The sequence below is a fragment of the Ursus maritimus genome, unplaced genomic scaffold, assembly GCF_017311325.1.
Source record: "Ursus maritimus isolate PB19 unplaced genomic scaffold, ASM1731132v1 scaffold_16, whole genome shotgun sequence".
Lineage (NCBI taxonomy): Eukaryota > Metazoa > Chordata > Mammalia > Carnivora > Ursidae > Ursus > Ursus maritimus.
The window spans coordinates 57,081,281-57,147,184 of record NW_024424008.1 but is presented as its reverse complement, the minus strand read 5'-3'; the positions used below and the strand labels follow the sequence as shown (position 1 = coordinate 57,147,184).

General features: G+C 40.0%; 1 protein-coding gene and 1 pseudogene across 1 annotated transcript; both read left to right on the top strand.

The window, feature by feature from the left end:
- Positions 1-5,365: 5,365 nt before the first annotated feature.
- LOC103662536 lies at positions 5,366-6,504 on the top strand (annotated as a pseudogene).
- Positions 6,505-22,403: 15,899 nt separating this feature from the next.
- CUNH11orf87 (chromosome unknown C11orf87 homolog) lies at positions 22,404-26,342 on the top strand. The gene is made up of 2 exons (XM_040631252.1): positions 22,404-22,509; positions 23,597-26,342. The coding sequence occupies exon 2, from the start codon at positions 23,856-23,858 to the stop codon at positions 24,441-24,443; it is 588 nt and encodes a 195-aa protein (XP_040487186.1). The 5' UTR covers positions 22,404-22,509; positions 23,597-23,855; the 3' UTR covers positions 24,444-26,342.
- The last annotated feature ends 39,562 nt before the right edge of the window (positions 26,343-65,904 follow it).

The following is a 65,904-nucleotide window of genomic DNA, read 5'->3' as shown; positions in this document are numbered from 1 at the left end:
CATGATTTTAATATATATATATATATATATATATATATATATATATATATATATCATACACACACACACACACACACATGCTTATAGGTCCCATAACTATGGTTATGGATTATGTATATGGCTGATCTCCCCTAAGGTATCTAGGTCATTGCTTTTCATACAAGAGATGTGAAATCACAGAATGTTAGCATATAACCTAAAATTCTCATTTTGCAAAAGAGAAAGCTGAGCCCCAGAGATGTTATACAAACACATGCTATACGTTTAAACAATGAATCATCACATCATTCATTCAACAAATACTTCAGTGACTTAATGTCCAAAAACATAAAGATGTTGGATACGAAGATGAATGACACAATCCCTGACATCAAGAATGTCACAGTTTTCTTGGGAACAGACATATAAACAGCAGTACACTGCCAGTGGAGTGTATCCTTTGATTTAAGTCTTTGAAAAACAGTGTGATGAAATATAAGTTGTTTTTTATTAAATGACTTTGGTCCTTCAATTCCACTCCAAAGAAATGATTTAGTGGGAATAAAGTTGGATATAAGCAAAGATTTATAGAGTGGTTTTCTACCTTTTTAAACAATAGTGTTGCTTATGAGGGTGTTGCTAGATTTCAGAGTAAACTATGGTTTATGATACGTGGAATTCTTTGCATTTATTAAAATGTATGCAGAGGGACACCTGGGTGACAGTTGGTTAAGTATCTGCCTTCAGCTCAAGTCATGATTTCAGGGTCCTGGGATCGAGCCTCTTGTCCTGCTCCCTGCTCAGCGGGGAGCCTGCTTCCCCCCTCCCTCTGTTTTCTCTCCCACTTCCCCTGCTCATGCTCTCCCAAATAAGTAAATAAAATATTTAAAAAAATAAAATGTATGCCGAGGAAGAATATTAACATAGAAAGATGATTGTGACGTATTTATTTTTTGAGAGGCAAAAAGTAGATACCATTGCAGTTTATATTTCATGAACCTTTTTTTAAATGTATATCTTTATTTATGCCTAGAAAAAAACTCTCAGAGTATTAATAGTCATCTCCAAATGGTAAACGACAGATACTGTTCTTTTTCTTGTTTCTCTTGGCTGTATTTTTTTTAAAGTTTTACAATGAATACACATTTGCTTTAAAAGAAAAAAGAAAAAAAAAGACTTCTAAGGAAAATAAGTTATCTGGAAATCAAGGCAGCACTTTCTTTCCTGAATATCTGGATCCATCCATATGGAGCCAGAGTGTGGAAAGGTCTGACCTGTACTGACCCACTCATCAGTGGCCCACTGGACGTGAGCAGTTGTTTTTCACTGAATTGTCCAATTAAGCATTAACTGCAAATCCTTTTTTTTTTTAATTTCATGAGGAAACCCTAAAACAAATGTTTTCTCTGAATCTTTGTGAAGAAGAAACAAGCAACAAGTAAATACATCAGAATCGAAGATGCTTTAAAAAAATATCCAGAGCACATGAGAGCACAGCTCTGCTCACTGTCTTCTGCCAGCAGAGTTGTTGCCACCTCTCTGTGAGCTCTGTGTTCTTGCCAGCCTCCAAGGGGGCTCCCAAGTCACCACATTATCTCTTCAAGTTCCGAACTGGTCTCGTGTCTCGATGGGTTCTATTCTTCGAAAACTGGTAATTCAGGCAAATGTGCTCTCTCTTTATTAGGCAGAACAGCAAGTTAGCCAGAACATCCCACTTTCTGATCGTCCAGGGTAGACAGGTATTTACTGATTAGATCTCACTAATCTCGGTTCTCAACAAAGTGCGTTCAATCTATTAGAAAGGCATCAGCCTGACATAAAAAGGACAAACTGAGACAAATTCAATGGGAATGCTGCACCAAGGTCAGAGCGAAAATAATATTTACCTCGCAAAGACCTCCAGGCACTCAGACAGATTAAATTAGAACAGGAATGAGTACATGCTCTCCTCTATTTATTTCGTTGGCAGGAGGTGCTTTATTTTATATAGATCACATAACCATCATTGAAAATGTATTCTATTTTTAAAGTGTCACACCCTGTCAGAGAGAGAATCTGGCTTCTTAAAGGACACAGTGTAGTCTAGAGGGGGCACAGAAGGAAGAAAGAGGCAGAGAGTGAACATTTATTGAACATCTATGGTTATCTCCTATAACTCTCACCCTGGAATCCTCACTGATCCTAATTCTAAGTCCTTTCAGGGTGTTATTATAATTTGCATTTCACAGATGAACAAATTGAGGTTGAGTTTCAGAGAGTTTAAGAAATAAATCCATGGTTGCACAGTTAGTTAAGTGGCAGGGACAGATTTCAGACTCAGATTTACCAGATCCCAAAGTCAGTGCCTTTTATAAAGCATCCTGCTGTTTCTGCAGGTCAAACAGAATGAATGCCGTCGTGTCATGGTAAATCAAAAAGGAGGCAGAGAAATCAAGTGACAAGGGAAAGTAGACTTGGCATTTAGACATTGAAAGCCTTCTACGAAGTGTGACATACTTTCCCACACTGATATCAGTGGAGACTGGGAGGTGGGGAGGAAGGGAGGAAGAGAATCTGATCAGGTATTTGCACCTTTGCAGACAGACACTCAGTAGGACTGACCTCCAGCAAAGTCATGGTGGAGGTGGTCATTAGCTCTGGTGTTGAGTGGGCCTGCAGTTTCAAGGTGGACACAGCGTGCAGGCCTGCAGTGGGAGTCCAGTGCCCAGGAGATTCGGCCTAGACCAGGCATGCTCCATACTCTCACCGTGCTGCCTGCCCATTCCTAACCTCCCCCCAACACCTGCCTTAGTTCTACAAGCTTCTGATTTGAAGTCAGCCTCAGCTCTGGCTTTAAGGGCTTATAAGTGGCGATTCTACCATTAGAGATTTGTTTCATTTGTGGGGAGTGGTAGTGGGATGGGCTTGTCTTTCTGATGTAGAGAATTAGGACTGAGCTCAAGGTAACCCATTCTTCACTGACCTCCTTCTCTCAAAAGCTGTTCCCCTTGAAGCCTATTTGGATTCTGACCCCCTGCAGACCTTTTTCCAGGCACTCAGAACCATGCTGGATGTAACTAACAGGATTCTGCACCAAGAGAACCGCTAGGTCACGGTCTTCCAGGCTGGAAGATTTCAGTAAACCTTAGCTCTCCCATATCCCCTCTCCTTAGGCCCTGCAAGGTTACCGGTTACATTTGAAAATCTAAAATTGTGGAATTGTAACTTTGACTTTAGAAGTTACTAGAGTTTAATCTCAGATGTCTTCCAGTTCGACTACTTCCCCATTCACCAATAGTTATTTGAAAGTTTGGTCTTATGTTCAATGGGAATTGTTCTTGTAGCTACAGCTCACTGGTGCCAATTCTGCTCTCCACGATTACAGTGGAGTCCCTAGAGCAGCAGTGTTAAAAATGCCTAAAAGAACTGAGTACCTTAATGAGATTGCTGAGAGAGGCTTCTTGTAAGGGGATGTGTGTAGGAAAGTAAGCTCTAGGCAGGCCACTTCCAGGAATTACTTCCAAATGCTCATGGATCCGATTCCCTCTGTTAGGTAGTGTTTGGGGTTTTTCTTCATGTGAAACCAGCCAGGAGTAGGCAGGCCTCAGGTTCCAGGCTGTAAATCTTCTGAGGACAGCTGCTTTTGTCAAATCTTTAGAGAGGCAGTGCTGTGTAAGAAAAAAATCTCAGGCTCCAGTGTGGTCCCACTTGACATCCCAGTTAGAGTTGAAGTGCTGGCTGGAAGAAAGAGGTGGAAGTAAATTCTTTGTGAGTTTTTGACAGTTGGCTTGCAAATAGACACATGTCAATTGTGTAAGGCCTGGTAGAGCATCTAACACATTTTATCGGTATAGAAACAAACAATAGGAACTTGGTGCATTGTATGAAGCTGACTATAGCTCACCCACTCACTGCTCATTGAAAACAAAGCAGCCATAAACTCAGCAAAGAGCAAGCTAACTGTGTGGGTCCTAGAAAATGCCCAGGCCATACCAGCTCTGCCCTTTCTATGACCTGAACCTTCTGGCTTTAGGGCTCAAGGGACCCCAGAGAAGGTAGCCGCTGCGGGGGCCACGGTGTCCGGCCCATGCAGGATGTAGCCACGAGTCCAGTGGCTTTCTACTTAGTATCTTCCAGAGAGGCACCTTGGATTAATGGAATGAGCAGGCTTTGTAGACAGGCAGACTTGGGTTAGAATTCTGGTTTCAGCACTTAGTCGTTGTGTGCCCTTGGACAAATTATTTAGCCTCTCATTTTCTTCCTCTATAAAATGGAGATAATTCTGTATCCCATAGCGGTGTGCCAAGGATTAAGTAGGATAATGTTTGCAAATGCTGTGTATTATAGTAGTTGTTCACGGAATATTTGTTCCGTATCCCTTTTCTGCTGCTAGCTTCCTTGCCTGCCACTCTTCCTCTAGTCAGCAGTTTGGGGTAAGGATGTGTTAGGAAGCACTTTCAGATATAACCCCGCACACACCTTGCCTTTGGGAGCTCTGCCTCTGACTACTGCTACTGCTTCCTCCTTTGACCATTTCGATCCTCATCATCACCTCCACAGAAAGATGAACCAGAGGACATGGTAAAAGCAAAACTCAAATCCATCTGCTCAGTTCTTTCTGAAAAGGGCACAACTTTTGGAAGGAGGCTAATAGCTGTTAATGGGAGTGAGTATGTATGAGGCTTTTCTTTATGATGCATCTATTCTAGAAACTAGAGAGAGAAATCAGACATGATTCCTGCCTTCTAGGGCCTTGCTGTCCAATGACAGAGCTGTATTTGTAGGTAAATAACTTCAGGACTGTGATAAATGTTATAAGAGAGGTATGCCCAGTTCTTTGGTTCAGTAAACTCCACAGACCACTTCTCTCTATCTCACATGTACAGTGCAGCTAAAGAGGGTTCCTGCCTTGTTACTGTTGAACTAGCAACTGATTATGGGTCTGGGGAGGACATTAGCCTTCTTAAGTTCTCCTTGGGTTCTGCTTCTAGTGAATTAATTCCTAGATGGTGGTGGAGAACTAAGAGGCAACTGGCTATTGTTAGCAAAGAATGACGGATGTGGAGATAATTTTGAATTGTGTTAATGTTCTGAGAAACAAATGAGCTCCGTTGACAGAATACTTGATTTAAATAATGGATTACAATGTATTACGTTTCAGTGTCCTTGCTGGAAACCTCAATGCAAGAGCAAGAGGTGGTTGTGAGATCTGATACTATGATAATCCCAAGAGTTTGCTTTTTTCCTCTCATTAAAGAAGGAAAAAAGTCAGTTTCTTTGGATTGTCTAATCAAATTCCTAAAAATAAAACCATTACATTTGAGGCACCTGCCAAGCTGAGGACAGGCGGGTGGGCTGCTTGGAGGACATGGGGAGGAGAGGGCTGGGCCTGTCAAGGGCAGTGAAGATGCTCAACTTCTGTGCCACCCCCAACTGTGTGTGGAAGAGCATTCAGACCTGCCCTCCTCAGGTTTCCGCAGAACCTTGCCAGATGCCAGAAGTAGGTGGATAATTGTAACGAGAACAAACTTAGAAGATAAAATGACTGATTAAGTAAATAAACATTATAGATGATGGACCAAACACTTTGAGACCACTATGATCTGTAGACCTAGTCCTTATAGGACAGTTCTTCAAGATTTATTTATTAGTTTTAGAGAGAGGACGGAAGAGGGGCAGAGGGAGAGAGGGAGAGAGAGGGAGAATCTCAAGCAGACTCCCTGCTGAGGAGAGAGCTAGACATGAGGCTCAGTTTCACAACCCTGAGATTCACATGACCTGAGCTGAAATCAGGAGTCAGGTCACTTAGCTGACTGAGCCACCCAGGCCCCTCTAGGACAGTTCTTTAAGATAAAGCAATACTAGAGGTACTGGATCTTACCAGACATCTGAACAACCCACAGAGTAGATACAGAAAACAAAAGAATTGGTTGAAGATGAAATCAGGACACTGAAACAAACAAAAATTATGAAACTTCTAAATAGAAACAGAAACAAAGAAATAACAGCAATGCTTAGAACCCCAGTGCAGAAGAAAGGGGCCAAGAATAGGATGAAGACATTACCTTTAACCCTTGAAGAGAAGGAGAACAAAGAATAGTCAAAATCTTTTTTTGAAATTTGATTCTTATGAGAAACCAAAACTTACTTACCTCTGGGTGGACACGAGGCTGATGAAATTCCAGAAGTTTTCTACTCCTGATAACTTTCAAGCCCTGCTGAGGTACCGGATGGATTCAGATGAAGAGGTGCTGAGGAAGCTCTTTGAGACCCCAGCAGGGAAGAGCAGACACAGGTGCTAGACATCTGCGAGAGCTGCGTTCAGGAAGAAACCTCAGGGACGTGAGAGATCCTACCTATGATCACTGACCATGGAGTTGATATCGCAAAGGAAGAGCACCTGCCTGTGTTGGTGAGGTTTGCTGACAAATCCATCACCTGAGGAAGGGATCTGTGGGCTTCCTACCTTATGAAGCTGATGCAGAAGTTTCAACTTTGCCATTTCACGCTATGGTAACTTCTCAGTTACATCCATAAACATGGATGTAGTCATAGCCAGGCTTACATTGTGTCCAGTGGATTTTCTACCGAAATTGAAGTTGTTGTTGCCTGTAGACTTTTAGAGAAATACTCCCAAGCTATCTACACACTCTGCTCTTCCTGTGCCTTACATATATGGTTGGCAAAAGCAATGTCTGTTAGGGGAATATCTGTTGCGTTGCCTTAGAAACAATTGACAAAATTCGTTGTTGTTGTTGTTGTTGTTGTTTTTTCCAGTCAATCATCACACCTGCCTCTAGAGCATGGCAATGTAATTTCTGTCCTCTTTCAGAACAGTGAAGAGAGGGGCAAAAAACAGAAGGAAATTGGCCAGCCTCAGTGGTCAGGCAGGAAAGATGCTTTTGAAATTTTAGTGGGCCTCCTACAAGCACTCATTTTATGTTTATATAGTATAGTGACACAAATATGAGAGGGAATAGCTATGGCTGTCCAGGCATTTGAGCTCTGTAGTGCAGTAACAGATTTGGATTTCATTGTTACCATTGTTGTTCTTGAGCATATTCTATCTTTTTACAGAACCTTTGGGGAAAATCTCCAAAGGCAAACCTCTGATGTTTTCTTTGCAGCCAGTCATTTGACTGTGATGCTTTGTTCACTAAGTGAACTGGTGGAACATATTGAAGTTTATCATAAATTTTGGTTTGTGGAAGCCACAAATTTGGCACCCAAGCTTGGTGTTCAAAAGGAACTCCCTGAGAATGTCTGTAGAGCCCAGGAGGCAACCTGGAATCTCAGCTAATGTCTGAGCGTTCCTAAGGAAACTCTAAGTGTTCCAACAGTGGAGCACACCGTTCAGGAACTTAAAGATAGTCTCCGTATAGCACCTGAAAGTTCTTAAATCTTATCCCTGGTGACCTCAGTCATGGGACAGATCACATTTAAGACCCTGGAGGAGCATTGTGCTAATGCGTACAGAAGTGACTTACCCAATCCTGGCATGCTCTCAGCCCAGTTGCACTGTTAAAGAATCAAGTAAGAACACAGAGGGGAAAATATGGAGTTTCCCTCCACCATTTTGAAGCCCTCCATTGGCCAGACATCAGGTTTTTTTCCTCATGTTCATACATTGCTGAAGGTCCTATGTATTTCTGTGATGAGGGTTGAGAATAAACACTATGAAAATAAGTCTTTGAAGAAATGAATTTTGAGGAGGGGTGGGAGGAAGGAATACATTTTATAAAATGTTATAACAGGGTTCACTACTAACCTCTGAGTAGTAGGAGTTTTAAGTATGTTGTTAAATGTCTGTAATGGACAGTTTAAGGGAATTACCAGACGGTGAGGGAAACACATGAGCTCATCAAATGAGAATCTCAGAGTAGGTTTTTGTTTTTATCAAATGAACTTAAACACGTTATAGTTAAAGTTTGAATGAACAGACTGCTTTTGTTGTTGGTCCACATCTGGTTGCTGCTGTTTACATTCTTTGGTTGAGGTTATATCTTCATAAGCCTTTCAGCAGGTGTAAGTTGAACACTTCTGTTGCATGGTCAAGACAGGATCAGAGGCCCTGGGTGCTGACAACTGTTTTCTTCTTTCTTTTTCCACATCTGTATCTATTGCCTCATCTTAGTTTATAAGTAAAACCTGAAAAACCTACAAAAATGTTCTATGGTTTGTCCAGGAATAATACAGAAAATGTTGCTATTATTTTTGGTGAAGAAAATAAGTTTTGTATAGTTTATTTCCTAAGTATACTGTGAGTTTTGTTTTGTTTTTTTTTGAAGTATTACCCTTAAAAGGTTTTTTAAAAGTTTTTATTTAAATTTGAGTTAGTTAACTTATAGTGTAATATTAATTTCAGATGTACAGTATAGTGATTCAACGCTTCCATACAATGCCCAGTGCTCATCATGACATGTGTATTCCTTAATCCCCATCACCTATTTAACCATCCCCCACCCACCTCCCGTCTGGTGACCATCAGTTTGTTCTCTATAGTTAAGAGTCTGTTTCTTGGTTTGGATCTCTCATTCTCTCTCTCCACTTTGCTCATTTGTTTTGTTAAGCAAATTTAGTAAAGTTGCAGGATATAAAAGCAATGTGCAGAAATCTGTTGCATTTCTATATACCAATAATGAAGAAGCAGAAACAGAAATTAAGGAATCAATCCCATTTATAATTGCACCAAAAACAACAAGATACTTAGGAATAAACCTAACTAAAAAGGTGAGAGCCTGTACTCTGAAAACTATAAAACATGGATGAAAGAAAATGAAGATGACACAAAGAAATGGAAAGATGTTCCATGCTCATGGATTGGAAGAACAAATATTGTTAAAATGTCTATAGTACCCAAAGCAATTGACACATTCAGTGCAATCCCTATGAAAATACCAACAGCATTGTTCACAGAGCTAGACAAACAATCCTGAAATTTGTATGGAACCACAAAAGACCTCAAATAGCCAAAGCAATTTTGAAAAATAAAAGCTGGAGGCATCACAATTCTAGACTTCAAGTTACATTAAAAAGATGTTGTGATCAAAACAGTATGATACTGGCACAAAAATAGACACATAGATCAGTGGAGCAGAATAGAAAGCCCAGAAAGGAACCCACAACTATATGGACAGTTAATCTTTGACAAAGCAGAAAAGAATATCCAATGGGAAAAATACAGTTTCTTCAGCAAATGGTGTTGGGAAAACTGGACAGCAACACGCAGAAGAATGAAACTGGGCCATTTTCTTACACCATACCCAAAAATAAACTCAAAATGGATTGAAGACCTAAGTGTGAGACCTGAAACCATAAAATTCCTAGAGAGCACAGGCAGTAACGTCTTTGACATCAGCCACAGCAACTTCTTTCTAGATATGTCTCCTGAGGCAAGGGAAACCAAAGCAGAAATAAACTATTGGGATTTCATCAAAAGAAAAAGCTTCTGTACAGCAAAGGAAAGGATCAACAAAACTAAAAGGCAGCCAACAGAATGGGAGAAGATATTTACAAATGACATATCCAATAAAGGGTTAGTATCCAAAATGTGTAAAGAACTTATAAAAACTCGATACCCAAAAACCAATTAATTCAATTAAAAATGGGCAGAAGACATGAATAGACATTTTGCAAAGAAATCTTCCAGATGGCCAACAATACATGAAAAGATGCTTAACATCACTCATGATTGGGAAAATGCAAATCAAAACTACAATGAGATACCGCCTCACACCTGTCAGATAGCTAAAATCAACAACACAAGAAATAATAGGTATTGGTGAGGATGTGGAGAAAGGGAAACCCTCTTGCACTGTTGGCGGAACTGCAAACTGGTGCAGCCACTGTGGAAAACAATATGGAGGTTCCTCATAAAGTTAAAAATAGAACTACCCTATGATCCAGTAATTACCCTACTAGGTATTTACCCAAAGAATACAAACATACTAAAAGAGATACGTGCACCCTGATATTTATAGCAGCATTATCTACAATAGCCAAATTGTGGAAACAGCCCAAGCGCCCATTGACTGATGAATGGATAAAGAACGTGTGGTATATATATATACAATGGAATGTTATTCAGCCATAAAAAATGAAATCTTGCCATTTGCAATGATGTAGATGGAGCTAGAGAATATAATGCTAAGAGAAATAAGTCAGTCTGAGAAGGACAAATACCATATGATCTCACTCATATGTGGAATTTAAGAGACACTTGAAAGATTTTTGTTAATCAACAAAAAATATGCAAAAATGTATTCTATATTACAAAAATAATATAAGACTGTCTGTTGGAGTATCTGTCCTTTTTTGATTTTTGGTTTCTTGATGTTAATAATGATCATAAACTCATTTGAAAGAAAATATACCTGTGTTTCCAATAATCAAATGGCATTAGAGACAAAAAATAATCCACATTTCCCTTTCTCACTAGCCCATTAGACCTGAGTGTGCAGTGGCCATCTCTCTTCTTCCACATGGCATTTCTCTGTCCATTCAGTATTGGAGTCAGGCCAAGATTGCTTTTATGTCACCAGCCCTCCATACCTCCCTAATTTTAAATAATCCACGAGCTCTGTGTAGAACCCTATGTACTCTGGATGTTCCCATCATCATCTTGTACTTTCTATGCAATAAAATCATTAGGAACAGAGAGGGAAGTTTAAAGAAAGGAAGAGGGGGACAAGACTAACAGCCCACTGTACATGGGAGAATATAGGAATTTCCACTTGCAGAATGCCTTCTGTGGAAATTTCTATATATGTTTTGAAATCATAAAGTAGAAGTTTGTTATCCCCATGTTACAGAAGTAGAAACTGAGACTCACAGAAATTAAATGATTCATCACAATTTTCAGAATTAGTGGTGGCTGAACTAGGGTCCATACCTGATTATCTGCCTTCAAATCTGCTTCACTGACCTTGATCTAAATCAGCAAAGGGCAGGGTGGGAAGGGAGGGTTTGTGGGCCTGAACCCAGTTCAAGACCACGATGGTTTTTTTTGTTTTTGTTTTTTTTTTAAGATTTTATTTATTTATTTGACAGAGATAGAGACAGCCAGCAAGAGAGGGAACACAAGCAGGGGGAGTAGGAGAGGAAGAAGCAGGCTCCCAGCGGAGGAGCCTGATATGGGGCTCGATCCCAGAACGCCGGGATCATGCCCTGAGCCGAAGGCAGCCGCTTAACGACTGAGCCACCCAGGAGCCCCCACGATGTTTTGTTTTGCTTGGTCGGCACTCGGATATACTCTCAACCACTTTCATTCTCTTATATATTATACATGTATTTTCTCTTCCTGGTCCCTGGTAGCATTTAGAGTTTGTGATTTCTGTCCCTGAGGTAATGGATGATTGTGGGCTCTGGAGCCAGCCAGTCAGTCAAGCATTTCAATTTGGGTCGATCCAGTTACTAACAGAGTGTGTGCTTTGGGCAAGACTAAAACCCAACTCCTCCATACAGATGGGGTTAGCCAAACCTAGGTCAAACAGCTGTTGTAGAGATTAAAAGGAAGCCCGTGTAAACTGCTTGGTATTTGGTAAATATTTGTGCCCTCTACAATCCCCTCCCACCCTTATCACCATCCATTGTAAAATCACTTTGAAAAATTTCTCCATGCTCTCTTCCCTTCAAAGACTATGTCTAGAGATGTTTGGTTGAGGCTACAGTTTCAATTGCTGCTGTAAGAAGGTATCAGACCAGCATTCTTCCTGCTCCCATTTCTACTGAGGTGCGGAATTCCTACAGAGAATGTGACACCAGTCTTCATTTTTATGTGTGATAATTTATAACAGAAGTACGCAATAACCCCCTTCGTGATCCTTGGTCCCTTAACCATATCAAAGATATAAAAAAGAGTTATATTAGGGGAGAAGTGGGAAGATCGCTGAAATATTTCCTGGGAGTTGTGTGTTGCTATGCTGAATGTCTACCCCTTCCCTCCTCTGCTTTGGCCAAATGAGGATTGACTTCTATATGGAGAAGTTCTGTGGACAGGTAGATGTATGTGTTGCTGCCTTTGTTGGGGAGGGGACCTCTGTGTATGTGGGTCACATTCTTAGACAAGAAATCTAAAGGACAAAAGTCTGACAGATGTATTGGTGGCAGATCCAGGGGAGGGTTGTTCAAATTGCCTGAATCTGCAGTCCTTGATGTCAAAGTCTGGGCAAAGGTACCTTAGTGGCTCCTGCTGAGTGAATGTGGGCCACACGGGGGAGCTTGTAGCAGATGTCCTTGGCACATCACACATATTCCTTAGACCCTACCCTTTCATTGTGCTCCCGCTGACTTCTAATTACTAATGACTCTGTCCTTAAGGATTTTCCTAGAACAAAAGCATACCACTCTGCCTGGGGGTGAAGTAGGCTAGATGTGTCAGAGAGTTAACTCCTCTGGAGCAGTCAGTCCTAAGATTGTCTTAAAACATGAAGCTGGGGTGTATTTGTATACTTATAAATACCACGATTCCCTTGTTGCCAAGCTGGGATGATTCCGCGGCATGCATCTGGCAGTATTTCCCAAATTTCCTTGTGGGATGAAACTCGAGTGGTTGTTGTGTTGTACTCCTTTCCTGGATGTCTTCTCTTCCCTCATTACCTTACTGGTGTTCTCGGCAGCTCCCAAATAGATTACTGGCATTCACAGCCTTCCTCCGTGTCTACTTCTGGAGGAACCCAGACTGAGACAGGTGACACTCAGGTCCCAGGAAGAATACCATTATGATAGGATTCTGAAACTTGCCAACCAGATCACAAAAATTGCTCTGTGATTGGTGGTGATAAGAGAGGTGATGATGAGCCCCGGCATGCCGAGCATCACAATTATGACTATGTCATCTGTGGTGAACTGGAATGGGAAACAGACTGACAGAATATCTCCAGTAATTATTTATTTATTTATTTATTTATTTATTTATTTTAAAGATTTTATTTATTTATTTAACAGAGATAGCAAGCGAGAGAGGGAACACAAGCAGGGGGAGTGGGAGAGGAAGAAGCAGGCTCATAGCAGAGAAGCCTGATGTGGGGCTGGATCCCATAACGCCGGGATCACGCCGTGAGCCGAAGGCAGGTGCTTAACCGCTGTGCCACCCAGGCGCCCCTCCAGCATTTTTTTAGATATGGTGGCAGTGGTAATGATGACTGTGGAATTAGTGTTAATTGTCATGGTGGCACTGAAGGGAAAATACCACCTCAGGTCAGCTAACCATCAAATTATTCTCCAGAAGACCTTTAATTCAGTATTTAAAGAACCCATATTTTCTGTAGCCATAAAGCAGACCCACCTGAGTGTGAAAGAAGTAGAATTGCAGAGACTTGACTCTTAGCCCTGGCAAGTCTCCTGTTCTGAAATCCAGGGCCTTGGTGTGGGAGGGGCGTGGGCCTGAGACCCGGGATGGGGAGACTGGGGACTAATGTACTCGAAAACTTTGAATTAACAGATTCTCCTGAATTCCTGGGTCTCTGAAAATGGTTCCCTTCCCCTTGTTAGAGGAGAGTAGATTCTCCTTGCCTAGAAATCATGCAGAGGCAGACGCCTCATAAGATGATACTTACCTTCTTCAAGGTTTTCCTTCACTCGCTTCAGAGATTCTAGGACAGTAACTAGGGTCAAAACTCAGCTTGAACTCCTGAGAAAATATTTTCCCTGCTCCAGGAAAAAAAAGGGGGGGGGGAGGGAGGGATCATTAACAACAGAGCTGCGAGACTTGGCTAATATGTCCTGGTAGAATCGGGAACATTATACCTATACTTTGAGGGTGCTGCCCCAACAGTGAGGAGTTGAAGGCTGCATAGACAAATTTTTTTAAATGAGCGCATTCTCCCATGACATCAGCCTTAATGTCCCAGGCAGGACTACTCTTGTGGACTCTAATATGCTGATGGGATAATTCCTCCAAGTTTGAGAAATGACACCTTGCAGCAAATGAGATGCCATCAGGGTATAAACACCCAGCTCTCTTGCTCCTTATGTGGGGAAATTCTTAGGTGGGTGTTGAACACTCTTTCCCACAGTTTTCCCTTAAGATTAAGCAGCTAGAAGCTGAAAGAAATATCAGATTCCTAGGGATGAATAAATAGTCACCAGCGACAGCTGAGTGAAGGGGGGAGTGTGAACAGGTCAAGGAGTAAGTTCTCTACCCTGAGTCAACTTGAACATCTCTTAGCCCCAGAAATGTGCAGTTATCTTGGGACAGAACAGTCCAGGAAAGATTTTCTATCCCTTTACTATTTTGTTCCCTCTGCTTTGACACCAGAGAGATAAACTATCTAGCCATCTAGGGATGGGTGGTGAGGAAAAAAGAAGAGATCTACAAGTCGGAGAAATACAGAAGAAGCCAAATATTACTTCTTTTCATGCCTCTAGGCTTTCAGTCTAAAATAAGCTACAGTTGTGAGGAAAGAGAAAATATGTGATTAACTGTTTTTAGAATTTTTATGAGTGTCTGAGAGTAGATATTCTAATTATTGAATTGACCTTGTTTTCTGATTTAAAAGGATATAAGAATGTCTTTTAACTAAAAGTGATCCAAAAAACTGGTACCTAGCAAATTTCTACTCAGCAGCAGAGAAACTATTTCTGGGGAGTCTCTAAAGATACAGTGAAACAAACCAAAACATAAAGTTTCATTTGATTCCATCCGATGTGTCTGTTCAGTATGTCCCTTCTACTACATTGTTGCCTTTGTCTTCCTCAGAAACACTCCAGCTTTTCTCCCCATATGTTCTGTTACAAAAATAAAAAGCATAGTTGATAGCAACTGACCTAGAGAAAAGGTAACATAGAGTGCAGAAAGAAATCTTAGTTGTCTCATGTGTGTATTTCCTAGCCCATCATACTTGGTGGTTGATAGCTCCCAGGCTATTTTAAAGCCATATTGTAACATTGTTTCATTTGTTTTCTTTTGCAAGCATAAAATGAGGTATACACAATGGAGGGGGAAAAAAAGTATAAGAGACAAAAGGTTGAAAAGCATGAGGCCATTTGGCTTTCTTTCTTGATTCTCAAAATAAATACAGTAATGTTTGCTTTATAAGGAAGAGAGAAACAGGAGGAATTGAGATGGCCTCCCACCATGTGCAGTAAGTCACTTGCTGTTCCCTCAGAATCTTCAAGAGCACTGAGTGTGCCCAGCAACAGATCTGTGACCTAAGCCAAGTGTTTCTCTCTTGCTATGTTTTATTTGTGTTGTAGAAAACAAAATCCAAAGCTGTAATCAAATCTAACAGATCACTTCCACTTTTTTTGCTTGAATCTTTGTTTAAGGTGGAAGGCAACAATTTTTGTTGGAACTATTTTTTCTCCTCCAAATGCTCTTGATTGATCCCTGGGACCTGATGTTTATTGAATTTGTTATAGATTGACTTATTAGAGAATTCCTGAGGGTCTCATTCCATCTTGATCAAATTCAACAACTCAGAGAAAATAGTAATTGAAATTGTCATAAAATATGGGTAGGGCTCAGGATACCCATCTCTTCCTTTGGACCAATGTTTCCTAACTGTACAGAGACAAGTTGTATGTCTAGGGTCGTGGTTTTCAACTAGGGGTGATTTTGTACCCCCATCTCTGTGACAGTTGGCAATGTCTAGAGCTATTTTTTTTTAAAGATTTTATTTATTTATTCGACAGAGATAGAGACAGCCAGCGAGAGAGGGAACACAAGCAGGGGGAGTGGGAGAGGAAGAAGCAGGCTCATAGCAGAGGAGCCTGATGTGGGGCTCAATCCCATAATGCCGGGATCACGCCCTGAGCCGAAGGCAGACGCTTAACCGCTGTGCCACCCAGGCGCCCCTAGAGCTATTTTTGTTGGTACCCCAGGGAGGGGTACTACTGGCATCTAGTGAGTAGAGGCTGGAGATGCTACTAAGCAAATGTATTAGTTTCCTATCGCTGTGTAACATAGCAGCTTACAACAACACTGCTTTATTAACCCACAATTTTGTAGGTCAGAAGTCTGGGGAGGTTGGGAAAGGTGCTTGACCAAGTTATCTACTTAGAGTATCATGGGGCTGAAATCAAGTTGTTGGTTAAGCTGGGTTCTTAAATGGAAACTCTGGGGGAGAATCCACTTTTTAATCTCATTGACATTGGTGGCGGAATTCATTCAGTTCCTTGTGGTTTTAAGACTGGGGTCCCCATTTCCTTGATGGTTGTCAGACATTCTTAGCTCCTATAGGGCACCCACCTATGTTTGCTCATGTCCCCCTCCATCTTCTAAGTCAACAACAGCATGTTGAACTCTCCCAACTCCCCCACCCTGACTTTGTGCTTGGAATCTCTGACTTCCTCTTCTGCCACCAGCCAGAGAAAATTCTTCTTTTAAAGGGCTCATCTGATTGGATCAGGCTTATCTGAATAATCTCCATAATTGAAGGTCACCTATTTGGAACTTTAGTTACACCTACAAAAATTTCTTCACAGCAACCCCCATTAGCTTTTGATTGAATAATTGGAAGAGGGGGGACCATCCTGAGAATTCTGTTTACCACCACAGTCTATAATGCACAAGACAGTCTCTCACAAGAAAGAACTATCTGACCCAACATGCCAGTACTGCTGAGATTGAGAAACCCTGGTCTAGGTATACCTTTTTGTGTACAGTGGAAATATTTTCAGCTTCTCTTTCTAACTAAAAGCACCTAAAAGAAGCACTGACTTTCTGATCATGACCCCAAACACATTTTCCAGGAATTGTTGGTCACAAAGATCTTATGAATAATTTGACATCTGCTGGTCCACCTATGTTTACCCATCGACTGCTCTGGCTTCTCATCCATCAGTGTGCAGAGTTTACATTCTTCTGTTCTTTGATGCAAGTGATATTTTATTTAAATATATTAGGAATGGAGAAGAATGTTAGCATTTTTTTTTTTTTTACCTTTGGCCAGATAATCAGAATATAGTCATGTGTGTAATTAGAATGCAAGTTCCTCATTACAGAGACTTTTCCTTGGTCACTGATACCCTGAGCACCTAGTGCAATTGGTGACACGTGATAGGGACACATTATTTGTTGAATGAATGACTTTTGCAGTCAGGGATAATACAGCAAGAAAAATCTTGACTTTTGGTCCAAATATTCAGATTTAAATGGGTCTTTAAGCTTGATTAGTAATGCTTTATTTTGAGATATAAAGGGATAAGACATATGTTTATGCAATGAGAGATTAAAAATACCTTGATAGGTATATAAAGGTGTGTAGGCTCTCAGCCTTTCTAAAACTTAGAGCAGCCACCTGGTTTTAACTGTTACCCCAGTATGAAATCTTTATAACACTCCTGATGGGTCAGTCTAGTTTGCATTTCAAACTTTCCAAATGGTGTCACAGGACTTAGACGTGTTGGAATAGAAATCTTCAAAGTTTTTTTCTGCTGAATATACCCTAAAAGAATTTTGGAAAATCATGGATTCCTTTGGACATTTTAATTTGACATCTTAAACTTTTTTTTTAAAAAAGATTTTATTTATTTATTTGACAGAGATAGAGACAGCCAGCGAGAGAGGGAACACAAGCAGGGGGAGTGGGAGAGGAAGAAGCAGGCTCATAGTGGAGGAGCCTGACGTGGGGCTCGATCCCGTAACGCCGGGATCACGCCCTGAGCCGAAGGCAGACGCTCAACCGCTGTGCCACCCAGGTGCCCCGACATCTTAAACTTTTTAATCATTATATTTGCAAAGAATTAATTTCATGTATGTACTTTATATTTTTCAGAACATCAGATTGATTTAGTTCATTCAGTTTGTATAATATGTCTTCCATACGATCTATCAGGTAAATGCAGTTCAAATTGTTAATCAAAATAGACAAATGAGGTTTACTTTTTGTGCAAAAAGTCTTGATTCATTTTTCATTTTAAATAAACTGGAATCCTTGTATCCCTGTGACAACTTCTCACTTCTAAATTCTAATTCTAAAATAAATCAATATATGGATAGACATAGAGCCTTAAAATGAGTCTGTCACAAAGGCACCCACCCCATCAATATTTCTTACAGATGATCTTTATGCTTTGCTGTCACCTTGTCAGGAATTATACAACCTCATGATATTCCTTTGTTTTTATACCCTGAGTAATGCACAGTTGGTGAGGATTGGCAAATGTAGGTTCTTCCTTTGTATAGTCGGAGTCGTGACAAAGAATACATTTTAACCTTAGATAGATACATTTTAGGGAAAAGGACACATAGAGGTTGAGGATTTGGGAAATGATTCCTTGAGAACTATACATACCCATTTACCCCTTGGAAAATCTTTGAAGACTGCTGGTTTTGATGACAATCTTCTGCATGATTAGAAAGGGCTTTCCAATACCAAAATAGTGAATTGTAATATACTTTCCACCCTTTATCTGTTCCACTATATTTCAGTTCTCTCATAAGTACCTAGAGTAGCATAAATTCATCTTCTATTGATGGTGCTCCAAACATTTGAAGATTCTCTGATGCATCCCTGATGTCTTTCTATCTCTAAGATTCATAGTTTTAGTTCCTAGAATTGCTCATTATCTGTTAGTGTTTTCAGTCCCTTTACCCTTATAGTTATCCTCAAACTTATCATAAAGGATACTCAAACTTATGAAAATTTTCCTGAATTTTGATGTCCAAAACAGTATAATGCTTCTACTGTCAGGGATAAAATATTAATCCTAGTAATTTTCTTTATAGCATAAAGAACTACCATTTACTGAATGCTTAGTGTGTGCTTAGTGCATAAAATAACACTGCAGAGAAGATACTGTTGCTATTGTTCTCATTTTACAGAATAAGAATAAGACTAGGTAACTTGAACAAGGTCTAGAGCTTCAGTCATTACTTTATTAATTAATTGCTGCCTGGGCCAGCAGTTGATTTAACAGCAACATGACAGCTTATGGAGTGTACCTCTGGAAGGATGCAGGGCCCAGGGTCATCAAGATATATGATTAGGCAGAATGTCAGGACCTGAACATCCTCCAGCAAAGTCCCTGTAAATCTGTGAGGAGCCTCACATGTGTCATGCTGCTGTGGTCAGAATGACATGCCTAGGTAACCTGGTGCATGGAGGGCTTTCCAAACTGGACTCTGCTCAGTCCAAGGGAGTGTGTGGAGTGTCTGGTGGACCACTGCTGGGGGAGGGGGGACCCCCAAAATGGGGCTTTGCATCTCCCCTCCTCTGCTTCAACCAAAGAGCTGTTTTTCTCTGGTTTTACTTGTTCATACTTGTAGATAGCAGTAGAGATAGAATTGAAATAAGGATAGAATTAGAGATTGTGTGTGTGCATGGGTGTGTGTGTGTGTGTGAGAGAGAGAGAGAGACTACTAGTTAAGAAAAGAATACTAATTTTGGAGTCTATTTCCTTAGGTTTGAGATCCATAATATACTTACTATTAAATGATTAAGTGACCTGGGCATGGTCTTTAACTACCCTGAGCTTTCGTTTCCTCACCTGACATATAGCAGGTAGTCAAAGGTTTTTGTTGAGCAAATAAGCAAATGAATGAATGAATAAATAAATAAATAATTTTATACTTTGGCAAAAATAACTTTGCAAGGTTAGGTTGAGGATTAATGCTATTACAGCCTGACACATAGTAGGTGTTTTTCAGATAATAATAATAATAATAGTAATAATAATAGTAATAGCACTCATTGTCATTATTAATTCAGTGCTTTTTTTTTTCGATTGATGGACCATGTGCCCATGTGGTACTTCTCTTTATGCTGGATGGAGATCCCTCATTGAAATTGGGAGCAAGTGTTATATGTTGCTGAATATTTGGAATGTGCCTAAGCCAAGAGGGCTATTCCTATTAGAAAGGGAGGACTCTGGGACTCTCAGAAGCTTCTTGGCCCTCCAGTCTTGAAAGTGTGGCTTGAGAAGTTTGGTGGTACAAACAGTGGCAGCGTGTTGTCTGGGAGAAGTCTTGCCATTGTGCCAGATGTTCCGAAATCATAGAGCAACTCAGTGCACTTAGTTCCTGCAGACCAAGAGGTGTGCATGTTTGCTGTTGCTGGTGTTCCTGGGGCTTGAATTCCACTAACTGGTGACATCCAAGTCTATGAGCACATTCATTCTCTGGGTAAGAACAAATTAAGAACCTACAGCCTATCCTTCCTGAAAGAGAAGGGGGTGTGTGTGTGTGCTGGGCTTTTGACCTGAAAATTGATGTCTTTACCTAAATCATTTCCAGTTAAATACCATTGTCTTGTGGATCACATTCATCTGCTGTAGACTGTAAATTCTCCAAGGTTAGACGTTATCTTTTCATAGGTTGTGTAAAATGGTGCAGATACTTTTAGCACTTATGGTATAACAGATGGGTATCATTTATAACAAAAGAATAAGAACAATGGCAGCCTACTCATGTCCTAGAAGCTTAGTGTGCAAAAGGAACCCCATTATATTTATATTTATACTTATATTTATACATATTTATATATGTTGTAATCCCATTACAACATATTGTAAAGGTATGAATGTTTCTCACTGGGAAAACCTGATAACTCATTCTTCCAAGTCTAGAAAACAGACTAGTGAGAGTTAATTCTAATTATGTAAAGATTCTTTGCTTTACAAGACAGTTTTCTAAAGAGTCTCTTTAAATAGCCACATTTCTTTTTTGGAGTATTCAAAATTGGATTTGCCTTACAAAATGTTGATTAAACTCAACTTTTCAGGAGCAAAGAGATTGTACAAAAATGGGTTATTGCATGTCAAGTGTTACTGGTGAAGTCTCACTTAGTGATCACAAGGCTCACCTTTCCATCCACTGAGCTCATCAAAGTCAGAATATCCAAATATGGCAGGTGGCTTTTACAGGGCATTGGGTGCCCTCATTCTAGGCAGGAAAGCTAAGCCAGCATTGGGGTCATTGGCCATCATTAACCGTGTGAATCTGGAAGCCAAGGGCATTAATTGGTGCTCTGAAATGATCTTGCATTATTCAGCATGTACTGATATTAGCTTAAATAGGGATACTTTTTTATTGAGACAATTATGAAGAAAAATCTGATGGCTTTTATTCAAATAAATGAAAACATAATTTTGAGGAGAGGTGATGTATTTCTTACTTCATATGTAAGTCATGAGCAGGGAGAGGAAAAGGAGAAATTGGAGTAGGGCCAGATAGGAACACAGGGTCCAAAGGGACCCCCAGATTACAGACAAACTTTTACTCCCTGTGTCAAACCCTCTTTTTTATAAAACCCTCTACTTGCAAGCAGATAGGGAGGTGGCAGTCATCCCTGCTATCTCCCAATTCAGATGCATAGCAGGGAAAAGCAGTATTTACTGCACCTCTCCATTTTGCAAGTAAATATTGTACAGGCACTATATTAGACTCAAAGATGGGAAGAAAAGAAGACAAGGAGGGAAGAAGGAAATTCACATTTAATAAGACAAGTGAATGCTTCCAAATATCATACAGTGTCTTTACGTGCTATTTCAAGCTGGTTTCTCTAATAGAAAAAATGAGAATACTTCATTTTAAAGTTGCCCACTGTAACCAGAAGCACTATTCATGTGTTTCCAAGGGTCCTAAAGCAAGAGTTGATTAATCTCTGCCTAGATGTGGGCAGGCTGATGGGAATCTTTCAGAAAGTTGTATCTGTTGTGCTGAAAGGCTATTGTTAACACTACAGCAAAGTAAGGGGTACACTGAGAATTTTCACAGGACAGTTTATTTCTCTACTCCTCTGAATTATGTTTGCCTTCCTGCCTTGTAAGCCTTGTGTGTGCTTTGTGTGCTCACAAGTGTCTAGATTTCAAAAGAGAGTGTTTAATATATGGAGTGGGTCTTGGGCCTGGAGATGAGTGTGTGAGCAAGTAGAGGAGAACCATGAGTCGGGTGGTGTGAGAGGTAAGTTGAAGACTCTGGGGGAGAGGAAAACCGTTAATTTGCATTGTTTGATGTTAAATGCATGTTCGGGTTTGTATTTCATGTTTTGCCACATGAGTTCAGAAATGCCCCTCTCATTTCTCATATTCACACAGTTTCTGTTCAGAACCAGGCCAGCATAGACAGGCTTGCAGAGGAGAGCAATCCTCATCAGCCCAGATGAAAAAAAAAAAAAATCGAATGTGTACCCTGAGGGGAGATGGCTCTCTAGAGTGTAAAAATGTGTTCCTGGGACCATGTGGAAAAGGGTTGAGATGAGGAATCAGACAGCCAGAGAGCTGAAGCTTCCTCCCTTCGTAGGCATAGGAGTGCAGAAGGTGGGTTGGTCACGGCGTGGTGATGGGGGTCGCTCCTCGTACCTAGCCCTCGTACCTGGCAGGGGAAGGACTGGAACTGGGAATGTGTGTGGCAGAGGCTCACTCTGCCAGGATGAGATGTTGGGGTATGAGGGTGGGGTGGGGGCCTGAGGGGTGGCTTGGAGCCCTGGCGGTGGCTGCCTGACGTCACCGGCCTCTCTGGCAATAGGCTGCGAGCTGAGCTCCCCGAAGCGGCGGCGGTAGCAGCAGCAGCGAGTCTTGGGCTCTGGCCCCTTCACTCCGCGCCTTCTGCAGCCGCCACTGCAGCCGCGCGGCGGGGGCTCCCTCCCTGCAGCCAGCTGGTGGCCCCAGGTAAGGGACGCGGTGCCGCTAAAGGTTCCAGGTTGCCGGGTGGCGGGGCGCGAGTGGGTCGGACAGCCCCGGCGGCCTGCGCAGGCACCCCTGGTGGTAGCTTCGGCCCCCACCCTGCCGAGCCCCGGCTTGCGCGCCTCCTCTCTGCTCCGCAGTGCAACAGTTTGCAGCTGCCTCACGAGAACGGCAAGGGGGCTGTGCTGTGCGCTGCGGGTCTTCCTGGTTCTGGTCCCCGGGAAGAGCCTCGGGCTGGGGCTGGGAAGGCTGGAGGGAAGGTCCGTTCCCCAAACTTTGCAAACGAGAAACCATACCTTTCCATTTCCAGTCCCCCTAGAAAGAAGCAGAATACTGCCAGAGTGCGGGGCACAGGGAGATGGAGAGAAGGGGGCGTTTGCGGGGATGTGCTTTAGCTGAAAAAGGTGTTTCAGTTGCTTTCTTTTTTGGTTGGGGGGTGGGGAAGTACCAGGGAAGAAGGCTGGAGAATGGATGGAGCACGGTCTAACGTGTCAGCTGTGGCCACGGACAGAAGCGGAGTAGGATGTGGTTGCTGTGGTACCCCCCCTGGGAATGGGACTTAAGGGACCTGAAGCCGGCCAGGGAAGAAGAGTCTGGAGGGGGAGGAAAGAGAAGGTAGTACTGCGTACCCAGAGCCCGCTCGCTTGGAGGTTGGGGGTGGGTGCTGGGAAGGGTAGGATCCACAGGAAGACATCCACTAAGATTAGGGCGAAGGAAAGAGGAGAGTCGGTGCTCTGGGAAGCAGGGACCACGTTCCCAGGTGGCTGTGTGTCTCTTGAAATTAGAAAGTTGTGGAAGGCCCAGGAAAGCTGCCTTATCTGCTGAGTAATCTATATCTCCGCGGTGTCGGCGTAGACCCCTTCCCAGCGAGTGGTGCGAGCGCGAAAGCTGGCGGCTCCGGTGCGCGGCCAGGGCGGGCGGGCTAGGGTCCGCGGGCTGCAGAGAAGACGGGCAGCGTCCAGCCGAGGCAGTGTGCCCAGAGGGCCGCTTTGCAGTGGTGGCTGATCCTTCCGGTCCTCCGCACTCCCCCGGGCAGCGGCCGGTATCCTAACTAAGCCTGTTCTCTTTGCAGCCTGGTGCCTTGGGAGAGGAAAAGGGCGCGCGGACACGCGTTCCAGGCGGGGCCGGAGAGGATCTCCTGGGCACCGCTCGCTTCCTGGCCGGCTTGCTTGCCCGCAGTTGCTCCCTCAGTCCTTCGCTCGCGCGTGCATCCCCTCCCGCACCAGGGAGTAGTTTTGGGTGGCGTGGGCTCCGTCCTCCTCTTGCCTGGTGGGAACGGTGTGCCCAAGAGAGGAAGTCTGGTGGGCCCGGCCCCTCCCAGCCCAGCGCCGATGAGTGCCAGGGCGCCCAAGGAGCTGAGGCTGGCGCTGCCGCCGTGTCTCCTCAACCGGACCTTTGCTTCCCCCAACGCCAGCGGCCACGCGAGTGCCCGTGGCCCGGGTGCAGGCGGCAGCGGTGGCGGCACCTGCATCACGCAGGTGGGACAGCAGCTCTTCCAGTCCTTCTCCTCTACGCTGGTGCTGATTGTCCTGGTCACCCTTATCTTCTGCCTCATCGTGCTGTCCCTCTCCACCTTCCACATCCACAAGCGTAGGATGAAGAAGCGGAAGATGCAGAGGGCTCAGGAGGAATACGAGCGGGATCACTGCAGCAGCAACCGCGGCGGCAGGGGGCTGCCCCCGGCGGGTAGCCAGGCCCTAACCCACGCGAAAGAAACCCGGCTAGAGAGGCAGCCCCGGGACTTTGCCTTCTGCACCCCCTCCAACGCCTCCTCTTCGTCTTCGTCCCCTGGCCTCCCGTGCCAGGGTCCCTGTGCTCCTCCGCCTCCACCACCGGCCCCCAGCCCGCAAGGAGCACACGCAGCCTCCTGTTTGGACACAGCTGGCGAGGGCCTTTTGCAAACGGTGGTACTGTCCTGATTGTTTAGCCCCCTCTTCTCTCCCCTTCCTCATTTCCAGCATCGTTGCTGTCCTTGCTTTTTTCCCCCTCCATCTTTCCTCTTCCACTTTTCTCTGGCCTCCCTCCCCTTTTCCTTCTTTCCGTATCTGCCCTCCCCTTACTCTGTTTCTCCTCCGCCGAGGCACTGTGCGGTATTTGTAAATATTGGGCGAGGAAAGTCTCGGAAGAAGAAATAACGCTGATAATACTTTATTAATAATATTTATAGTAATTATTATAATACTAATAACACAATCCAAGCGCATGACAAATCACATAATTTCTCATTGTCAATGAAGGATACGTCTTCCCTCTCCACCCTGCACCCCCTCACAATAAGGAGGAGAAACCGCACAAGCTACCAAATATAAAAAAGGCGTTGATTCCTGGAGCAGAGGGAGTGGAGGGGGCCCGGTGTGTTGTACATAGCTGTCAAGTGAAGGTTCAGTTACCTTCCCATCCTCACCCCCCGCCCCACCCAAGCTTTCACTTTTCCTTCAGCTTCCCTCCCTTCCCCATTTCCACCCTCTGCCGGGCTCAGGCAATACTATATTATAAAGAAAACGTCTACGTTAAGCACCAGAACTACAAGAGGCCACAGAGACAGTCCCAGAAAAACGTGTTTGACATGTACCGATCTCTGGTCAGCCCTCTTTCTCGCCCCTTAGTTAACCATTCCCTTTTCCAGGACCAGGCATTTAAATTTACTTTTAGAAATGTCCCTCGCTGGCCGAAAATCTTTAAATGAGTTGAAAGAAAAGAAAAGAAAGACAGAAAGAAAAAAGAGAAAGGAAGAAAAGAAAGAAAGAAAGGAAGGAAGAAAGAAAGAAGAAACAAAGTACTGCTTTAGCTCCCTGCCCCGCCCCCAGCTGTACACCTTTGACTTGGGGCATTTTCAGGATTCACAAAGGATCCAGAAGCTGTCCAGCCAGGTGTGGTGCTGAAATTGCTTCACCGGACTGGTTACTTTGCTTGGTTGTGTAGGCAGAGGAGGGGCTGTTTTGGGAAGTGACTGTTTTAGCTTTTTGTTGGTTTCTTTCTTCTTTTTCTATAATCGGGTTTGCGTGTACTATTGGTTTTATTATTAAACATTGCATAAGTTACCTTTTTTGTAAAAAAAAAAAAAAAAAGTACTAGGTGATGTGCAGTACTGAAAGTGCAGTATCTAACCAACCAGAATGTTTCTGTTTCATTTTTAGAGCAAGTGCACCTTTGTTATATATTTATTATATTGGTACCAAATACAGAAGCAAACTGTAGTTCTGTACTACATCCTCCAAACTGTATAGTCTTGTTCTTAATTTCCAGCTGTTGATATAATGGTTACCACTGGATGAGTAATTCGGTGGTACAGGCTTGGCTTCTGCTGTTTCCAGAAGTGTTCTTTTGTACCTTATTCTGTAGTAGACTGTTATAAAAAGATAACACATATGTTTTCTTTTTTTTTTCTTTTGCGAATAACAGAAACAACCACAACAGAAAACAAACAAATAATGGATGTGCAGGAATGCCATCTATTAAAACATGGTTAATATTTAAACAGTGCCTGTAGTCCTACCTGCATGCAGTTACCACCTGGAGGCAGTGGTGTGTGTGCTTGCTTGTACTGTATGTGTTTGGGGGTGAGACTGGTGGGATATTGGGCAATTTGAATGACAGGACATGCAAATTTCTAGAGAAGTTAAACCCAGTAACTACTTGTAGGATAACAATATTTGAAGCTTGTTCAGTTAAAAATTTGTGCCTGCATCTGAGATGTAGTGAAGGAAGGGCTCTTTTCTCTTTCTCGGTCCAGCTTACCTATGTTCTCTGGATACACAAAAAAAGATTGAGAGAAAAACAAAGTGAGAGAGAAGAAGATTGATACTTTTATTCTCTCTCCTGATGCCAGACAAGGCCACCTATATTAGAAATGGAGTGCACCTATGGTTATTTACCACTTTGTTTCTCTTGGATTGATGATAGAAGGAGCCAGAAGCGTATTACAATCTTAATTATATGTAGTGGCATCCTTTCTTGGGAACCAAGTCTTTGACAGCTATTTAAATGTTTGGATAATGTATGAATGAAAATGTTCCACAGAAAGCTCAACCAAGAGTTCTTATTAACCTACGGGGTGTAAGGCAACAGTGCCCCTAAGTGCATCCCTCTTCCAAATAACTAGTGATTCTGGGTTCTCTGTCTTGGTTCCAGGTTTCTGTACTCTTATCTAGAGAAGAATATTACCTCTGAGGTTTTAGGTCATCTGTTAAATTGCCCAAGCTCAGTCTGCATCTTTTATACAAATAATTTAATAAGCTTAATTTTAATCACCCATTAAATATTCACTCAAGTTCTTTCCTGAAGCACAGAGGATCGTCATTTAAGCATGCCATGTTGTAATATTAGGAAGACCAGGTATAATCTTTGGGTTCAATATATTAAACAATGAACCAGATTCTCTCCAGTGCCTTAGTCACTTCCTAGTAATAGGTTAAAAAAAAAAAAAAAAAAAGAGTGCATTAACTCCCTCAGACCACTAGGGAATCCTTTAGTGCATCAGAGCTCTACATTGTACATCAGAATGACTAAGGCACTGTGAAGAATAAAGTCCATTAATTTTTGTAGCTCACCCTCATCCAGCTGTAGCTTTAATACCTTATTACAGAATGACTTTTAGACTTGAAATTTGAATAGAATCAGGGACTCAGAAGGGAGCTTCCTCATTTCCAATAAGCTCCACTAAGTGCATGGATATTACTTTCTCCCCCTTGTTTGGTGCACTTCTTACAGTGAATAATTTCCCATTTTATTAAAGCAATAAGATGTTCTGTTGTGAGCAGTGCTGGATGATGATTCCATTTCCTTGGTGCTGAAGCTACTCATACGTTCTTGCCTTATGAATCACAGTGCATTGAAGGCATGCAATAATAATCCCCTTCCAAGGAGCAGCCTGTACACTCTAGGGGGTAATTATGAAATTGTCCTATATAATTTTTCCCCAAAGGAATAGAGGAAACAGGAGAAATGAAAGCATTATGTATACTGTTTAAAAAACATCTTGATACCTCTAAACATGGGCACACATCCATAATATGCTCTTATTGTGCACCTTTAAATATGTATGCCTTTCTCCATTAACTGACTGTGGTTTAATATTTTTAATAGTGCTCTTTGTAAAGATGATGTGGTTTGTGAGCCAAATTTCATGCTGAGTTTAATATACTCAGAATTCTAAGCTTCTGGTGGTGTCACTTGAGATTTTTTATCAGATAGTGAATTACATGAAATTCTAGTGACACCAGTCCCCACACCAAATTATTGCAATAAGCACATATCCAAGCAATTTGCACAGACCCTGTTTAGAGCATTGCATCTTATTGAGCTCAATTGACAGTCTCAGGAGTTTGGGATGCTACCAACAGGGCATTTTGGATTTCATTTATATGAAACAAAAGGCAATCTGGAAATAGCTAAATTTATTTTAAGGATTTTATTCACTGATGTCCCGTCAAATGAATTGCTTCAAATCCCTATAGCTACAGCTCAACTTCTGCACTTGCTATTCAGTATTAATAAGGTGGCATGCTTGATTCTTATTGTTTTTAAAAATGAGAAAATTGGAGCGAGAATACCATTATGTCAACTGTATGGGACTCTGAATCTTAAAATGTAGATGAATATAATCTTCTTTAGAATTTATATACACCCATAGATATGTATTTATATATGCACACATTTTGTACAAATTTACAATGGACTTTTTGTATTCTCTTTTCTGTCATTACAAGAACGAGATGGAAACCAAATCGTTGTTCCATCCTCTTATCCAGAGAGGATACTGAGAAGTCAGGTATATGCATGTACTTATTTATCTGGGGTTAAATCCAAATGACTTTCTCTTTATTTAATGAAAGGGGAGAGTCTTGTTTGGCTTGGGGAGTTGGTAATTAGATAAGCTTCCTTTCCTAGTTAGTGACTCAAATGTAGCAATGATAATGAACTAGTGACCATACCTATGTGGTCTAAATAACTAGGTGGAAAGCAAAAATATCTAGAAGAGCTTTAGGGCTATCTAGACCACAAACCTGGATTGTGGCTTGATTTTTTAATTTTCAGCCTATATGATGTGTGGAGATACAACTTATATCTGCATAGCTAAAGGTAAAGTGAAAATTTGACCATTATCTGTTTAGTTTGGTATGTAGTTTTTGGAAAATATGGATAAATTAGCTTTAAAAAAACTTTGGCATCTGACTTTTCCACCATTTTTATCTATGTCGATTGAATTAATTAGATAATGGTTAAAATTCCATTTTTTCCATTGTGTAGACATATGCTTTAAATGCTTTTCTGTGGGTGACAGTCGAGCAATTGCTAGCTGATATTATGTGGAAGTTATAGGTTAAATTAGAATCAGAAACTTTAATCTGGTCAGGCTCCTCAGGTCCATTCCCCTGTGAATCTGGACTTTGAGTCTGAATTTAGAAAACCACTTCTGTGGGTCATCCTTTTTTGGAATTAATGATTGTGGCTCATAGGTGTTTTAGTTCACATTTGAATGAACTGAGCTATCTATGGAGGAGTTGAATTGAACATTAATCTGATTCTGGCTTGGTTTCTGATTTACTTGATAACATTTGAGAAACAGCTTTGATTACTTGGCATCAATACTTATTAATGTCACCAACCTAGTGTTGGTGCCATGGAGGAACGCTTAGCTAAGAATAAGAATTTAATTAACTTTAATTGAGGGCAATGTCTTATCAAGGTAGTTCTACCTGTTTGAAGCAGGGACACTTGTGATTTCATTGGGTTGTTTCCATAGGGAGATTAACAACAACAATAATGACAAGAGCAACAGAAAAACTGATTTTTGAACTCAAGTATATCCAACAGACAGAATGAAACAGATATTAGAATTCATGGAAAATTTGTTTTGCTTTTCTATCAATAAAAGAGTTTTCTTGTTAATTGGCTTTTTGGACACTATTTCCTTATTGATTTAGAATATAGTAAGATTATAAAATTACTCATTTTATTACCCTCAGATGCTCAAAGAAATTAGTTTTTATTTTTAATTATTACTCATCAGAACTTCTTCATAAACCAACTGCGTCAAAAAATGGGAAGTTTATAAATTTAGTATCACCCAATAAACTGAGTCCAGTCCAATAATTGAGTAGTCCTTTTAGGCAGATGTTCAGGCTAAGAGGTCATATATTTAGTCTTTCATATTTCTTCCTTTCTTGCCATCTGTAATATAATCAGGTATGTGGAGAAAGGATATGGTTGACATGATTTTGTGGCAGTTGGGGAAATGGGAAGCCTCACTTTCATATACATTATTTGGGTCCTCACTGAACTCTGCTGGAAAGTAGTTGATTAGGACAGCTCTCCAGTCTGAGGTGTTCTTGTCCTTTCTAGCTTTTGTGCTGACAGTCGCCACTGCATTCTTAGACCCTGGACCTTTTTCCCGAGTCTCAGTCATCTTCCATAGGAGTCTGTATATCCTGTACCCTGCCATCCCTAGGTCCAGCAGGACTCTCACACTTTGTCCTCTTGTAGATGTAAGAACTTCTATGTATCCTGCGTGCCACTGACCTACTATTGAGAGGCATCGCACCACCCTCCCATTGCCACCCCAGTTCAGCTAGTCCTGCTCCATGTCAAATGGGGCTGTGAATTAAGTCTTACAGTAGCTCCACTCTGATACACCCAGGGGGTAGGGTTGCCATTGAGCCCTAATCCTTGGGCTTCTCCAAAACTATTTACATGTTTGTGAAGCACGACCCCTTCTTTTTGTGTGTGGAGAAGAGAAGCATGATAGGCTTAATAGCTGTCTGTCTCACTCTTCCGTCTCATTTTTTTTTTCTCAGAATTGCCCCAGATTGCAAGAAGTAGTTTTTCATCTTAATTCCCCCTTTTATCTACCTGAGATTCCTTCTACCATAGGTGGCATCCCACCTCTGCAGTGGGCTTTGTGTCTTTCCTGACTTCAGCCTTATGACTAGCCTCTAATGGCAGTTAGGGTATAGGAGACAGAGAGAGAAGCTTATTGAGAAGGCACCCTAAATTGGGATATATTTGAAACATATAATGCTACTATGCTAAACCTTTGTATTCCTGAAAGGACATTAACTCATGACTAAGGTCCTACTCTCCCATTTTCCTAGAAGATGAGAGCTTGATTATTATCCTACATTTATTTCTTTGTGAACTTCTACCCAATCCCTCCATGTTTGGCTAGAAAATCTGGGTATGGATTGCATCTTTTACCTTGTACCGCTATTTGGTCTCCAAGAAGGCACAGCTTCTTCCCAATACTGGTTCATTACTTTGACCTACTCCCCACCTCTAGGGGCTGCAGATGCACGTTGGAAATGTTTTTGTGGCAGGAAGTATGGATTGGTGCCACAATCTAATCTCTAACCATGGTCTGCTTCATTCCCAGGAGGTAAATATTTTTAACCTCAGTTTTTTGGTTCAAGAGAGGGGATGGGTATTTACTCAGGTAGGTCTCACAAGACTGACAATGGACCTACTTACTAACTCCTTGGATCTTCCTGGGTTGACTTCATTAATAAAATACTAGCTGAGTATTCTCTTTCTGATTAGTTGCTGTATTCCAATCTCTTTTTCCAATAATCCCTCTCTAAATATGTCTCAGTCTTGAATTGATGCTGATAGTATTGGGCATTCCTCTCTGAAAAGTTGGTTCTACTTCTCAAAACTTTACAGACCAAGAAGGGCTCTAATGATAACTTTTCTTATCCCCCCTTTTCTACTTTCTCCTCACCATTCTCTATCTGCATCTGCAAATCTTCTCTCTTCCTGGGTCATGGCTCTGACTTCAGATTTTTAATTTCTGCCTCGAGGTTTATAGTGACTTCTTGGGACAAAAATATGCTCCACACAGATACTTAAAAATCCTGAGGAATACCCTGAAATGCACTGAGATGTCAAAAATACCCACCTTTCACATATAGATGTGCAAAACAAACGTGGCTACTCTGTCTTCCTATGATTCATCTTATTTCTCTCACAGGGACCAACATGCTGGGTAGCCCTTTTGAGAAAATTTTCAGACTTTCTAATTTTCTCTTCTTTTCTCCTCCTTTCCACAGTAATGACTGAGGAGGAAGATTCCTCAGACCTGTGCAGTCTTAACCAGATCTTTTCTGGTTTGAGCTGCAGAGTGGCCAATCCCATCTGCTTCCTGGGTTGTACCCAACACCAGAACCTAGGATTCTGAACCAAGTCTGTGTCTGCAATGGCTCTTTTGTACCAACTGCAGGATTTTGCTGGTTTTGCTGTGTTTAAGCATCTCTGGGCCCCTTCAAATGGGGAAAATGAGTATCTGAGTCCCTTTGGAATCCCATTCAGACCATGGGAAATAAGAAGCCTTCTAGTTGCCTATAGTCACCACTGCTGTCACAGTGCCACTGCCTTTCTGTCGGAGAGAGGAGAGTACTGTAGCTCTCTCTGGTAATGGTTCTCCCTAATATTGCCAGGGAGATTTTCCAAAACCCTACTGGCTTCAAAGTCCACAGACTCTCTAATCCTATCAGAATACGTACCATTGGACCTCTCTCTATAGCTGTTTGTCCCTGAATCAAGGGCTTTGGGGACCAAGAGCCTTGGAATCCACCCTCCTCAAGCAACATTTGACTCCCTTCTTCCCCCTAAATTACCCAGAACTAGAAGAGATACATGTTTTCTATATGGTCCCTTATATGGTCCTCTGGTACAGCCAAACAAGAAGTGTTGGATTTGGTTTTTGCTTTCTAAATGTAGTATCTTGTGCCCTGACTCAATCTTCACAGATAAGTCTTAAATGGAGGATATGGTGTAGAAGAGGGATTGACCTACTAATAAACGGGCCTACATTTAAGAGGTGCTAAGACATACTTTATTCTTGTTTACACACGGGGAGTTATTTCAAGTTGAATAGCTAGAATTTGGTGATGTCAGAAAGATATCATCTCTGCCTTCTACTTAGCAGTGTGTGAAGAGAGCTTGGTCCCAGCGGTTTATGTTGTAGACCCCAGTTCAGTCTCTATGAGAGAGATAATAAGTATCACCAGTGCCTTGGTATGGATCAGCCTTTCTAAAGATCCTGCCATAGAAGGGAGAGGAGGAAGTGTAGGTTCCTAAGTTCCAAAGGTGCATGCAACATCAGGGAAGAACAAAGAAAGGAGAGGCTAGGAGACACCCTTCTCTATCTTTGCCCTTGTAGGCCAAACCCCCTTCCTTCTGCCACAGTGTGTCCTATGGGGGGATGTACAAAAGATCGTGATTATGCCCAACATGTGAGAATGTGGCTGTGATGTGACAGGTTTGTCTGTAGGGTCTACCCAGGTTAGTCCTGTTCTTAGATTCATACACAGGTAGATTCCTTTTTTTGCTCCAGTTACACTGTCCTGCTTCTGACAGCTGTCGATCAGCCTGTAGTCCTCACAGTCTGACCATGTGCCTGTAGCTAATCCCGGCTTGGCCACTGACTAGGTGTCATTGACTTTTTTTTTTAATCTGGTCGATGTGATGATCCCTTTGAACCTTTCGCCTCTAATATTCGAGAGCTTGTTCAGTCAACAAATACTCACTGACAGCCAACTCTATGACAGGTATCACTTTTGGTGCCAGAAATACAGGAGTGCATGACATAGGTAAATGTCTTGCCCTCATGGGAATTCCATTTTTTTTTTGAGAGATGTAAATAAAACACATGAATAAATTAAACTATGGAGTATGTTAAAGGGAGAAAAGAGCTATAGAGACAATCATGCAGTAAAGGGGGATAAGGAATGTGCCAGGAGAGAGTATTGGGTTTTAAATAGGGTGGCCTGAGAAAGCCTCATTGAGAAAGTGACACTTGAGCAAAGACTTGAAGAAGCCATGCAAATATATGAGTCAACGGATGAAAGTTTATTTGGCTGTAAGGATTTGTAGAACCCACTTCACCCAAGCCCCTAATTTTGTAAGTAAGCAAATAGTGATCTTAGTAGGCAGAAAGCAGGAAACTGATGCTTACTGAGCAATATGTTAAGTGACACTCCTCAAGTAAGGGTGGGGGTTAAAATCCAACCCTAACCTTGAGGGGCTTAGAGTGATTAACAATACATTTCAATTCAGTTCAAATGCGGTAGGCAATACATGTAAAAATTACTTGGGAGCACAAAATAGATAGCAACAGTACAATTAGGAAAGATTTCCCAGAGGAGGTAATACTTAGGTGGGTTTTAAAGGATGAGTAGGAGTTTATCAAGAAAAGGAAAAGCATTTTAAGCAGAAAGAGAAGCATGTCTGAAAGCACAGACGTAAGAATGTGGTGCATATTTTGAGAATATTATGTTCACACTGGGAGTGACATAAAAAGAAGTCTGAAAAGTAGAAGTAAGCCAGATTATTAAGGGCTTTTGAAGAGTAGCATTTGAGATGATGCTGTTCTGTTGTCAGTTTGGAGTCAGTGGGAAATTTTGAATATAGAGCAGAGGTACACATTTGGATTTTTGAAATACTGCCCTGGCAGCCTGAAAATACAGAATAGATGTGATGGTGGTCACAGAACTAGATGTAGAGATACCAGATGGAATACAACTTCAAAAGTCCTGCAACAAAAGATGAGGGATTGAACTAATAGGGGTGGGATGAAGAATACTGGCATATTCAAGAGTATGTTAGGTTATGGAATTGATGGAGTTGGTGATTAAAAGATGCATGGTGTGAGGGAGAGGAAGCAGAGAGAAGGAAAAAGCAGGGAATAGATGGATACTTTCTATTTTGTTGATTAGGATGACCCTGGCCTGGGTACTGCTTAGCTGTCATGAGTTGGGGACAAAGTTAATCATTAATAATGAGAGTTCAAACGGAGGTCTGGGCTTTGCTGGCACAGACTGAATGGGTTTGTCCCCAGGCCAGGCTCAGACTGTGGTGAAGCCTGGTTCTATGAAGCAGCCTGCAATTTGGCACATGAGGTTCAAGAAATAGCACTGTCACTCTCATGTAATTCCTGGATGACTACTCATCGTCTGTCAAGTTGGAGGAGTTCTCTGTATGTCTGGGAGGGTGTGTGTTCTGACATTAGCTTCTAGGGCATTGCAATTCTGAGACATGCCTACAGAGAATTGTGAAGTTATACAGGATCTATGGTAAACCCTGCTTGGCTCTCTTAGAAGAGAGAAATAATCAGATATGACACCATTGGCAGTGATAAGAATCTATATGCTGCTGAGAAGGAATCCTAGGGTGTTGATGAATTTGTTGAAATACCAGTACAACCAGTATTAGGGGGAAAGGCATGGTTCTCTCATTTGGTGGTCATGACACCTTGGACAAGTTCCTTACCTTTCCATGCTTTAGTTTGTGAAGGCTTGTTGTGTGGATTACATGAGAAAATAAATGCAAAGGTCTACCGATAGTGGGCAATGAGTGCCTGGTAGTTCCTATTTTGGCTGCTTTTATGGGGATTGGGCGGCAAAAGGAGGGCATAGTTTTCTGGTAGATCATTAGTAGCCAACTCATGTTCTCTGTGCTCTAACAACACATCCTAGTCTCTAGCACATTGCTTCATCTCCCTCACACCATGCATCTTTTAATCACCAACTCCATCAACCTAACCATAACCCCCACCAATTCCATAACCTAACATACTCTTGAATATATCAGTATTCTTCATCCCCACTCCTATTGGTTCAATCCCTTATCTTTTGGACCCAATAACTACTGGCATACAGTAGTTATTCAGTTTAAATGTTGTTGAATAAACAAGTGAATGAATCAATTGAAATTCTATGGACACATGCCTGATGAAGTATCTAGCCTGAATCATACCAGCAGCAGAAAAGCAAAAATTAACAGGATATTTGTGACAGTCACCAATTTCACTTGATTCCTGGATGGCAAGGAACATGGCATCATTGGAATCTCTGGCATTTTCAATGATCTGTATCTTCAAAGAAATGTTTGGCAGATATAATGCTTCTCCACCACACACTATCCCTCCTCCATCCTTGTGTGAATAGCCCAGCAAAACTTGTTTTTCTGACCTGAGCCTTAATACTTCTCATGGCTGGTATAGGAACAGTGAGTCAGCCATAGGAACTGAGGCCAAATGAACATTTACTGAAGGAAAAGAATCAGGAAAACAGTCAGTCACCTGGTATTTCTCAGTGCCTATCAATCCTTCTGTACTGAGGGAGATGCTAAAGAAGAAGGTAGGACCCAATCCTCTCAAAGAGATTAGGACTCAGTTACGGAGACAAGACTTCCAGAATGAACTAATATAAGCAAAACCAAGTTCAAGTTGCAATTATATAAATAATAAGCCAAGTTGAATGAAAACAAGCGATCATTTATTGTATCATCTTCTTTCACTCTCTTATCAAAAAAGGAGCCATAGGATCCCACTTACATGTAGACAGAGAAATCTGAATCTGACAGCAAGATTTGGAGTTGAGGCAAAGAGAGGCTTAGACTCTGTCCCTTTGGACTAGAAGACCTGTCACTGTCCCTGAGTGCTTATGCAAACTACAGGCCCTTGGCAGATTTGCCACAATTTATCATTCCTCTTTTTAATCCTTTCACCTACTCCAGCATGATTGTAGGCTCTCTGAACTGCCCAATGTCCCACTCTGTGCCCTACTTCCACTTGAAGATCTATCTTCCTCTTTCTGGGTTGCTGGACCCAATGCCAGCCTAAGGAGGGGGATGTTTCCCATACCAGGAGCAAGCAATTCTCCGACTCCAGCTGGGTGTCCTACAGTTCGACTCAATTCTAACACTAACTACCTGGAGATAGCATCGGATCTCACAGGCCAAGGGCTCCATCCCTCAAGAGTGTTGCCAGGACCACTTTAGAGGCTAGTGGCAGGCACAGGTAACAGCCAGCAGTTCCAGCTACAAATCAGCAGTTCCCAAGACCTACTTCTCAGGTTTAATTAATTTGCTAGAGCAGCTCATGGAACTCAGAGAAACATTTTTACTAGATTATCAGTTTGTTATAAAAGGATGTAATGTAGGAAGAGCCAGATTGAAGAAATGCACAGGGCAAGGTATAGGGAGAGAGTGTGGATTTGCATGCTCTATGAATGCATCACTCTCCCCAAATCTTCACATGTTCACCAAGCTGGAAGCTCTTTGAACCTCATCCTTTTGGATTTTCATGAAGGCTGTATTATACAGGCATGATTGATTAAATAATTGACCATTGGTGACTGATTCCACCTTCAGCTCTTCTTTCCCTGCTCCCCAGGTTGAACTGAAAGCTCCAACCCTCTAATTATGTGGTTGGCTCCTCTGGGGACTAGCCCCCATCCTTCTGTGCTTTCCCAAAGTCACTTCATTAACATAAAAAAAGACACCTTGATTACTCACAACACTGAAAATTTCTAGGGTTTTAGGAGCTGTGAGCCAGGAACCATGGATCAAGACCAAATATAAATGAAGATATATATCTATATCTTCATATATATTTGGTCATCTGAATGACCAAATATATATTTTTCTTATTTTAAATCTCAATATTGTACTTCCCAAAGTACAATATTTTCTATTTAGTATTCTACAGTACTTTTTATTTAAGACCATTGTCTCTCTCTGAAAATTCAATATGAGAGTGTATTCCTTTGTAACATAATCTGACTTTTCCTTCTCAGAACTGTACCCTGTAATATTGAGCACGTGTATTTGGTATTAATAATGACTATGAATAATTTAAGATACTATCCTATTTTCACAAAAGCCTTTAGTGCCTTAGGTAGGAGGGCATATTTCAAGGCAGGACTTTGCATGCAGAAGTGTTGGTCTCAAGACCCTTAAGATCTGATCAAGGAAGTAACCACCTACTCAACTCAGTGCTCAGCAGGTAACACCCAGGACAGATTGAGACCTATGGAGATCTTTGGCCTTAAAAAAGAAAAAAAAAAATGTGGCTTCCTAGTCTATCCTCATCATGTGATTTAACATAAAAATAATGCAGAACTGTAAAATAAGGAAGTCCATTAGTAAAGTTCTGATTTTTTCCTGCGACAACTATTTTAATGCTTTAAGATAACAATTTTTATTTTTCTATGCTCAGTCTGCCTGATGGAAAATCTAGCCAGCACCAAGCAGACCTAATGGAATAAGCTGGCAACCTAGTGCCCCCTCTACAAAGGCTCACATTTTGGATCATGACTGACGGGCTGTCTGTGGAAAGTGTACCAACCAACCCTCTCAACACTTTGGGCTTGGTCCTCTAGGAAGGAACATCTTTAGCTTCACATAAGTGTGGTTCCTCCCATGCAGGGAGGAAATGCTGGGACCACAGGGTCTTGTCAGGCCTGATTAACACTAATTTCTATACTCTCTCTTGGGTTTGAGGGTCAGCTTGATAGGTGGAACGTAAGAGTGTGCTCACTCCTGCAGACTCTCATCAGTAGGCTCTTTGGATGCCAGATCTACCTCAGGAGCTTGTCTAGGGCCATCAATCATCACTGATGTAGGCTCCCTTGGGTCACTCCATCTGTGGGCCTACAGTGAGTCTGTTGCCTTTCCTTGAATGCAGAAGAAGAACAAGCCGGGGCGCCTGGGTGGCACAGCGGTTAAGCATCTGCCTTCGGCTCAGGGCGTGATCCCGACGTTATGGGATCGAGCCCCACATCAGGCTCTTCCGCTATGAGCCTGCTTCTTCCTCTCCCCTCCCCCTGCTTGTGTTCCCTCTCTCGCTGGCTGTCTCTATCTCTGTCAAATAAATAAATAAAATCTTAAAAAAAAAAAAAAAGAAGAACAAGTCAGGGGCAAAATCTCCAGGAGGACCCTGTCTTAACCCAATAGAGCATCATTGACCTTTATTCTTATTCCTTGTAAAAACATATCAACTTCATTTAAAGAAGGGACACTTTAGCATCACTTAGGCACTAACCTATCCAGATCCAAATAGGTGCTTTGTTTGTGCCTGTTTTGTATTTAACCAGGATATCTCAGGGTAAACTTCTTAGGGGTTATTATTCCCATTTTATAGATGAAAAGCTGAGGCTCAGAGATATTAAGTAATTTCCCCAAGATCACCCCTCTAGTAAGTGATCGAGTCTGGATTTGCGTTAAGGTTTGCCTAATTCCAAAGCCCCTCCTCTTTCTTTTCCATACTGCTAGAAGACAATACCATTCCTGTGACTTTTTCTTATCAAGTTCAGATAATTAAATTATTTCTGTGACACTCACCTCCATAACAAAGGGACATGACAAAACAAAAATATATAAGGGCACTCCTCAGGATGGGGTACAAGAACCCATTTACATCAGAATCTGAAAGAGGGTGTGTGGAGGAGGGAGAGGATTATCAACCTATGGAATTTACAGGTGACTTGGGTTTGACCCAATACTCACTGAATCTGAATCTCAGGAAAATACGTCTTAGGAAAAAGTGTCTTTAGCAAAGTCCCCATGTGATGGGTAATGCAAACTAAAACCACCATCCTAGAAGTGATTAAAGCCACCCATGGCCCTCAGACCCTGATGTCAGAGTCAGTCGATCTGGCAAGGTCTTGCCTTCACAAAGACAAGTAAATAGAATTATGCAGATTGAGTTGGCAAAGTCATTGCCTCTGAAACAAGCCCAAAAGCCACAGACACCCACCAAATTGCATAAAACAGAGCTGTGGCCAAGAGGAAGTACATGGCAGCTGAATGCAGTGAAATACAATGCTACTCATGTTGCTGTTGGCATATTAGCATCCCTGGTGGAAATCATCAGTTTCTCCTTTAGGACCAAAGAAGGTCATATGCTATATCAGAAATACTAATATCATTCTCTTCCTAGAAGCCAGATAGAGAGGGAAAAATCTCAAATTAGGCTTTAGGTGGAGGGAAGAATAAGGAAAGTTGCTTTAATTAAAAAAAAAAAAAAAAAACTGGGGCCATTAGCTATCCGGTGTTTGAAGACACCGGTATCAAGTGTTTGGTAGAGAGTTGAGCTTGTTTGTTTTTTTAAAAAACAATGTAAATGGAATATTTGGAAATGTTTCACTGTGATCTATGCAGTAACAATGAGCTGCCTAAATGATGCTAAGAATTTTACTTTTATCATCTCATTCATTCTTCATAAAACTCTGCGAAGTAGGGATTGTCCTCACCCAAAAACTGCTGTGTGTGTGGGGGGTGGGTGGAGCAGAGCTTGGGGAAGGTGAGTGGCTTGCCTGTGACCACATCGTGAGTCGCAGAGACCATCTGGCCCCACAGCTTTGATCCTGGCTGATTCACCCAGTTCCTGCATTGCCTCTGCATCCCCATCCCGGGTCTTCGCCAACAGCAAAGACGATGTCTGGTCCAAAACAAGAATTCATTCTCTGTGCCTGGCTGCTCCCTGAAGGCTGACTCTAGCCAATGTCTCTTGCCACTGCTGTGAAAATGGTCCGTAGCAAGGGGTTCAGACTCCCTCCCAACTTATGTACCGAACCTGTCCCTGCTTTTTGATGACTCATTTTTGAAGTGTGATAGGCTGTGGCAAAGAGCAATGGGTGTAGAGGCGCACTGCCTGGGTTTGAGCCCTGCCCCATGACTTACGAGCTGTGTGCAGGTGACATTGTGCAGTTTACCAAGCTGTCTCCTCTCCATTCCTGTGATTTGCAAAACCGATGTGAGGATGGGGGGGGGGATTTGCAGGGAGGGTTGAATGAGTTAATATATTAGAAGAATTCATATGTGCTTAGAACGGTGACTAGCACACAGGGAAGTCTCAACAGATAGATCAATCAACAGAGTGCTGTTTGTTATGGTCATGAAAGATTAGTAATGGGAAACTTTGGGGCCATCAGTGCAGGAATACGCAGTGCTCCCAACGATCCACAACAAGCGAGCGACAGTAACTTTCAGAGAAACAGGGAGAGGCTGAGTGTGGATGCTGAACCAGACCACCTGTCTTCATATCTTCGCTTGACACTCACTAGCTGTGGGACCTTGGGTGGCTTGCTCAATTTCTTCTTGCCTTGGTTTTCCCCCTGAGAAATAGTAATAATAAGAGTATTTCCTTCAAAGGCATATTATAAAGATTAACAGCCAGTTAACATTTCCGAAGTGTTTAGAAAGTGCCTGGGACTAACAAGAGCCGCCTACGTGTTGGTTAATAAACAACAAAAGACCAACTTTGCCAGTTGTTGAAGTCAGACTTGTTAGCAAATTCTGGGAATGTGTGAACCTCGGCTTATGAACACCGAATCTCAGTAACCCTTACACTGAAGGCCTTAGGGGCTTCTGTGATCACATATAAAAATAAAAATAGTGAGAACCAAAAACAAGGCTTACAGTTTGGGAGCAGTTCTCTGGCCATTGAGGAAACTTTTGCAGGCACCATAGGCCCCAGATGATGCTCTGAGAAATTCGGGCCTCAAGCTGCATGATTTTCCTTGATGGTGTGAAAGTCCCCCTTCACACCATGGGAAGTGTGGGAGGAGGGCAGCAGTGTATACAGCCATCCACTTATGTGCACCCCCAGACCCTGCCCGTGGCAGCCCCAATGAGAGCATCCTTTGGCAATGCTAAACCTAGTTACATGCCCAGTGGGTCTGAGCATCTCTGCAGGACACAGGAAAAAGCATCTTGCGGTGCAAAGGGCATAGACTTTGGAATTAGTCAAGCCTACTATCGTTTACCAGACACGGGATCTGTAACAATTTACTCAGACCTTCTGAGCATTTATTTCTTCAACCTTATATTGGGGATAATAATGCCTACTTATACAGTAAGTTTGATTTAAAAAAAAATCCATATTGTGCATCTAACACAATAAAGGGCACATGAGCTGTGGTTCCCCATCGATAGTGGCTGTCTTTTATTACGTACTCGTGATGCATTCGAGCTCTGTGTTAGGCACTTAGGATCCATTATGTCACTTTATCTCTATAAGGTTTTAGGAGATAAGTTCTACTAACTCTTTCCTCTATAAATGAAGAAACTTAGGGTTGTCAGGGTAAAATACCCTACCCAAAGTCCCACGGCTAGGACTCGTGGGACTTGTAGTTCCATCCTGGTTTTGTCGGAGTCTAAACCCAGATACCTCCCCGCCTCTCTCATACTGCCCATTCTGGTCTCTTCAAAGGTAAACATATGGCCTTGAAGACCACCCACTCAGAGAGCAAACATATGGACTACAGTGTCAGGGATCCCAGGGTCCGTGTTTATCCTCAGGCCTTCAGTAAAGGCCAGGCAGCTGGGGGTGAGCAGAGCAGAGCCAGGCAGCAGACCTGACTGATCCTGGTGGATGCACTTTATCTTCAGAAGGAAGGTGCACTTGAGGGGCTGACTTTCAGCTCTTCTAATCCTGTAGTTCTGAAATAACCTGCTCCAGAAGAGACAAGCTGAGTCTTGCTGTTACACAACAGAGGTTTGGAGGTATCACACTGGCTTAATTAAAGGCCTCTGATTAAAACTCTAGCACATGATTGTCCGTGATGTTTCCACTCATTTTTATGCCTGAATGAGGCCTCCAAACACCTTCCAGTAGTTCGCTGGGCATATTATCACCTCCTTGACTTCTATTACTCCTTCTTATATTGCTAAGTCCTAGGAAGGCTAATGGGCATCCAGATGTGGAAAAGAATGCACCTGGACGTTCAGTGAAACATTGGTTTTACAGTTTTATAAGAGCAGCTCATTTAAGCAGGGAATCCCCCGAAGTAACGGACTTCACCTACCCCAGCTTAAAAGAGAATGAAGCAAATAGAATAGCAAAAAAACTCTGTAGCACAGGCAGTGTTCCCTAGTGGGCTTCAGGGTCTGGGACATTCTCCTTAGACTTGAAACCAAAATGAAATTAGTATGCATAGCACACACACTTGCACAAATCTAATGTGTCTCACATTGTGTGAGACATTTTCTTTTCCAGTTAGGAGTACCTTTGTGCAGAATGAGACTATTTTCTTCTAAAAGGATTAGGGATATTTATCTTCCCCCTCTGGAGGTAGATAGGTATTATTGCCATTTTACAAAGATGGTCTCGAGGATGGCACATATACTGGTAAATATGAGTTACCATGCACTATCCTAACCGTCTACCATATGTGTCCTCATTAAATGGGTTCAATACACCAGTACAAGTTGGGTATTTCTCAGACGACCACCAGCAGTCTTCTTCAAAGTCACTTCACACCACTTTGATCTACTTGCTCTGCTACTCCTCTCTTTGTTGTCTTCACAGCATGCTGAATATTGGCTCCATGCAATGGCTCCTCTTCTCCCCTCCAACCCTGGCATCCGTGACCCAGTTTCAGTCTTGTCATTTGTAACAGATGCTGTCGGTGCCTCTCCCAATTCCCTCGACACCCGTGAATGTCATGTGGATTTCATTCCATGTGAATGGCTTCTTACAGTAAATACCACAACTCTCCGAGTGCTTTTTCAGGTTGCAGGAGAATGCCAAGACTCCTCGCATGGTAGCCAGAAGGCCCGGGGAGTTAACACCCCTGGGAGCAGACAACCACTAATGATACATGGGAATTGGTAGGTAAATACCTCAGCCTCCTTGCTCCAAGGTTGAACCAATTCTGAAATGTACTCTACAGTCTCCTAGAGATTCTTTTTGACCCATTTTTACCCTCCTCTACTGGTGCTTCCTGTAATCACCTCCCAAATAAACTAATCTTTCTTAAATCCTGTCTCAGGGTTCTGCTTCTCAGAGTACCCAACTTACAATACTACTCTAGTTTTAGACACGAGCCTCCTCTACTACGTGAACTAATATCTGCCTCTGGAGATGTAGAGTAAGAGGTCCTAGCCCCTCAAAGCTACCATAGCCCCCTGAGAAATGCCCCAGGCAGACATGACCTTCACCCAGGTTCCTCTAGGCAGGAGGGGCTTGAGACATGGCAATTAACTAAATCGATGGAGAATTTCATGATTTATTCAAGTGAGTACACAAAGTAGACAGTTTGTGAAGAACTTTCTCAATTTACTTGAGCATTTCAGCAATCATTTTGTATACATCTGGCTTATATGGGGAAGTAATACAATATGGTGGTTAAGAGCTTGGGCTCTGGAGTTGCATAGAACTGGGTTCAGATCTCAGTTCTGACTCTTGCCATGTATGTAACCTTTGGGAAGAGTAGTTTGTCTTTCCAGGTCACAGTTCCTTTAACTATAAAATGGGGAAGATAAAAATAGAACCTACCTCAGAAAGTTGTTGGGAGAGTTAAATGCCATAATGCTAAAGCCCTTGTCATAGAGCCTAGCACATTATACATACCCAAATAGGTACCTGCTGTTATTAATATGCCATACTATGTCCCAAGGCATAACTTAGCACATTATGCCCTTCATTAGGAAAGAGAAAAATAGATATGGATAGACACAGAAATCTGTAGATTTCATTTTCCTGCTACATAATAAGAGGAGATTTGGGTCGGGATTTGGGGGAGGGGATATGATCCCCCTGGATTAACACACTGCTTCTGATTTGGGGACTTGTTGCAGAAGCAGAGCCCAACATGGACATGCTTGTATAAGTAATTTATTGTTGGAGAAGCACACAGGTAAAACCTGTAAGGGAGTGAGGAAGGCAGGATAGGTCAGAGAAAGTAGCTAGGCAAAGATGTAAATTCAGTTGAATTTAGACAACCTAGTCCCTAATCCCAGGAAGCTCTTTTTACCCCAGTCAGTCCCTGTGTGGTACACCTCCGGGGGAAGGCATAACCTTGTAGGTATTTCTGGGGGAGGTGGCTTTCTTTGGCAGAGGACACTTCTCAGCAGAAGGGTGCAGCTGTGAACTGTTAGATGCCAACACTCCCAGTAGCTGGGGGAGGGTGCACTGGTAAGGAGTATCTAAGTGGAACCTCATCAGTTACTATTGAACTTCTCTATTCCATAAAATGTGTATTATACTATCTATAGTAATTTCTGCTATGGTAATTAGAAAAAAAAATCCACCAATGCTTATCCTGTTTTTTGATCAGTTGGTAACACAAAGTATATCAGTAATCTGCTTCCTCCCTCCCCAGCCCTCAATCCTGTGACTTCTTGCTGGACTTAGTAGTCATTGGCTGTTACTAAGGAACACTTGTAAAAGCATCTCTCGCTCTGGTACCTCCTAAAACTTCCTGCTAATCTTGGGAGTTCTGAATTTGCTCTCAGATCTCATCTTTGCATCTAGAAAAGTCTTGGTTTATGAGAAACCCACCAGCCTGTTTTCCCCTTCACACCATAACTACTCTGTTTACTGATGGCTAACAGAGTTGGCAAGCAAAGGCGGTAGTGGGAGAACACTGGGTTCAGAATTAGGAGGCCTGAGCATGAATCCTGATTTTACCACGTATCAGTTGTGTGGGTCTCAGCAAGTCACTTTTCTGTTGGGCATCCTTTTCCTTTTTTTATAAAACTAGTTCAAAAGACCTGCCCTGAATCCTTCACAGAGTGACTGTGTGATCAGGTGAAAAAACAGTTACTAAAGGGCTTTATAAAATAATGTCCTAAGGCAAGTTATTCATATGATTGTGACTGCAATGGTCAGTATATTGATCTTTGTCTCTAGCCTTATGGTTTTGGTTGCTGTGAATCATCTCTGCGAATCCTTATGAAAGCCTCAGCAGTTGTGTCCCTTCCCCTGCACATTGTCCCTTAGCTGTCTGGTGATCCATTTTCTGCTATCTCTGACATCCAAGTAATTCCTCAGGCTCCACAAGAGATTTGCTAAAGAAAGGCCAATGGAAAGATTCAGTGAGAATACTTCTCACCGAGTGTAGTCACCTAAAGTCCTTGTTGGTTGAAAGTTATCCAACTTTTATCTAAGATTAGCTTCCCAGAAAAACAGAATCGTGCTGCTACACCAGGGAAGATGATTTCAAAATCCATTAAAATGAATAACTTAACAGCAAAATATTTTTCATTTATTGCCAAATATACACAAGTTAGCTTTTCTTTCAGATCTGTCCTGAGAACCCTGTAGTGCCATCATGTCTGATACATGGAACAATGACATACATCATGCCTGATGTATACACAGGGCACTTTGCAATCACAGATAGGAAGTGTGGATGTTGGCATTTTGAAGGCAGTGACTAATACTGTGTGTGTGTCAGGGGAGACTGCCAAAGATTTTTCTCAAGATGTGATACTTTGAGACAATTTGTGAAATTATTGAAATTCCCTGTTCACTTTGTTTGGGTTTAGATTATTGAACCTACTGCATTTATTTATAACTCAAACATTTATTGACCACATTCTATGTATAAAGGGACTTGACCTAGGTAAAAATCCCCATCTTGAAAGAAATACCATGTAGGAGATGGAGCTGCGGAGATGAGATGATGCATGGGGAAATATACAAGGACAGGAAGGAAGGGGATGATGCAGAAGGGAGGCTGAGGGTATGACTGGCCCATCATGATTCACCAGATCGTTATGCTGGTGTCCTGCCAAACAGGGCTCTTTTGGAACCCTGGAGGGGTGGCATATTGCAGCAGGGAGGGTATTATCTGGTTTTGAAGGCAAGTGAATGGATCAAATAAACACGTTTATTTCTATTACTGAGGTCACATAAAACCTTCCCGCTTAAAATGTGCTCCTCAGACCAGCACAGGCATCCCTTGGGAACCTGTTAGACATGCAGAATTTTAGGCCCCACTTCAGAGGTACTGAATCAGAATTTGCCTTTTAAAAAGATCTCCAGGTGGTTTCATGTTATGGTCAATAAGCAGTCCTACGACGAATACGAACAGTATAAGACAAAGTCTTTTCTTTCAGGAATGAGGCAGTAGGGCTATAGGAAACTTAATAAAGACTTTGTGAACACTCCCCCCTCCCAAATCAGCTTTTTTTTTTAAAGGAGTTCAAGTTCAATTTATAGTGGAAGAAGCAGAAAAGTAAATCGATCTTTTGATACAGAGTGATGACTAAAGAGATGTGTCTACTTGCAAACAAGAAAAGTTTCACATGGAACATTATTTAGTATTCTGTCAACTCCTTTTTTTTTTTTTTTCTTTTATTCTGGTTAGCACTTGAAAACTTCTTTGTATTATAGCAATGGAAGGAGCCAGGCTCTAACTCTTACTTCTGTGTTTCTAAAATCGAGGCCATTTGATGTCTTTCTGAGGGTCCTCTACTCAAAGCTCTGATTCCCACTCTTCCCCAAGACAGAACCTCTCATCAGCACACCTGCTTCTATCTGGCCCTGTACTTGGGCCGTCTCTCTGAGCCTGATCGGGCTTTGCCTTGTTCCCTGCACCTGAGTCTTAGTTTTAATAAATGGGGTTCTACCTTGCTAGCCCTGCCATCTCCAGTTGCTCCTAAAGACTGAAATTTGTTTGGCTTCTATATTAGAGTCATGCTTCCTGCAGAGACATCCACCCATACCTGGATTTCTAAGGGTGACCTGGCTAGAGAGTCCTCATTACTATATTTACTTACCCCCTTATGACCTTCTTAGATTATTACAATGTAAGTAACATATGGAGACATGAACAGTGTAATCAAGCTAGGGAATGGGGATTTGGGTTGCTGTTTTGTTTTGCTTTGTTTATTTATTTATTATATTTAGTTAGCCAACATAGTACATTAGTTTTTGACGTAGTGCTCAGTGATTCATTAGTTGTGTATAACACCCAGTGCTCATCACAACACATGTCCCCTCTTAATACCCATCACCTGGTGATCCTATCCCCCACCCCCCTCCCTTCTGTAACCCTCAGTTTGGTTCCTGGAATCCAGAGTCTCTCATGTTTTAAAGAGTGGTCAGGAAGATCTTTCTGATAAAGTAGACTCTCTCATCCACCATCTTTTTGTTTCCTTCACATCTTCAGTTTTTGCTTAAAAACAAAAAAGTCTTTGTAGTCATTTTAATGAGGTTCTGGGAAAAGAGCAAAGAAAAGCATATACATTTAACCCACCAATATTAAATGAAGTTATAACTGCATTTTCTAACACAACTGTTAGTCACCTTGTTCTTCTTTAGATGTATTAGACTAAATAGGCTTATGAAAAATTTAGATATCTCCACCTGGACTCAGTTTCAATGGAGGTCCTGCATTAAGGGTTTTCCTAATCCCTGGAGATCCTTGTTACAAGCTCTCAAATTCTATTAGAAGGTATTAATCTAAAAGCACACAATACCTTTTCAAACATGATTTAATATTTTAAAACCAGTTTCTCAATGATATCACCCAGATCTTCATAGTTTTTTAATCTTGCCAATAATTCTATGTGGAAAATTGGTACCCAGTCTGCCTGGAATTGTTTTTTAGCTCATGCAGAAAAGTCAAAATTCTCTTATGAAGTTTAAGGTTTTTTCCAAAGTACTTAGCATTTAAATTTCTGGGATGAATGCTTTGCTCCTATTACCTTCTCACTATAGGCTGCTTTGGAAATGGACTGTTATATGTTCAACAAACATTATTTTTAGTTTTTTCCTGAGGTACATTAACTTACCATGAAGAGGGCACATTAAAATGATGTATAAATCAATGGCATAGTTATTAATGGGCTAATAATGGGTTGTCGGGCTTTGGTAGCCTAAAGACTACCTAATATGGAAGTTAACAGCAGGAGAGCCAAGAAATCTTATGTCTGCTTCTTATTCTGAGAAAAAAAAATAGAAACGTACATGTTAAAGCTGCAGCTTCGAAGAGTTAAAATGGCATCCTTTTCCCTTTGAGGTGAAACATTTATCTTTTAAAATTGTCTTTAAAGTAGCAGGGCACTAAGTCATAGACTGTGGTTATTGATGGTGAAACATGTACTTTTTAGAGCAGTGAATGCCTCGCTTAATGCCAGGTGATCATCTCTTCACTTATTTATTTTAAAAATGCTTATTTACTGCCTCCCTTGCCCTGGCCACTGTTTGAGTACTAGGCACACAAAATGAAAACAAAAGATACTTCACCCATCCTCTTCTAATAGTCAAGTGGGGTAGAGAATGAGTTAAGAATTACAGTTCCAAGTAGAGGTACTCAGTCGCAGAGGCACCCAACCTTTCCTTTAGGAGCCAGGCAAGGATTCCAGGGAAGAAAGCTCTGTTCTGAGTTTCCAAGGAGATAAGCATAATTAGTGATGGAAAGCATGCTAGGAACGCTAAAGTTCCAGAATGGTCAGGGCTCTGTCTGTTCATCTTTCTGTCCCATTACTGAGCACAGCATTAATACACTGTAGGTCATCAATAAATATTTGTTGAATAAAGAAGAGCAGAGGATAAAATAGATGTTCAATACAGTATCAAATGAATTTGTGTGTTTGTGTACATGTGTTTATGTATCTGAAACTACTGCTGCTAAACGGCATCTCCATACTGCCTCAATTTCAGAGTTGTTTCTCACTAGCAGCAACCGACCAATGTTTCATACACAGTTGCTTGCCTAAGCAATGGGTTTAAGAGTGATTGCTAGCCATTCAATTGGATTATAGAATAGATGATCATTTTTATTTTTCAGATGTCTAAATAAGCCTTCCATTCTTATTGCCCCTACTGTTCTCCATACAACAGAGTAAGCTTTTTAAATAATAGAATAAGATTCAGATAAAATGTAGAAAATGATTAAATTACTTATCAAATATCTATTGAGAATGTTTTATGTGCCAGGCTCTGTAAGGAATCTTGGAGATAGGAAGATGAAAAGGCACAGTCTCTATCCTCAAGGTGTTTACAGTCTTTGAGGGAGACAGACACTGAAACACACAATGTGTTGTAGGCATTATCATTTAGGTATATGTAAGATGTTATGAGACCATAGAGGAGGGAAACTGATTAGAGTGTGCAGGATGAGGTAGAATTGCTTATCAGGGGAGACTGCTGAGAGAAAATGATGGCTTGGCTGAATATTGTAAGTAAGGATTAGGTTATCCAGGTGGTAATGGAGAAAGGGGATGCTTCTTACAAACACGGGGATACAAGAGATTATGATGTGTAGCGGTAATGAAAAATTAGCTAAGTGTAGTATGGAAGGTAGGGGTAGGAGAGGAGATTTAAGACGATGGTGGAAAATGTTCATTGCAGCACTATTCACAATAGCCAATGTGTGGAAATAGCTGATGTGTCCCACTAAGAGATGAATGGATAAAGAAAATATGGTATACATATACAGTAGAATATTATTCAGCCTTACAAAGAGAAGGAAATCCTACCATTTGCAACAACAAACATGAACCTGGAGGACTTATGCTAAGTGAGATACACCAGCCATAGAAGGACAAATACTGCATGATTCCACTTACCTGAGGTGTCTAAAATAGTCAAACTCATAGAAACAGGCACTGCAGTAGTGATTGTAGGGGGAAATGAGTTGTTATTCAGTGGGAACTGAGTTTCAGTTATGCAGGCTGAAAAATTCTAGAGATCTTCCTTATAACATACTGCTTACAGTTAACAATGTGATATCATGCACTTCAACAATTTTTTAAAAAGTAGATCTCAGGTCCAGTGTTCTTTACCACACACACACACACACACACACACACACACACACACAAAAGGAAGGTATAGGATATGTCTATTGCCTTGATTGTGGTGATGGCATCACACGTGTTTACATCAAACTGTACACATTAAATATCTATAGTTCTTTGTATATCACTTATACCTCAATAAAGCTGTTAAAAAGGAGAGATGGGAGGGACGTGGAACAAGAGTAATTAAATGCAGTCCAATTATAAAGAACTGTAGCCGTGCAAAAGAGTTTGATTTCATTCTGTAAAGAATTTGAAAGTTTTGAGTAGGGGAATAATGTGGTCAGATTTGGATTTTAGAAGTATGGCACTGTCTGCATAGGAAATCATGCCCAGATTCAGGGAGATGATTTAGATGGTTGTTATTAGTGATGAGAGCCTGAAAGAGATGTATGAGCTAAGAAAAGGGATGTTTTTGAAGCACAAATAAGGAAGAATACGCAAGGTTATAGAGAAGGAGAGAGGAGATAACTGCTGGAATGCAGTGCCAAGAAATCAAAAATGAATTGAATCTACAGCTCAGGCAGGAATTAGACCTTTACAAGAGAGTCTTCTTTCCCATGGAATTCTCAATCAAATCTGTCAGCTGTCTATGAAAGTAGATAATGAGGTTAGAAGCTATTACCATGCAGTTCTTACTACAAAGAAATGGGATACTGTCTCCCCCACTTTCATTGTAACCAAACTATAGTATTTCAGTGGGCAGGGCCTATGTCTTATTCCTTTTTTATATACCCATATCTGGTACAGTAAATGAAGCATAGGAGATAAGCAGTAAATGTGCTTTCTTGCAGCTCATTATGGAGTTGGTATCTCATGAATCCAGTCTGTGAGTAAATGTGTATATAAGACTCTATAAATAATCTGAGGTTTAAGAGCCTTTTGAATTAGCCACAGTCATAGCTTTTCTTGAAACACAACTGTATACAAGTACCAAAAAAAAAAGGTAATATCTTTTTATGTGCTTTTATGTGGATTTATTACATAACAGATCCTTAAAGAAAGGGTCAGTAGGAGGGACTCTTTGTTGTTTTACAGTTGATCTTGAGATAATCAGAAGTATAGAGAATGAATGATGAGAATATTCTTTATGAGAATGTATATTTTATGTCTCCAGTACTTGTTGGCATGGCTAGGGGGCCAAAGATCTAATAGCCTGGGAATACAACAGATGCACTCATGTTCACGGAAGGCACTTTTTAGAAAATCAAGTTTAAGGATTCCTGACAGCATTTTTGGTCTCCAAGAATACTAGCAAAGAGGTAGAGCTATAATTTGAAGCTTTTTGTGGGATTCAATTTAACTAAAATTTGTATATTGAGTACCTACTATTCATAATGGACTGCATTCAAGGTTACTGTGCCTTTATGGAATTAAAAAAAAAAAAAAGCACCACCTACAGGAAGATAATTTATGGGCTAAAGACTTTATCTGGCAGAAAAATAGTAACTCATACCTTTCTTCAAGTCCTGGCCCAGGGCACAAAGCTTGTTTATTAGAGCTAGCAATCATTTTCAACCCTGACTTGTCATGTTGATCAGGCACACTGGTGTAGTGTGCAAGCTACATAGCCTCATGTAAGAGCCCTGACTTTTGAAAATCCAGAATACAAAATTGAAGGGGACCAGTTCCTGACCTCAAGCACTCCAGTTCTGGTCAGGGGAGGCATACACAGCCAAATATCCAAGTGACACTAATACAAGATGGAGAAGCACTAAATGTTCTAATTGAGGCACATGCACAATTCTATAGATATCTCTAAAACAATAGGAAATCAAACAGGCATTTCTATCCCCATAGCAGCATGACATTGTGAGGAGGCTGCCACAGGATTTATACAGCTCAACAATAAAAGTAAACATTTGATGATGGAGGGAACCATCTGTGAAAATATGAGTGGTCCCAGATTATATATAAATACTCAGATAATATTTTAATTAGAGTTTCATGGATCTAGAAGTACAGAGCTAAAAATACATCTCTAGGGAAAGTATAAAGACATCATTACATGCTGTAGTAAGCATTGGGTAGAGTTGTGAACAACTAATTCAAATGAGGTCACAACTAATTATGGGGATTGGGAATTATTTTTCAAAAAGAAGTGATGCTTCACACATTGCATAGTGAACGTACAGTTTACAGTAATCCCCAGAGAAAGTAAAGTTTACAGATATAAATATGTCAAGAAAAAAAGAAATGTAAGTACAGTAACTATGATATCTATTTAAAGGAAAATGAGAATTTCAGAGTGTTTGTGGGTGATATCAAAAGCAATCCCCATTCCTTCTTACGCTAGCTGGTGATTCAAGGTGAGAGAAATGCTGTTATGAGTGGGTTATGGATATCTCCAAGGAGGCATATCTTTGATTGACCTGGCAAGTAGAAAACACAAGAGACAACAACTCTTATTTTAACAATAAAAACAATCTGGATAAGCTACAAAATCATATTTTCTTTTTTAACTAAAAAGCTTAAATATTATACAAAGATAATATTAACTAATAATAATAACTAAGCTTCCAGAAAATGACAAATCTTTCATAGAAGAAGGAGATCCTCCTAAAATAAATAAGTAAATCTTTAAAACAACAACAACAACAACACCTGGTGGCTCAGTTGGTTGAACATCTGACTCTTGATTTTGGCTCAGGCCATGATCTTGGGGTCCTGGGATCAGGCCCCACAGAGGACTCTATACTCAGCAGGGAGTCTGCTTGAGTATTTCTCTCTCTCTCCCTCTGCCCCTCCCCCTGCTCATGCTCTCTCTCTCTCTCACTCTCTTTCAAATAGATCTTTTAAAAAAAGAAGAAGAAAGGAGACCCGTGGCTGTTCTCATCTGATAGAGTGTTGGGAGGTCTAATCTGCCATACACAGGAAAAAGGAGAAACCCAGGCAAAACATTAAGTAGTTTAATAGAATATAGATAGTCATGATAGATTAGAATTCCAATGCACCCTAACCATAGAATGAATCTCAACTACCTTCCAACCCTTTCTCTAAGGATTCACCAAGGGCTCAGGGATAGTAAACTAAACACCTGGAGACAGGACAGAAGAATTGAGAGAGACACCCCCTGAAACAAAGAGTGTTAACAAATGCAAGTCAACCACTCTCCACTGACAAGGAAAGAGCATGAGAGCTGAGAGAAATCCATCTGATTCTCTTTAGGAATTTATCTACCAAAGGCTTGGGGGAAAGACAAGGGAACTGAGAGAAATCCGTTTGAGGCATTAAAGGCCTTCATCAAATGCAAGATGTCTCTACAAAAGCAATAAGAACTCCCCAGTTGCTTAGTAAGCTGGCAGCTAGCTATAATGCAGAAAGGGAGATCTTTTATGGTTAGGGTGATGGCTCAGCTTTAAATCATAATGTGACCTCTGGAAACTCACCAGTGCTCTGATCTTAAGTCATACAGAAAAGAAGGCCCTGATTTTCCAAAAACAAAAACAAAAACATTTGAAGAATGTTTGGAACATTTGGAGAACTGAATAAAATTAAGCAGCTAACCTAGGAGCGTGACACAATATGGAATGTGCCCCTTTTCTGAGGGTGAATATTAATTACTTCAGTGTGTACTTTTAAAAAATATAAAATAAATAACTACAATATATATGAAGCCAAAGAATATATGACACATAGACAACAGAAGAAATAGTCAATTGAAGCAGACCCAGGGCTGATGCAGAAGTTGATGTTATCAAACAGAAAACTTACTTGTGATTTTTAAAGTGCTAAAGGATAAAGAAAAGGTGGACGAATATGTGAACCAATGGGAAATTTTAGCAGAGACATGGAAACTATTGAAAAAGAATCAAATAGAAATGCTAAAAGTGAAAAATAAAATAAAAGAAGTGAAGAGTTCATTAGATGGTCAGACTAGATCTAACAAAGGAAAGAATAAATGAACTAAAAAAAAGTATGTAAACTGAAATACAATACAATAAAATAAAAATGGGTGCCTGGTGGCTCAGTCAGTGAAGTGTCTGCCTTTGGCTCAGGTCATGGTCCCAGGGTTGAACCCTGCATTGGGCTTCTTGCTCAGAGGGGAGCCTGCTTCTCCCTCTCCTTCTGCCCCTCCCACCCACTCATGCATGAGTGCTCTCTCTCTTTCTCTAATAAATAAAATTAAAAAAAATAAACTGAAATATTTTTTCCTTTTTTTAAAATAATAGTATTTTTTTTTATTATGTTAGTCACCATACAGTACATCCCCAGTTTTTGATGTAAAGTTCCATGAGTCATTACTTGCATATAACACCCAGTGCACAATGGAATACGTGCCCTCCTTAATACCCATCACCAGCCTATCCCATTCGCCCACTCCCCTCCCCTCTGAAGCCCTCAGTTTGTTTCCCAGAAACTGAAATATTTTTTAAAAAAGAGTGAAAAAGAAACAGAATGGAAGACTTGAAACCATAAAATTCCTGGAAGAAAATGTAGGCAGTAAGCTCCTTGACATAGGCAAAGATTTTTTTTTTTTTAAGTTAAGTTTTTTAGTTAAGCATCCAACTCTTGATTTTGGCTCAGGTCATGATCTCAGGGTCCTGGGATCAAGCCCTGTGCTGGGACTCTGTGCTCAGCAGGGAGTCTGCATGATGATTTCTTTCCGTCTCCCTCTGCCCATCCTCCTGCTCATGTGTGCTCTCTCTAAAGTAAATAAATCTTAAAAAAAAAAAGGCAGATCTGAATTGACATTTTTTCAAAGACGACATACAGATGGCCATTAGATACATGAAAAGATACTCAACATCATTAATCATTAGGGAAATGCAAATCAAAACCACAATGAGATATCACTTCATTGTGATATGAATCATTCTAGAATGACTTCATTCTAGAATGACTATTATAGAAAAGACAAGAAACAATAAGTGTTGGCAAGGATGCAGAGAAAAGGGAACACTTATGCACTATTGGTGGGAATGTAACTTGGTGCAGCCACTATGGAAAATAGAATGGAGGTTCCTCAAAAGATTAAAAATAGAACTACTGTAAGATCCAGCAACTCCACTTCTGGGTATTTATCCAAAAATAAAAATTAAAAGCATGAACTCAACAAGATATCTGCACCCCCATGTTCACTGTAGCATTATTTAGAATAGCCAGGATATGAAACAACCTAGATGCCCATTGATGGATATCTGTGTTGCATATATACATATGCATACATACACAAACACACACACGTACATATATATAATATAACATATAACGTATAACATATATGTATGTATCTAGCATAGTCTGTGCCCTTAGGAGCTTATGTCCAATAGAGGAAACACATTTAAATAAAAATTATTCAGGAAAGAAGAGGTTGAGTAAACTGCTCTAGGAGGTCAGAGGCAGCCTGAAGAGGTAAAAGGTAAGAAAAAACTCATATGCCCATATACAGTTATTTTCCATCCCCATCTCCCTGCCCCCAGACGTAGGCACACATGTTTTATCATATACCAGTAATTCTTTCTTTTTTATTGCCTCTTATCCTGAATAGTATCTCATTTTGTTTTTGCTTGTCCAATTACCAGTTGATGAACACTTGTTGCTTCCAGTTTTGCGCTATTTTGAATAATGCTGTTAAGAACAATGATGTATAAGTCTTTGTACATTTTCATTTTCCTGAAAACAGGAAATGAAACAGAGTGACTGAGATTTGTAAAATAATATCAAAAAGTCATACATGCATGTACTTGGAGTTCCTGAAAGGAAAGCAGAAGATTAGTTGAAGAAATAATGGCTAAAAACTTTCTAATATAGATATCAAACCAAAGACCTGCGACCAGTGATCTAAAGAAAGATAGATGGGAAAAAAACCACATGTAGGTACATCACAAACTGCTATTTAAAAGAGAGAAAGAGAGCGAGAAAGAGGGAGAGAGAGAAAGAGACAGAGAATCTTTAAAATGCCAGAGAAAATCAAACAGACTGTGCATATAAGGATAATAATATAAATTAGGATGATTTTTCACCAGGAACAATAGAAACCAGAAAGCAATGAAATGACATTTTCAAGGAGCTTAGAATAAAAAATACTGTCAAGCTAAAATTCTATTTCTAGAAAAAAACATTTTTAAAAAGGTAATTCAAATCACTGGTGGTAAAAATAGATAGATGATTCTGGGACAACCGGGTAGCAATTTGCAAGAAGTTAAAATTACATCCATATCTCACACCATATACAAGACTAAATTTCAAGTACTATAAGAAAGATGAATTCTTATTTAACCTCAGTGTAGGGGAATGCTATCTAAATATGATCCAAAATCCTGAGCCAGTAAAAGATTGATAAGTTTGATGACATAAAAAAAAATTGAGGGACAAAAGACTAAAAAAATAATAGAAAAATAGATATAAAGAGATAATTTGCAAAATAAATTTAAAGAGATAATTATTAGACTGACAAAATTCTCCTGGCAATAATGTGGAGAAACAGACACTCATACAGTGTGTTGAAAATGCAAACTGGTTCCACCCTTTTGAAAGAAAACTTGACAATCTCTCCTAAAACTGCATATGCACTTACCCCTGACCTATAAGTCTCACTTCTAGGAATATAAGCTTAAGATACACCTCTAGCAATACAAACATATGTATGCACAGCTTGTTCATTGTGGCATTGTTTATAATAGCAAAATGTTGGAAATAATCAAAACATCCATGCGTAGGAGAGTGGTGGTTGAATAAATAGTATATCCACATAAAGAAATATTAAGCAGTTGTCAAAAGAATAAGATAGATCTCTATGAAGAGCTTTTGAATAATTTCTAGAATATGTTAATGGGTAAAAAAAAACAGTATGAGTAGCTATAGTGAATACCATTCAAGGAAGAAAGAGAGGGTGTACTAATATACATATCTGACTTCTGTGCAAAAGAAATACAGGAAGGCTACAGGAGATGCTACAGATTGGATACATATAGGAAGCTGGGAAAATGCTGGAAAGGAGTGGGTAATGGGGGACAGGTTAGTAGGGATGAGAATGGAGTGATAATTTCTTGAAGCATAACAGCTTGTATAATTTTGGCTGTTAGAACCATTATAACATTTTATATGCTCCAGAAAATAAATAGTTAAAATTAACCATGTTGTAAGGAAAACTTAAAATGGAATCCAAGCAGTATCCAATTAACCCAACTTTACTACAAATGCAGTGTATGAATGAATAACATAACCACGTTAAAGCATATAGGGAAGAAAAGAACTAATCTGAATGATTTTGGGAAGCAGTATTTTGACTGTATATTATAAGGCTAAAGGCAAAGAGAACTACAGGGAAATATGGTGGTCTAATTAGTAATTCTGTTATACATAAGTATATGGGTTACCAACTCTCTACGTTATGTGTAGAGTAAGAGTAAGCAAACAAGTGAATATATTATAGATAAGGAGAACAAGGTTTCTCATTGAAAGAATTTACAAATAAGGAAGCAGGAAACAGTGGAATAAAACTTGTAGTATTGGATTGCAATAGAAGGTATCAGTATGTATTACCCATGGCTTTTTAAAATATATATACAGATAAAGAAATATATGTCACACTGTATGTACACACATACACACACACACACACACACACACACACACACACACAGGTGTTTAAATACTTCAATATATTTCATAGCTCTTTGCTGAAAGAGCCTAGGAGCAATAAGAATAGCTAGAGCTCAGATATTGAAAAAATACCATTTTGCAACAATAGGAACCAGAACTTGCTGGAGAAATTGATTCTAGGATTGAGACATGGAAAAGTACAAGGTGAACCTTATATATCTTGTGAAGTCAGAATATGAGGAAGTGCTTAAACATGTATAAGGAGAAACTGGATAACTCATACATTTCTGGTAGGAATGTAAAATTGTACAGTCACTCAGGAAAGCAGTTCAACAGTTTCTCATATAAAATTAAGCATGCAATTATTGTTAGATCCAGATATTGCACTCTGGGAATTTATTCAAGAGCAATAAAAACTTATGTTCACACAAAAATCTGTACATGAATGTTTATAGCAACTTTATTCATGATAGCCCAAAAGTAGGGGGGAAAAGATGTTCTTTGATGAGTGAATGGGTAAAAAACCTATTGAATATCTCAACCATGACATATTAGTAATAAAAAAGAATGAATTGATACACACCACGACTTAGATTAATTTCCAGGGAATTATGCTGAGTGAAAAAAGCCAAGAATTTTCCAGAATTAATGATAAGACATTACAGATTCAGAAATCTCAGAGAATACCAAGAAGGATGAAAACCAAACACCAACCAACTAACCAAACTCTCTCTCTCTCTCTCTCTCTCTCTCTCTCTCTCTCTCTCACACACACACACACACACACACACACTACATCTAGGAATATCATGTTCAAGCTACATAAATTTAAACACACAGAAGAAATATTGAAAAAAGCCAAAGGTGGGGGAAAGGGACATTACCTATACAAAATGAAAAAAATAATTACAGCAGAGTTTCCATCAGAAGCTATGCAAGCAAAGCCACCTGGCTGTCTCAGTCAGTAGAGTATGCGACTCTTGATCTCAGGGTCATGAGTTTGAGTGCTGTGTTGGGCCTAGAGATTACAGAAATGATACAAGCAAGAAAGCAGTGTAGTAAAATATTTAAAGTGTTAAAAGAAAAAACTCATTAACTTCTAAGTATAGACTAGAATTCTGTATCAAGTAACACTGCCCTTCAATAATAATAACAAAGAATTTATTGCCATTAGTCCTACACTGTAAGAAATGTTAAAATAATTCTTCAGGTTCATGTGAAATTATATTGATGAGAAATTTGTGACCTATATCACAATAAATATAATGCTAGAGAAGGAATAAATAAAATGTTTTATTTTCCTTATTCTTAGTTGACCTAAAAAATAGTTTACTTAAGGTACAATTAATAATAATGTATTGATCTATTATAACATATGGATAATAAGTGAGATGAATTTCAGCAATCTCATGAGGAATGGAAGGATTTGGAAATTCTGTGTTATAAGGTAACTGTATTACACATGAAGTGGTCTTGTGTTACTTAAATATGGATTTGGGGGAGGCAAAAATCAATCAATAAATAAATGAGTTAGATTAATTAAAAATATATATTGGAAACACTAGAGAAACTACTAAATTTTTTTAAAAGTATAATAGGCTAAGAGAAGAGAGAAAATGAAATCATAAAATGCTCAATTAAAATGAGAAAAAAGAAAAGTGAGGGAAAAGATATAAATAAATAAATACCATAAATACAACACAGTTACAAATATGGTAGATAGCAATCCAACTCTATTGATTTCACTTTAAATATGAGCAGTCTAAACACAGCAATTAAAAAGACAGAATGTCAAAATAGATAAAATAAGGCAAAACTGTGTTTTGTCTACAGGAAATTCAGTTTAATTATAAAGACTTAGGATAATAGTAAAAGGATGGAAAAAGATATACCATGTTACCACTAATCAAAAGAGTAGCTATATTAATTCAAACAAAGCAGATTTCAGAACAAGAAAAATTATAGGAAAAAGAAGGTTGTCACATCATAATAAAAGGTCAATTCTCTAAGAAATAATGATCTTAAATGTGTATGCATCTGACAGCATAGTGTCAAAATTCATGAGGCAAAAGTTGAGGGAAGTGAAAGGAGAAATTCACAAATTCACTATCATAGTTGGAGATACCAATACTTCTTTTTTTAGTAATTGACAGATCAAGCAGACAGAAAATCATTAAGCATATAGTTGAACTGATCAGCACTATCAGTCAGCATGATCTAATTGACATTTATAGAATAGTCTTTCACAAAACAGAATACACTTTTATCTCAGACTCACATGGAACATTAACCAAGATAGAACACATTCTTGACCATGAAATGCAACTTAAATTTAAAAGAATAGAAATCATAAAAAATACATCTCAAACCACATTGGAATTAAGCTAGAAATCAACACCAGATAGTCAGCTTGGACAATCCCCAAAGATATTTGGACATCCCTAGAGTTATGGAAATGAAACAATGCAATTCCAAATAATTATTGGGCCAAATGAGAAATCTTAAGGGAAATTAAAAAAAAAAAACAACGTTTTGAACTAAAATCTCAACAGAACTTTGACCAAAAAAAAAAAAAAAAAAAAGTAGATAAAATCAGGAATGAAAACTTTCTAACAGTGAAAAGTCCAGGACCAGATGACTTCACTGGTGAACTTTACCAAACATTTGAAGAAGAATTCACACCAATCCTTCTCAAATTCTTCCAAAAAAAATTGAAGAGGAGGGCATATTTTCAACTCATTTTATGAGGCTAGCGTAAGCCTGATATCAATGCCAGATAAAAACATTAGAAGAAAATAATAGGTGAATATCCCTTGTGAATATAGATGCAAAAAGTCTCAACAAAATACTAACACATCAGACCCAACAGCATAATAAAAAGATGATGCACTACAACCAAGTGGGATTTATCCCAGTAATGCAAAATGGTTCAAAATAATAAATTCAATCAATTTAATACACCATATTAGTAGAATAAAGGAAAATAAATACATGATTATCTCAATTAACAAAAATTAAAAGGCATTTTACAAAATCTAACACCTTTAATAATAAAACAAGCTCAGAAAACTAGGAATAGAAAGAAACTTCTTCAACATAATAAAGAGCATTTAAAAACTCACAGATGACATCAATAATGAAAGACTGAAAATTGTCCCAGATCAGGAACAAGACGAAGATGCCCACTTTCCCAATGCCATTCAACACTGTACTGGAAGTTTTGCCAGAGCAATTGAACAAGTTAAAAAAAATAAAGAACATCCAAATTGGACAGAAAGAAGTAAAACTATCAGCTAATATTATCCTCTGTATATAAAGTCCCAAGTAATCTACAACAAAGCTACTAGAGATCATAAATGAATTCAGCAAAGTTGTAGGGTATAATATCAGCATAAAAAAATCACTTGTATTTCTGTACACCTGCAAAGAATGAGCTGGAAAGAAAATTAAGAAAGAAATTCTATTTATAGTATTATGTAAAAATAAATTGTTAGGAATAATTTGATGAAGGAGATAAAAGATTTATACACTGAAAACTACAACGTATTTCTGAAATAAATTGAAGAAGTCCTATGTTCATGGGTAGGAAGATTTAGTCTCTTTAAGATAGCAATGTTACCCAAACCTATCTATGGATTCATTGCAATTTCTATCAAAATTCCAACAGCTTTTTTGAAGAAATGGAAAAACCAATCCTCAATATTTTATGGAATTCCACTAAACACCAAACAGGCAAAACAATCTTGAAAAAGAACACATTTTTTGGATTCCTACTTCCCAACTTCAAAAGTTACTACAAAGCTACTGTAATCAAAACAGTGATAGTAGCCTAGAGATACACATGTTGACCAATGGAATATAATTGCAAGTCTAGAAATAAACCTGTGCATCTATGGCCATTTAATTTTTGACAAGGATGCCAGTTCTTTTCAATGTGGGAAGAGTAGTATCTTCAACAAATAGGCCTGAGACAACCAAGTTTCCCCTTGCAAAAGAATGAATTTGGACCCCTACTTCATGCTAAAATCATAAAAATCTTAGAAGAAAACATAAGGGAAAATCTTAATAATTTTGAATTTGACAATGGATTCTTAATTATGACATCAAAGTATAGGCAACAACAAGATAAATTAGGTTTCATTAAAATTGAAAACATTTGTACATCAAAGGACATTATCAAGAAAGTGAAGAGACATGGGGCTCCTGGGTGGCGCAGTCGTTAAGCATCTGCCTTAGGCTCAGGGCGTAATCCCGGCATTCTGGGATCGAGCCCCACATCGGGCTCCTCCACTGGGAGCCTGCTTCTTCCTTTCCCCCTGCCCCTGCTTGTGTTCCCTCTCTCACTGGCTGTCTCTCTCTGTCAAATAAATAAATAAAATCTTAAAAAAAAAAAAAAAAGAAAGTGAAGAGACAACCTACAGAATGGGAGAAAATATTTACAAATTGTATATCTGATAAGGACGTAATGTCCAGATTATACAAGGAACTTCTGTGACTGAATAACAAAAAGACATATTAAAAAAATGGTAGTGGAATTGAATAGATGTTTCTCCAAAGAAGATACACAAATGGCCAATAAGGACATAAAAATATGTTCAACATCATCAGTCATTAGGGGAATGCAAATCAGAATCGCAGTGAGAGAACACTTTATGCCCATAAGATTGGCAAAAATAATGATGAACATAATGACTGTTGGTGAAGATGTAGAGAAATTGGCACCATCATACATTGCTGGTGGGAAGGTCCCATGGTGCGGCTGCTACAGGAAGCAGTAGCTGCTTCCTCAAAACGCTAAATGTAGAATAACCACATGAGTCAGCAATTTCTAGTCATATACCCAATAAAAAAGAGAATGGGAACTCAGATACTTGTATATCGATGTACATCACTGCAGCATTATTAACAATAGCCAAAAAGTAGAAACAAGGCAAATGTCTATCAATAGATTAATGGATAAACAAAACATGATATGTACAATGGAATATTTTTTACCCATAGAGTGGAATGAAGTTCTGATACATGCTACACCATGGATGAACCTTGAAAACATTATGTTAAGTGAAATAAGCCAGACATAAAAGGAGACATATTATGTGATTCCACTTACGTGAAGTAACTAGAATAGGCAAATTCGTAGAGGCAAAAAGTCTATTAGATGTTACCAGGGGCTGAAGGGAATAGAAGATGAAGTGTTAATGCTTAGTGGTTATAGAGCTTCTGTTTGGATTGATTAAACAGTTTGGGAAGTAGATAGTGGTGATAGTTGTATAACATTGTGAATATAATTAATACAACTGAATTGTACACTTAAGAGTGATTAAAATGGCATATTTTGCAGTATGTGAATTTTCCACAATAAAAAAAAATTAGTAACCAAAAATATTGAGCAGACATTTCACCAAAGAAGATGAAAGAATGGCCATTAGGCACATGAACAGATGTTCAACATCATTAGTCAGCAGATAAACATAAAATAAAACAATGATTTGAAATAATTTCATACCAACTAGGAGGCTAAAAACCAGTCTGACAACACCAAATGACAGAGATATGGAACTACCGAAATTTCCATCCATTGTTGGTGGGAGTGTGGAAGAGGTACAACCATTTGGGGAATGTTTTAGTTTCTTAACAACATTAATGCTATATCTGCCCTACAATTTAGCAACTCCATTCCAATAAATATATTTAAGAGAAGGAAAGCTTATCTGTATAATATGACTTTTGCAAGAATATTTTCTGTGGCTTTATGCATAATAGTCAAAACCTGGAAACAATTTAAATGTCCATCAAGAGGAGGATAAACTTATGTTCATTGTGTAATACTACTCATCAGATTAAAAGAACTACTGATAAACACAAAATATGGTTAAATCTCCTAGATATTGTTCTGAGTTAAAAAAGCCAGAGACAATGGTATAATTGTATGATCCCAAATATGTAGGAGTCTAGAAGAGGTAAAGCAAACCTTTGTTTAGTCAGAAAGTAATTCCTTTTGGGAGATATTTGGCTAGAAAGAATTATTAGAAAACTTACTGTAATTATGGAGATATTCTATATCTTCTCTTGGTGATTACATGGATGCCTTGATTATTGAAGCTTATTAAAGGGAGAAGTTAGGTTATATTATGAGTAAATCATATCACAATAAAAAATAAAAAGAAATGAAAAATAAAATTAGCTTTGTGAATTTGTATGTAAACTTTAATAACAGAGAATGTGATTTACTTTTAATTTTTTTGAAGATGCTCAGAAACATGGTTTGAAGCATTTAGATTATTGTTGCTTGTTGCAAGTAGGCTGTATGTAAATTATATTTTTACCAGCAGGTTCATCATACTCGGTTTTGATTTTTTTTAATTAATGTGAAAACCATCAGAAAGTCTTTGCTCTCATATAACAGTATTCCTCATTTATATATGCCAATGAAGTGCTGATTATTGTTTTAAATTCTTCTTGATATTTTTTATAGTATGTAGGAAATATTATGGTAAAAAAAGGAAAAGGTGAGGAAAATACTCATTTATCTTATAAAATCTGCATTGGGTCATTGCTCCTATGGTGATGTGGTTTAGTTGCCAAGTAGAAAGGATTCAGAGTTGGGGTTATGTGTTTTGCTATACTGCTAATTTGTTGGGTAATGAAGCAAGTAAGACAACCTCTTATTGAAGATCATTACCTCTAGCTTCCTTAGAAATGAAACTAGATATTCTCCAAGAGTCACCACTCTAACTCACAAAACCTAAAGGATTTATTTAGGAGTACTTTTATTTCTGCCCCAGGATTGGGGAATCAATTTTAGCAGATAATTATTGATGCCCATGTGTCTAAACCTTTATCACGCACTATAAGCTGAAGTCTATAAGCAATTTTTGTGCGAGATCCCAATGCTCAGGAAATTGCAATCTAGGCTGGAATGGACGTGTGATGTTAGGTGGTGAGCAAGATGAAGTGGGGAAGCAAGATATACAGATACTAATCAATTAAAAGACAAGGCACAACCACACTTAATTAAATGAAACGTGTTATCTAGATAGTAAAGGGCTCTAGGTGATGAGGAAGAGGAGAGAGAGATCTTGGGAGTTGAAAATGTTTTCAACTTTTGAAAAAAAAAAAAAAAGTTTTCTCCCTTAATGAAACCAATGTTTTGATGTTGGCGGTGGGGTGGAGGGCACACTCCAGTATTCTTGCATATACCCAATCGATTAAAAAGCTGAATCCCTGGGCCTGCATCATTTTTACCTAGTTGATTTTTTTTTTAACTGATTTCTTATAATAGTTTTGTTCTCACTTAGTAAGTGAGGAAAGTCACTTAGGTTAATGAGTTACTTAAGATTACAAAACTCATAAGGTCTGCCGGTTGCCAAATTTTAGAAAATTATATACTATTCTTTGAACCCTCTGAACTCAAATGTCTGAGGTCTATGGTATTTAGGACTCCCAGTGATAATCCAAAAATAGTACCAAGAAACTTCAAGGGACATGTGATTATCAGGATCCCTGCAAGGACACGAGGCTAGTATGCTGCTGTATTTGTGGGAAGGCTATGGCTATGCTGGTTTCTAAGTAACTGATGGAGAAGACTCTCCTTCTCCCTGCAATCTCCAAGTCAGCGTTGAGTCTTAGGAAGTTAGTGGTGACCTGACTCACTCCTCAGGTCACGGAGCCTAGAGAAAATTGACCTCTTGTACTTGTCTTTGAAAATGTCCTGTCAGGGACTACAGATGATAAGCTCTGCTCCAATGTATGCCAAACCACCAAATTATATTTAAATTAGTAAAAGATTTTGAGCACCTACTATGTATCCCCATAGTGCCTTGTATAGTGTCTGGAACAACAATAATTCAGTGGTACATTAAAGGTAACTTGTACAGTCTCCTAAGAGTCAGTTGTTAAATTTTCAGAAATTTTGTTAGCTGGTTAAACACAGTCATGTTAAACATTAAATTATAGGGGCACCTGGGTGGCTCGGTCAGTTAAGCATCTGCCTTTGGCTCAGGTCATGATCCTGGGGTTCTGGGATCGAGCCCCATATCGGGCTCCCTGTTCAGCAGGAGCCTGCTTCTCCCTCTCCCTGCCACTCCCCCTGCTTGTACTCTCTCTGTCTCTCTGTCAAATAAATAAATAAAATCTAAAAAACACATTAAATTATATAAACATACCTTTGAATAAGTTACATTAAAAGGATGCTCAAAAATCATCTTTCCATAATTTTTCTGCATTTTACTGTTGTCTTTGTTCTTGAATGTTATTTGTATCTATTGAGTCTCTAGAGTGGAAATAATCATGTGCTACTGCACATAGCTTTCTAACTTCGTCCTGAGTAACATGTTTATAGTCTGAAATCAGCCATGCCCTGAGAACTTACACCATGGAAATAGGCAAACACTACAGATCTGGCTTTCACTTATTGTTTGTTGATTGTCTCGATTTATACACTGAAAATGTTGATAATACAGATTAAACTTGAAAGTATGTCATGTCTGTAATTGTTACATTGTAAATAGCACAAAA

Bases quoted from the DNA above. Each gene is read 5' to 3' on its own strand.
- CUNH11orf87 (XM_040631252.1), top strand. From the start codon at position 23,856: ATGAGTGCCAGGGCGCCCAAGGAGCTGAGGCTGGCGCTGCCGCCGTGT.